We start from the raw sequence: 72,089 nt of genomic DNA, 5'->3' as shown, positions 1-72,089 counted from the left end.
TCAGTCGCACTGACCACTAAAAAGTAGAACGGATGGTATTTGTGGGCACACGGCAGCTGAAAGACACCGGCCGCATATTTGTTCCACAGTTCTTGACCACATGCCACACAATTTTCAGACAATAAAACAGTATCCACACTAAATTTAGACTTGGAAGGTGGAGTGGGCACAAGAAGGGCCTTGCCCTCTCTTTTCATGAACTTGCTAGACCCCTTCACGAAGGAGGCCTGCCTTTTGAACTCACCAAGCTCCTTGTCCATTTCCTGAACTATTTTATGTATAAAATTGAAAACAAAGGAAGATTATTGCACAACCAATCATAATGGGGGACATGCAGGCCCTAGCAACAACAGGCACTTGCAAGCACCTTGGAGCACTTACTGGAACATTCAAGTACTTGTAGACACTTGCAAGTGCCTGCAAGTGCTCTATCTCTCCACTTGCAGCAGCACTTTGAAAGGCACTTGCTAGCACTTGGAAGCTCTTTTTAGCACTTTCAAGCACTTGTAGGGTCTTAAAAGTGGTTAAAAGTGTCTCAAAGTGCTCCATAGTGATTGCAGAATAAACTTTTAAGCAGTTTGAAATCATTTTGATGCAAATTTAAGCACTTTGAAGCACCTTCAAGCACTTGCAGGACTTTGCAAGTGGTTGCAAGTGCTTCAAAGTGCTTCAATATCCCTACAGAGGTGGTTCAAAGTGCTTGGAAGTGCCTAAAAGTTAGGCACTTTTTAACACACTAGCTGGCATTTGTAGGTGTTTAAAAGTGCTTGAAAGTGCTTCCACGTGCTCAATTTGTCCACTTGCAGCACTTTGAAAGACCCTTGCTAGCACTTGGAAGCTCTTTTTAGCACTTTGAAGCACTTGCAGGGTCTTAAAAGTGGTTAAAAGTGCCTCAAAGTGCTCTGAAGTGATTGCAGAATAAACTTCAAAGCAGTTTGAAAGCATTTTGATGCAAACTTAAGCACTTTGAAGCACCTTCAAGCACTTGCAAGACTTTGCAAGTGGTTGAAAGTGCTCAAAGTGCTTTAATATCCGTGCAGGTGGTTCAAAGTGCTTGCAAGTGCATAAAAGTTAGGCACTTTTTAGCACTTGCTGGCATTTGTAGGTCTTTTAAAGTGCTTGGAAGTGCTTCCAGGTGCTCAATTTGTCCACTTGCAGCACTTTGAAGCACCTTCAAGCACTTGCAAGACTTTGCAAGTGGTTGAAAGTGCTCAAAGTGCTTTAATATCCGTGCAGGTGGTTCAAAGTGCATAAAAGTTAGGCACTTTTTAGCACTTGCTGGCATTTGTAGGTCTTTTAAAGTGCTTGGAAGTGCTTCCAGGTGCTCAATTTGTCCACTTGCAGCACTTTGAAAGGCCCTTGCTAGCACTTGGAAGCTCTTTTTAGCACTTTGAAGCACTTGCAGGGTCTTAAAAGTGGTTAAAAGTGCCTCAAAGTGCTCTGAAGTGATTGCAGAATAAACTTTTAAGCACTTTGAAAGCATTTTGATGCAAATTTAAGCACTTTGAAGCACCTTCAAGCACTTGCAAGACTTTGCAAGTGGTTGAAAGTGCTCAAAGTGCTTTAATATCCGTGCAGGTGGTTCAAAGTGCTTGCAAGTGCATAAAAGTTAGGCACTTTTTAGCACTTGCTGGCATTTGTAGGTCTTTTGAAGTGCTTGGATGTGCTTTCAGGTGCTCAATCTGTCCACTTGCAGCACTTTGAAAGGCACTTGCTAGCACTTGGAAGCTCTTTTTAGCACTTTGAAGCACTTTCAACTACCTACAAACTCCTGCAGCTGCTTGTAGTGTCTTAAAATTGTTTCAAGTGCTTTAAAGTGGTTAAAAGTGCTTTGAAGTGATTGCAGAAAGCACTTTTAATCACTTTGAAAGCATTTTAAGGCAATTTTAACCACTTTGAATCTTCTTCAAGCACTTGCAAGAGTTTGCGAGTGGTTGAAAGTTCTTCAGAGTGCTTTAATGTGTCAAATGGTGGTTCAAAGTGCTTGCAAGTGCATAAAAGTTAGCACTTTTTAGCACTTGCAGGCATTTTTAGGTGTTTAAAAGTGCTTGGAAGTGCTTGCAGGTGGTTAAGGTGTTTGCAAGTGCTAAATAGTCAAGAAATTTTTAGCAATTGCAAGAACTGTTAACCACTTTTATGCACCTGCAAGCAGTTGTAGGTATTTCCAGATGTTTTCATGTGCGTCAAACATCCTGTAGGTGGCTGAAAGTGCATGCAAGTGCTTAAAAGGTGACCACTCTCAACCATTGTTAGCACTTTCTAGCACTTTATACCCTTTAAAGACAGAGAAGACTGGAGTATCTGCATGACTGACACCTCCCCCTTCATCCTTGCAGCATCATTGAATCCAAAGGATTTGGATAGTACCTTGTAAGGGCTCCAATTTCAGCCTCCTTTTTGGCAATCGCAGCTGCGTTTTCTGTTGGAGAGGCTTTCAGTTTCTCCACCTCCTCTCTGAGGCTCTCCACCTCTGCAGTGATGGGTGCACAAGCTGAGGAGGTACCTTCATTGCACAACCATAAGTCCTGCTTTGCAACTAGGACTATCTTTGTAGACTTCACCTTCTCTTCTACACTTCACTGCTGCTACTCAATGTCATCGGCAAGATTATCCACCCATGCTGTGTAGAGGGGCTGAGAGGCTGTCCACATGTGTTGTAGAGGGTGGTTGGATGCCACAGGACCATCCACAGCATTCTCTATCAGCCCTTCAAATGTGGGGGCTTCCTTCACGCCTTAATCGGACATGAACTTCTGTATTTCTGAATACTAGAGACAACTCCCTCTTCATAGCATGTTCCCATTGAACCTTATCGTTAGCTAGCATGCCTTCTTTGTAACAAGAAGGCTGACCACTATCTGTTGGCAAAACAAAATCCACTCCTAGAACAAACCATTCAGGCGGATGTGAGACTCTTTGAGATCTCCTAAGCTGATAAGAACTTGTACTAGATGGTGTAGCAATTGGCTCTAGAGCTGTCTATAAAGGAGGTGATACGTCAGAAAATGTCACTTTCCAAATTCAACCTCTTTCACTAATTGTCTATGCATCTTGATCTCATTAAAGACAACACCAATGCTACGGATTACTGATCAGCTTTTCAGATCCCATAAACGATAACCAAATTGACCATCTAGTCCATAGCCTATAAAGATGCATTTGGGTGATAGCATGTTTAGGTGGTACAACTTTTTGCACCTTTTGGTGGTACCACCAATAGTACCTAGTTGGAGGGAAATTCAACGTTTTTCGAATTTGGGAAAAGAGGGAGAGGGAAATTCTAAATTTGCATGCAATATAATTTATGTACCTATAATCTAGATGCATGCGAGCCATTATGGGGGGGAGTGGGTCCCCTTTTTTTGAATTTACAGTCATCATGGCCTTTGTCCTCTTTCTCCTTTCCTTTCACGCAACTAGCTTGTCACTCGGAATCTCGCTTGTACCTGTGTGCTCGCTCTGCTCCCATAGCTCGTGCTCCCCCATTGCATAATGTAGCAGTCGTGCTCTCTGCCCCCCATTGCACCCATCGCGCTTTGCCATATCCCAACAACAAACACGAAAGCCAAAACTTCCCTCTCCAAAAGCATGTTGTCAATTGAAAAATATGCTCAAAAAGGTGAGTTCTACATTGCCTCATGGCAATGCATGGCCAAAAATCCTTTTTTTAGCATTGGTTGCAAATCATTTTCCTCCATGATTTTGCTTGCAGAATTGGTGGAGTATCTGATACTTTCCAGGTTTTGCTATTCTGCATTGCATTTGCATGAGGAATATGGACTGAGCATGGAGGGAAATCTACCCAAGGATTTAACAGACAAGGACCTGCCACATGAACAGTGGTCAACATTGTTCAAGGTGCCAGAGAAGAAGAAGACTAAGATCTTCCTCCACTAGGTGCATGACCACCTTTATGATGCATGTAGGCTTCTGTATCAGAAGGTCTACCAGGCTTCCCCTTGCAACGATGAGCTCATGACGAGGTTTGCGAGGGGGTTTGCATATGAATATTGCGATGCTTCCAAAGCAGACCCCGACAACCATAAGATTGCATGGGCTTTGGTTGGGTATCGAGTATTAGAGATTTGGGAATTGGTTCCATTACCAAAAGGTAGGAAAGCACTACCTTGTAAATGGGTTTACAAGAAGAAGATTGCATCCAATGTTGAAAACTACAAAGCTCAGTTAGTGGCCAAAGGTTTCAAGCAAGAATATGGTATAGATTTTCAAGAAATGTTTTCTCTAGTGGTCAAGATGATGACACTGAGAAGGTTGCTTGATTTGGTTGCCCCACTGAAGATTTGGAGCTTGAGCAAATGGATGTCATTACAACTTTCTTACATGGAGATCTCGATGAGGAGATTTATATGCAGCAACCTGAAAGGGTTTGTGTTAAAGGGCAAGGAACATTTAGTCTGTAAGCTTATGAAAAGTCTCTATGGCTTGAAGCAATTATTTAGACAATGGTATCAAAAGTTTGATGCATTTATGCGTTCCCAAGGCTATAAGCACAGTACTGAGGATCCATGTCTTTATGTGAAAAGACAACCCAATGGACAACTAATTATGCTTATTCTCTATGTGGATGACATGCTCATTGCTAGTCATTCAAAGAAGGACATTGCTGACCTCAAATGAAGCTGAAGAGTCAGTTTGACATGAAAGATTTGGGAAATGCAAATCACATTTTGGGTATGCGCATTACTCGAGACCGTAAGAAGAGATTGTTATACTTATCTTAGAAGGATTATTTGCATAAAGTTCTTGAGCATTTCAACCTGCATAAGGGGAAGGCATTGAGTACCCCATTTCCTGTATATTTGAAACTTAGCAAGAACGATTGTCTCGAATCTACTGCGATGGCTAAGGTTCCTTATGCTTCAGCTTGTGGTAGTCTCATGTATGCCATGGTGGCTACAAGACCTGACATTGCACATGCAGTGGGAGTTGTCAGCAGATTTATGTCTAACCCTGGTAAAAAGCATTGGGATGATGTCAAGTCAATTCTCAGATACTTGAGTGGCACAATAGATAGACATTTATGCTATGGTTGTGGAGAGTTATCCATTAATAGATTTGTAGACAGTGATTATGCAGGATGTGCTAACAGTCATAAATCAACAACAGGTTGGATTTACACATTTGCTGGTTTTGTTATTTCTAGGAGATCAGTTCTTCAAGACTGTACATCCATTTCCACTACAGAGGCAGAGTATGTTGCATTGAGTGAGGCATGCAAAGAAGCTATTTGGCTTGCTCGCCTAGCGAAGGATCTTGGATTGGAGCAGTGTACACAGGTTCTTCATTATTGTGACAGTTAGAGTGCTATTGCCTTGGCTAAGAATCTAGTGCTATACACACACACGACACATGAGCATCACACCCTCACACATAGTTATTCTGAGCACCTGCAATCTGCATGTGTTTTATACATCAAAGGTTTCTTGTGTTCTAATACGCTCACCCCATAGCTAAGAATCCGCTCGCGTGCTAATCAGTACTCCAAGCTCCCTCTCCCTATTCACCCCTACACACACACACACACACACACACACACAAGGTATATGAGCGCTACATCATCATGAGAAAATACTTGGGTTGACCCTACACCTGCTTGGACTCACGAACATAGCTCGGCGATCAACCTCGGAGCAGCAGGCTCCCTTCTGGCAGCACTCAACCAAGTTGCAACCACCATCGGGTTGTTGCATCACAACCGCATTCATGGATGGGGCTTCACAAACCAGGTAGACACTCCTTTGAGGTCTACTGAGAGAAGATTTGTATTTTGTATGATGTTTATTTGCTCTACTTACAGAAGGTTTTTTGTATTGATGAATGGGGTACTTAATGCATGGCTGAGCATAGATGGTTTAGCAGAGCATGTTGTTTAATAAAAACACACTAAAAAATGTTTATAGTGCTAAACTTTGTTATGGTCTGATAGTAGATAATGTGTGTCAAAAACACTACTTGAACCAGGCTAAGTTAAGTGTATACCCGCGAGGAGTCCACTATGTAAAATTTGCATATAGCACGCGTGAACAAGAGATATTTAAATAATCCCTTACCTGTATATTTTCAAGTATTATATGTACCCTTTATGTATGCATTTTTGTTTTAAAAAACTAGTCCTTATGTATGGAAATTTTCAATTTCTCAACTAAAAAACCCTTTATGTAAGTACATATTTTCGTAAATGTACCTAATTATAAGTCCCTTATTTTGTTTGCACGTGCTATGTTACATGTTTTCTAGTGGATGCCCGGAGAGCGCATACTACAAATATATGGTCTTTTTGAATGAAAAGATGTATGAAAATCCTCGATGTGAGGTTGCCATGGGTGATTTATCAGGTTTTTTGGATAAAATAATCAAAAACAGGGGAAACTCTTTCAAAATTTTCTAAAAAATGAGGATTTAGGAAATTATTTCTAAAATAATCATATAAACATGGGTATGTTATACATGAATAGAAGTAAATTATACAATTAGACGACCCACAAAAGGATGAGTGGTTTAAATAAAAGATGGCTTTAGGCTAATTGGCTCCATAAAAGATGGAATTAAATTGATGCAGGAATGCGTTTGTTGTGTTTAAACTATGCACAATTGTTTAATAAAAACACATTTAAAATGTAACATAGCTGACTTTGATATGTTCTTGTGGCAGCTTAAGAAAACAATATTGTATGCTGATTTGATAAGGTGCTTGGCTGGATTAAGCCCATTGTGAGATTTTATGGGATGTTTTTTGAAAGATAAGAGAAATATAATAAAAAATCCTCGTTGTGAAGTCGCCATGGGTAATTTGACGCATGGTTTTTTTTTAAAACTTATCGGAAAACAAGGGAAACTCTGGCAAAATTTCCCAAAATATGGGGACTTAGTAATTTCTTTGGAAGTACTCGTATAAACGTGGGTCATTTATGCATAAATAGAGGTTGGTTTTAATCTTAGTTGTCCCATAAAGGTCTCATAATAGATATTAAAAAAACACGAGGGAATAGTTGTTGACAAGAGGCTGGTAACAAATTATGAATAACTAATGCTCTCAAGATGGTATAAGCCATTATTGGCTTCCTTGTAGATAGGATGGGATGGAGCTTGATTACTCCCATTCACCTCTTCTTTTTCTCTCTTTAACCCCCCATTTTTTCCATGAGTTTGATTTGGATTGTTATGTGAAGGCTGATTCCCATACTCCAATCCCAAGGAATAGACTCTCTCTTGATGGTGCTGATCCAAAAACTCATAAGAGAGCATACTTAACCAATGGAAAGCCTCGTCCATTTGCCATAAGAAACTTCCCAAAAGGATGTTGACATGCCTCCTCAGCAAACCAGAAGTACCCATAAAACCAAAACATGCCATGGCAACAAAAAATTCATAAAGAAACGGATTATGCCTGATAGGAAGGCAGAAAACATACCCCCTAATTTATACAAGGAGAGTGAGGGGGTCTAGGGCTATGGGACATCAATAACAAGCAGAATGGGTTGTTTGGATACCTGTCTTCCCATCAAAGTAGCCCAAGTTCTAACTTGCTGCTTTTTTGTTGGATAGTAGCAGGTATATGCCTATTCTTTCTTGGCTTTTGGAGCTCGTTCAGTCCCCTACGAGAAACGGATGTACCAAGAATAAGTTCAATAATTTTAAAAAAACTTTCTTTTGTCTTGTGTCACTTGTTTATGTCATTTTTCTTGTGTCAAGGGTCAGCATATGGTTCTTGAATGAAGGGATGTCAAATATAAGCTCTCTCTCCTTGTTTCCCGAGTTGTCCTTGGTCGGACAACCACCATATACAGAACTTGACTTCATTTTTTTCTATTGCTTATCTTGGTGTATATAATCTCTTTCAGGTTGGTTGGATACTGTCATGAACACGTCTTGGCTATTCAGAGAAAAAATACGTCCATATCCCCCCTATCAGCACCCAATGCTTACTTTCCTATTTTAAAGGAACTAAATTTCATAAACGTCTTCTAGATTACGAGAAAAAGACGATACAAGAGCAGTAGCTCTCTACATTGAGACAACTTTGATAAATGATTGATTGAAGATTCTAGCCCTAGCAAGGAAAGACCCAACCCAATTGAGTAATGCTTTAGGCAATTTTTTAGCCTCCTTATGCTTTATTGATGCTCAGGACTTTGTTGATTTGAATTTTTACTTCTCTTCTTTGCCTACTATTGTTAACAAGTTTATTTCATTTACAACCTCCCTATTCTACCACTTGAAATTAGACAGTCTCAAGAGGTTGTTAACCCTCTCTTGGATCTAAATCTCTTAAATCAGGATGAGAAGAATGTCCTAGGTTTCACAGATGACACACTATTCAATAAATAGAAAGATCTATGCCCAAGCATTTTTTGAAATAATTCTGCTTCTTCCTCCTACGAAAATTGAGCTTGATGCCATCTCTTTGGAAAATAGACTTTGGGACTTTGAGATCTTGAATCAGTTTGCTTCGTTCACCATTGAATCTTTAGCTCATCTTTGCAGTCGATCTTTGCAGTCGTCCCCCGGAGGTTGTAGAACAATGCAAAACTTCAACCATGCCATCTAAGCATTTACTATCACAGGATAAGGCTTTTACAGTGATGAAAATAAATTTATTAGACATTGATAACAAGAAGTGTTCTAATGCATCAATGGTAGCCCGTACAATGGGACTATCACTCACAATAAAGAAAATGACATCCATAAATTCCTTAAAATCTATTGGAATACTTACAGGCCTTTATAAAGTGTAACTGCAAAAAAAAATCCAAGATCCAGCTATCCCTTAACAATTATATGGTTTGACCACCTTCTGTGGTTTGTCTTTTGGAGTCTTCCAAGTTTTTTCCTTACTCTTCTGGAGACTTGCATAGGTGTCTGCTTTCATCAGCTGGGTAACATTCTTTCCTATTGAAGTTTGGCATGCAGTTGTGGTATTTTATGCTATTCATGAGAACTTATTAGATGCAGCCAAGGGCTTAGTATTATATACACCAGGGACACCATTTCTTCCTTAGGTACAACACCGACCACTCAGACAAAACAATGACACTATTTTCAAGTCTTCCAAGAGTAAAGAGCAATTGAAAAGAATTGCTGGCACACCAAGAAATATGAGCTCATCTTCAAAACAACAAAGTCAGTTTTGTGGATCAAATTTTTTTGGAGATACTCCAAGAATGCTGGAATATAACACGCACAATGGCCTACATTGGTTTAAACAAGCTGATAATGTAAATAACCGATACATTCTGTGAGGTCCCCACCCTGTTACCATATCCATTTGGCAAAAGTAGGGTACCTAGCAGGTTGCTAGGCCCTAATCGATTGAGAAAATCATAGTCAGATAGACAAGATTTCTAATGGACAAACTCTCATCACCAAGTAACTTGAGTCCGAGCCATTGAAAGGGTTCCTAGCATTGTCTCGCAGGGAAATCATGAACTAACACAATAATCTAACGTTCCTAATTCTCACCTTTCAAAAGAGAGAAAGCCCAAATTACTTTTCCCCATAATTTTCAGAGGCACGTACAATTGGGACTTCTCAACTCTTGGCACAATGAGTCTCTAGTTTTGCTTCTTCTATCAATGAGGAGCGGAGAGTTTCTCCACTAATTGAGACCACCCATCCTTGATTGGAAACCTGAGCCAGTCCCCAGTTTCCTCCCCCACGCTCACTCTTTGTTTTTCTTGTTTTCTAATTACTACAACATGATTGTTCATACACATAGTTCCTTTTTATGATTCCATCACAAGTTCGTTAAGACAACCCTTTGACCATTATCAAATTTGCACCAAGAAAATCTTTCCTAGAAGAAAAACAACATACAACTCTTCTTCATTTAAATATCCAAACCCCAAGAGTTCACTCCTCTTGGCGAGAGTTTATTGCTCCCGGTGTCTTTACTTGCCCCTACAACTAAATTGTCCTGCAACCTGGGTACAAACCCGCACTGACTAACTTTGCAACCTCGGCACCAATCCACAACTATTATCTTGCATTCTAGGCACCAACCCACAATATGTGTTCAATCATCAGCATTGCCTTAGCGTTCACTCCGCTAAGCTCTCCTCCCTGAATATCAAAGGGAGTTTTGACTATATCAGTGTAGGATTTTTGAATGAAGAAGATTCGAGAGTTCTTCTACTAGGCAAACATTTATTTGCTACTTCAGACAGTATCAACAAGTTCAATTGATGCGGTTTTGAATTGGGACCGATCCATTTTTTAAGGTGATTTTCTCCTTCCTAATTACTCATGATGCATTGAACAAAAAAGAAGTTTCTTACCTGTTCATGAGCAATAACATCATTTTGTGGGATAAGTGGCACATTCTCATTCATCGGGGACTTTCCTTTGCCTTTACCATCAATAATTCCGGCTTTGTGATCATGTGATCCACCATAGCGAGTTCTCTTGGGTGCCATCCCCACTACTAGATACTTAGCTTAACTTGAGAAGTTATTAGATAAAGTTTAAGAATCCAATGGAAGTAGGGTAAATGATTATAAGTGTTTTAATTCCAAAATACATATGGTTACTCCACAAATCAAACCAAAAACATATGCTTGCTTAATCCTGCCATAACCTTATGATAAACATGCGTTATAACCCATACACCAATCTCATGATTAATCACTTATATCTACTTGCAAGATCAATCCATCATTTTAGTTGGACAAAATTCTTGAATATGATTAGATAATTCATGCAAACATTTAGGTTACATTGATGAAGAATTGTACATGCAGTCAACATAATTGATTATGTAATCAAGCAGTGAGACCTTCATTACTTTGCAATGTAGAGAAATTACCATAAAATAGGTATAATGATTGTTGGTTTCTAATTGAGGATAGGTAAAAAAGAGTATATAGTATTTGTTAATAGAGTATAAATTGGAAAGGATTCCAATTGAATGATAATATGGTAGTTATTGGAAAGGATTCCAATTGAATAGTAATATGACAGCAATTGGAAAGGATTCCAATTGAGAGAAAGGATCGATAATAACTTGATTTAATAATAGATTGAAATTACCCAAATGTGCTTTGGAGTTATTTATCCCTCAAAGCCTTGTTGAAGCTTCTCCAACTAGTAGCCACAGTAGCAGAGTCTCCCTATCTCCAATTTGTGTTTAAGCGAATGTCCTTTATATAGAGTTTGGAGGTTCCTTGTTGCCCAAATGAGCCCCATACCTCCCTAGCTGGCCCCCTCTTGCTAAATAATGAGTGGAGGTGTCACAAGCTCCTACTTAGCCATTAGATCGAGGTGTCCCTCTTTACCCTTTTGGGTGATACACCTCATGTAGTGCCCCCATGCTCATAGTCAATTATTCTATAAGAGATGGGTCCATGGATATGGGTCATTTGTGGGCATACATGGACATACATACACATGCACATACATGCCCATGCACATGCATACATATGCATACCTTAGACTTAGGAATTAATTTACTATAGCTAGGATGAAAAACAATTTTTTAGAGGGAGCTTGGCTTATTAGAATTTAATTCTGAAAGTTGCTATCAAAAGACAATCTTGAGGATGACAATCTAAGGTGTTGGATGCACACGTGCTATATTTATAATTTTTGGAGCAGGTAGCTATTTATATGGAAATTCAGGATGTGGTAGATGTTGACGAGATGATCGCGTTTAGGTGGGTGTAAGCTCCTCAAAACTTTCTATTTTTAAACGAAAATGAAAAAAAAAGTAAAATTTTTATTTTTGAAAATCTTACAACAATATATTTATCATTAGCTCATCAGAGGTGGAAAAACTGCTAATATTAGTAACTTTCTTTTTATGACTAGAATGGCTTGATGTGTATTCCTTTACATGGGAATCCCCTCTCCAAGGGTGGTAGAGACCTTACATTCACCCCAACTTGAAGAATTGTGATGTCCTCATCTCAAAGTAAAGTCTGGATGATCTTTAAGGAAAGATGGTTCATCTTCCCACATTGCATCTTCTTCACAGAAATCTTTCTATTGGACGAGATGTTCGATGATGTTTCTATTCCTAAGTTTTCTCTCCCGTGTTTCTAGGATATAGTCATGTTGAAGCTCAAGGACTCCTTGGGTTGGAACAACTATTTGTTCGGAATCCAAAAGTTGATCAAGGTTAGGAACGTAAGGTTTTAATAGACTAACATGGAAGACATCATGAATTTTGAGGTTAGAAGGAGGTTTTAGCTTGTAAGCTTGATCACTTATCACTTTGAAAATCTCATAGGGTCCATAGTATCTCGGGATGAGGTTCTTGTACCTTCCCAAGGATAGGTTGCTTTTCTTGGGCCTGACCCTAAGGAATACCTTGTCTCCTTCTTTAAAGATTCGATCTAATCTCTTCTTATCTGCATAGTATTTTCTATCATGAGTGGCTTGAATATCCTTACGAATCGCCTTGGTTTGAGCTTCCATGTATTCGAGCATTTGCTTTGAGGCTTCTACCTTGATAGTAGGATCTGAGAAATTTAATGGAGCCAAAAATTCTTGTCCATAAAGATCCTTAAATGGTGACATGCCTATGCTTCTATGGTCAGAGGAATTATAGTCATATTCAACCAAAGGAAGATATTGGATCCATTTCTTTGGTTCCTGTGAACAATATGCTCTAATAATTTCCTCAATCACCTAGTTTACTCTTTCAATTTGACCATCTGTCTGAGGATGATATGCTGTGCTAAAACACAGTTGTGTTCCAATGGCTTGAAAGAGTGAAGTCCAAAACTTTGAGGTAAATTTTGCATCCCTGTCGCTAACAATTCTCTTATGTAGTTCATGTAGTCTAAAGATTTCCTTTACAAAAATTCAGCTAATATCAAAGGCAGTGAAGGTAGTTTTTACAAGCATCAAGTGAGCTACCTTAGTAAGCATATCATCAACTACAAATACTGAATCATAGCCTCCAACAGAGGGTAATCCTGTGACAAAGTCCATAATGATACACTCCCATTTCATTTGAGGTACATCAAGAGGTTGAAGTTGTCCAGGTAGTTTGATTCTTTCAGTTTGAATCGGTTGGCAGAGATACATTGCTTCACATAGCAAAGAACATCCCCCTTCTTTCCCGGGCTAGAAGTAGCTTGTTTTAATAGCGTTTAAGGTCTTTGCATACCCAGGGTGACCTGAAGCTGGGCTATCATGAGCCTCAAATAGGGTTGCTTTCTTCAGTGTTGGGTCCTTAGGTACACAAAGCCTTTGCCGAAAATCCCTCTTGAACAGAGTAATCCTTTATCGATATATTCTTTGTCTCAGGTGTTATGCCTTGTTGAATCTGCAAGGACAACTGCTGATAATCAAGGTCTTTCAAGGTTGTTTCCTTAATTCTTTCCCACATAGGATTATTAGGTATAGAAATAGCACTAAGGAAAACTTTGCGACTAAGTCTATCTGCAACTACATTGTCCTTCCTTAGTCTAAATTTTATGTCGAAGTTGTATTCTTGAAGAAGTTTAATCCATCTTCTTTGCCTCATGTTGAGATTGGGTTGTGTAAAGATCCATTTCAAGCTTTTATGATTAGTGACTAACTGAAATTTATGACTGAGAAGACAACGTCTCCATAGCTTTAATGCATGGAAAATTGCTAAGAGTTCCAAGTCATGGGTCAGGTAATTCTTCTCATGATCTCTGAGCTTTTGAGAAGTATAGGCTACAGGCCTACTGTCTTCACTAAGGACTCCCCCTAAAGCGAGTTTGCTAGCATATGTTATAACATCAAACTCCTTGCTGAAATCCGGAAGTTTAAGAATTGGGACTTATACTAGGTATCATTTTAACTCTGCAAAATTGGCCTCCTATTTTGCTCTCCATTCAATTCTCATTCCTTTCCTTAGCAATTTTGTTAAAGGTGATGGAATGAGAGCATAATCCTTTACAATTATCCTATACCATCCTATGATTCCAAGAAATCCCTTTATTTCATTGAGAGAAGTAGGTTGAGGCCATTCTACGATGTCCTTATCTTTATCTGGTTCAACTGAGATACCTTTGGAAGATATAATAAAGCCAAGATAGCTGACTTGGGAAGAACAAAAGGTACATTTACTCTTCTTAGCATAAAGCTCATACTATCGTAAGAGCTGTAATACTTTACGGACGTGCTCTTCATGATCTACCTCATCTTTGGAATAGATCAAGATGTCTTCAAAGAAAACCAAGACAAAATCATCTAGGTAAGGTCTAAAAATATCCTTCATTAGTCAATTGAAGCTTGCAGGAGCATTAGTAAGACCAGAAGACATTATTGTGAATTCATAATGTCCATACCTAGTATTAAAAGCCATCTTTGGAATGTCTGATTCTTTGATCCTTATCTGATAATATCTAGAGCGAAGATCAATCTTTGTGAAGATTGTAGCCCCGTGTAGCCTATCCAATATCTCATCAATCCTAGGAATGTGGTACTTGTTCTTAACAGTAACTTGATTAAGCCCGTGGTAGTCTATGCAAAGTCTTAATAAAGACCCATCCTTCTTCTTTTGGAAAAGGATTGGAGCACCCCAAGGAGAAGTACTTGGTTTGATAAATCCTTGCTCAATAAGCTGCCTAAGTTGCCCTTTGAGTTCAATTGCTTCAGCGTGTGACATTTTATATGGTCTCTTTGAAGCGGGTTCACAACCAGGGATAGTCGTAATTTCGTGATCAACTTCTCCAGGTGGTGCAAGACTTGTAAGATCCTAAGGGAGCACATTTGAATACCCTCTCAACCATTCAGGTTGAAAGTTTGAATCTGTGTCTTCTACCTTGTTAAATTTAATTGCATAGATTTGTTGACCCTTTTGTAAACCCTTACGAAGTCTACTAGCTTTGACTAAGTGAGCTTTAGGTTTCCCATTCCTCCCTTGAACTAGAACTTCATTCCCTAATTTATATGTAAAGGTAAAGCTACCTTGTGCATAGTGAATATGAGCTTGGTTTTGCTTCAACCAACCCATTCCCAATATCCCGTCGTATATTCCTAGAGGTAAAGTACGAAAGTGAGCAGAAGTAGAGTTTTCCCCTAGTTCAAATTCTACTTGTCATGATGTATGCTAAGTTAGGACTTCCTTTCCATTCGCTAGTTCTACAATTAGCCTTTGAGCAAGATACTATTCTAGTTTTAGTTTCCTCATGCATTTAGGAGAGAGAAATAAGTGTGTGCTTCCACAATCAATTAAGAATTAGATTTGTTCACCTTAATAAGATCCTTGTGCTTGAATGACTACATATTGATGGAGAGCATTAGGGTTGTCAATAGCGGCATGTAAAGTTGCTCTCTCTTCAGCTTGGTCTCCTACCGTTGGCTCTTCCATAATAATGGCATGAGTTTGAGCCAACGCTCCTCTTCCAAGACCTCTTCCTATGTTCCTCCCTCCATGACGAACAGGTTGGCCTCTACCATTTGGAGCTATAGGAATAGCATTTGCAATTGTTGCTACATTTCTTCTAGGACAGTGATCCTGTAATGACCCAACTGTAGACCCATCAATCTACACCAAAATTGTAAACTTTTGACATTAATTTGGGGTCTGCATGGGCATGTTAAGTGCATTTAGGCATATTGAATTGCATATCATCACAAAAATGTTAATTAATGCCTGCAGATGTTGATTGTTGTTTGATGAGTGAGATGCATCTTAATTGAAGTATTTTGCGAGGAAAGTGGGTGTACGATCTTAAGTAGGTAGTTGCTTTTCTAGCTAAGTACCATTACGTTATCAACACAGGTGCTTGGGAAATAGCTATGGCCTATTGACATGGTAGAGGTGGAAGTTCCTGACTCGTTCGCATAAAATATCTACGGTAAAAATAATCTGTTAAATTGAAGTCATAGGATGGGCGTGATTCGAAGTCGGATAGATTTCTCACTTGATGACTGCATTGCGAAATAATTTTTCGAATCATTAAGAAGATGTAGAGAGGGTTTCCCTGTAGTGCAAATCCATGGGGTTTTCTGAGAAGAGGTCGAGAGAGTCGATGAGAGCCGAGTCGAGGTTGCTGGACAGGATTTCGAGAGTGACTTTTTGTGTGTAGTGGGAATAAGGGCTTATAGGTATTTATAAAAAATTTACAATAAAGGTTTTTTATGGCTATTGAGCCAGGTCGAAGCCGTCACGAGAGGGGAACTGCCAGGAGGCGAGGAAGCCAGAAGACGAGAGGGGGGATTGTCGCCAGGTGAGTGGGGAGAAGGGAGCCCAAGAGGGCTACCCTTGCATGTCTGTGTGTTGATTGCATGGAGCAGGGAGAGCCTCCAGGGGCTGCGAGGTGTGGAGGTTGGTAGAGCGAGGGTAGGCCAGAGCCGCCAAGGGAAAAGGTGGTGAGGAGGCAGACCCAAAGCGGGAAGGGTCGACTTGGTAGAGGAGGCCATGATGATGAGGCTTTGAAGCATGCCATGATAGAATCCGTAGAGACCAGGCCATGCGAGTGGAGGTGGCGAGCAGGCTGCCTGTAGGGAGCATTTTAGAGAGAGAAAGGTGAGGCAGTGTGAGCAGGCTTTGAGTAAGAGATTGCTGCCGAAGGGGCACCATTTTGGTCGCCAAGCAAGAGGAGCTGTGAGAGTGATGATAATACGAACAGAGCCATGCTGAGAGGTGCGCCAAAGGGGGGTCGTTGAGAGAAATGAGAGATAGATGAGAGATGTTAGAGAAAGAGAGAGAGAGAGAGAGCCATGTCTGTAGTAGAGAGAGAGAAAATGAATTCTCTATAGCGCTGATTGTTTGCAGAGAGAGATTAGGCCACATGTGAGCGTATCTCTGTGTAGGATTCAAGATAGAGGAAGAAACTAATAGTCACCTATATGTAACGATATTGAACAGAGAGAGATTGAGGGATTAGTTTCCTGTTATAGTGCTATTAGAGAGAGAGAGAAGCTATCTCTGTATAGCGCTAGAGAGAGATGGTTGCCATAGTGAGAGGCCGCAAGGAGTCGAGAGCAGGGATAGTCATGAGCAATAGCGCTGTATGTGTGAGTGTTAGTTAGAGAGAGAGAGAAGATGTTCTGTTAATGCTAGTGAGAGAAGGGGAATTCTCTATAGCGCTAAGTGTGTGTGTGTCCTGTGTGGATTAGAGAGAGAATAAGAAAACGCTGATTACCTGCTCTGTGTGTGTGTGTGTCAATTAGAGGCACCACAGGTTGCCAGAGAGGAGAGTAGGGCCCGAAGTAGTTGCAAGAAAGAGAGAGAGATTTCGTTCATGATTGTAGCGCTACTAGAGAGTAAGATAGAGAGAGAAAACCCTGCATAGCAAGTGAGTGAGAGCTTGAGTGTGTATGTTTATGGGTAGTATAGAGAGAGTTGTATTACAGACATACTATGTGTGGCTAGTAAGAAAGAGAGAGAGAGAGTATTCCTTTATTGAGCGCCATAGTGTGTGAGGGTCGCAAGAAGTTGAGAGAGAGAGAGAGAGAGAGAGAGAGAGAGAGAGAGAGAGAGAGAGAGAGAGAGAGAGAGAGAGAGAGAGAGAGAGAGAGAGAGACTATGCATATCATTACTTGAGAGGTATTTGAGAGAGAAAAAGAGCGAAATACTGATTTTTGAATGAGCAAAGAAGAAGAGACGAAGCTGAACGGGATTCTAGGCATGAAAGTGTTCAGAAGAAATTGAAGAGAACAGTGGTTAGTCAAGTTCATTCAATGAAATAAACATTAAAAATTAGTTTTTTTAATACTTACAGACATTAACAAAATGTTAAAATCTTTAAAAACATATTAGATAGAAGCATTAAAAACTTAAAAATAATATTATGTTCCATAATTGAGAATAAATTGGATCATTTGAAGATGTATCTACATTAAAATCATACTTGGAAATGAAATGCTGCATATTGTTGCATGATTGATGGCATTTGGGAAGGGAAATTAGATCATTGACAGTTTTTGGCAATTTCAATAGAAATTTACATTTTACGAGATTATTCTGGTGCTTTTCATTGAAGAGTTTGCAAATATATTCAGTGATTCTAGTTGCAATGTTCAATAATCTGAAGTCCAGTAAGTGATTGATTTGTTTTGTGAGTTCTGAAGTGTAGTTTTGAATTCTAGTGATCAAGTAAATGTCGAAATGATTGCGTGTTGATAAATCTTGGTTAAAAACTCCATTAAAAAATGTATATGAGAATTCAAAATTTAACCATAAATAGCATATCTAGAGATGCATACATGAGAAATCTTGCATATTAGAGAGTTGGACTACGAAACTGGGAGGGCATATATATTTGGACTACGAAGCATAGTAAAGTAAGTGAAATACAAACACATAATCAGAAAATTGCTAAAAGAAACTTGAAAGCCGCACAATTATGGCAAATTAGTGCACGTCTAGGTTAGTTAGGGGACCATTGGGTTAATTGAACGTTATTTAGAAGACTTGGAAGGCGACGTTCACCAACGCATTACACTCAAAGCAACGAACATTTGGATGTTGCGGTTGAGCTATTGTAGTTGCTTCTATTACAGGGCGAGGTTGATAAGCTTGATTAGCAGGTTTGGGGCTCCAATTGTTTGGCCTGGCCCTTTGGTTTCTAAAGTTTCCTCTTCCCTAATTTTTAGCCATCTCTTTAGCCAGAGGTGTTGCCCTTAAGAGAGCATCTTGAAGTGATGTGGGTCTCACTGCTTCAAGACAGGTATCCAAGGGATGATTCAATCCTTGACAGAACTGTGCTACCTGTTTCTCAACGGAATTTTTTGGGGCATATCTTTGCAAGGTTACAAATTTGGAGTAGTACTCTGCCACCAGTAAGGGAGTTGTTTTAGAGCAAAGAACTCATACATTTTGGCATCTCGATGAGTGGGTGGAAGATATCATGTTGTAACCACTTCTTTAATATCCTCCCAGACTGAGAAGATCTTGAAACAACCAAGCCATTGCAATGTTGTTTCCACCATATTTTTGCATTGCTAGTAAGACAAAACATTGCAAGCATAGTTTGGTCTACAGGTTGGGTCCGTGCAACTTTGAAATAGTCTTCCATTGCCTCAATCCAGGCTTCAGCATCACGCTCGACATGGGTTCCATCGTCTTTGAATGTGGGTGGTTGGGCCTGTACGATCGTGTATAAAGCATTTGTTGGTACCTACGCAATAGTACGCTTGTCGATGGTTTGATTAAAACTTAGCACAATACCAAGTGCATTAAACTTCCACAGCTTAAGACAAAATTTGAAAAGCGGATAACTTATTAAATTCAAGATGTCATAGCTTTCTTTATATCAAGATATGTATAAAGTTGAGATCTCATCAAGAAGCTAGGTGAGCATCTTTTTATTCTATTAAGATGTATACAAAGGTTAGCTCTCTCTCTGCTAAAAAGCTATATGATTCTTAGAGATGGATTTCCTGGGACATAGTGGTATAGTTGATAGGTATTTGTGGATAAGTTTTTATAATCCACTATTTCGTTTGTGTAGTAGCTTTTATACACATCTTTATGGGATTCATAGAATACAAGACTCTTATTTTGAGGAAAGATAGTAGGGACAAAAATGGGTTTAATTTGATCCTATAAGTAGGGATCACTTTCACCACTTGATTGAAAACACATTCATTTAAAGGTCATGTCAAATAGCCCATCTTCAGAGATGACAGTTAAGTCCATCCCTAGTAGTTATCAACAAAATAGTAAAGTTGGATAACTCGCAAGTTCCCATCCCCTTCGGATTCTTGTTGATGGAGGAGAGAAAGACTTCATCAAAATCTTCATCATGTTGCATCAAAAAGCAAAATTGAAGAGCGACAAGCCTATAAATACATTATCTCAAGGTTTCGAACTGTGATACTCAACTCGGGATATTCCTAAAACATTGATGCTAGTAAGTTCTCAAACTTAATCTCCAATTCATTTTTCCAAAATTTCAAACAATAACGATTTTTTTCCCGTTTCCTAACCTAGGCTCTAATACCACATGTGAGGTCCCCACCCCGTTACCATATCCATTTCACAAAAGGACGGTACCTAATAGGTTGCTAGGCCCTAATCGATTCAGAAAAGCATAGTCAAATAGACAAGATTTCTAATGGATAGACTCTCGTCACCAAGTAACTTGAGGCCGAGCCATTGAAAAGGGTTCCTAGCAATGCCTCGCTGGGAAATCATGAACTAACACAAAAATCTAACGTTCCTAATTCTCACCTTCCAAAAGAGAGAAACCCCAAATACCTTTTTCCCATAATTTTCAGAGGCACGTACAATTGGGACTTCTCAACTCTTGGCACAATGAATCTCTAGTTTCGCTTCTTCTATCAAGAGGAGCGGAGAGTTTCTCGACTAAATGAGACCATCCATCCTTGATTGGAAACCTAAGCTAGTCCCCACTTTCCGCCCCCACACTCACACTTTGTTTTGCTTGTTTTCTAATTACTACAACATGGTTGTTTATCACAAAGTTCCTTTTTATGATTTCCATCACAAGGTCGTTAAGACATCCCTTCAACCATTATCAAATCAGCACCAAGATAATCTTTCCTAGAAGAAAACAACATACCACTCTTCTTCATTTAATATCCAAACCCCAAGAGTTCACTCCTCTTGGCCAGAATTTATTGCTCCCGATGTCTTTAGTTGCCCATACAACTAAATTGTCCTCTGCAACCTGGGTACAAACAAGCAGTGACTAACTTGCAACCTGGGCACCATTCCACAAGTATTATCTTGCATTCTAGGAACCAACCTACAAGATGTGTTCAATCATATGTACTGCCTTAGCGTTCACTCCGCTAAACTCTCCTCCTTGGATATCAAAGTGAGTTTTGACTATATCAGTATAGGATTTTTGAATGAAGAAGATTCAAGAGTTCTTCTACTAGGCAAACATTTCTTTGCTACTTCAGACAATATATCTTCAAACAATCCTTCCATATTAATACAACTCAAAGAATTAACAAGTTCAATTGATGCGGTTTTGAATTGGGACTAATACATTTTTTAAGGTGGTTTTCTCCTTCCTAATTACTCATGATGCATTGAACAAAAAAGAAGTTTCTTACCTGTTCATGAGCAATAACATCATTTTGTGGGATAAGTGGCACATCCTTATTCATTGGGGCCTTTCCTTTAACTTTACCATCAATGGTTCCGGCTTCATGATCGTGTGATCCACCATAGCGAGTTCTCTTGGGTGCCATCCCCACTATTAGATACTTAGCTTAACTTGAGAAGTTATAAGCTAAAGTATAAGAATCCAATGGAAGTAGGGTAAATGATTATAAGTGTTTTAATTCCAAAACACATATGGTTATTCTACACATCAAATCAAAAACATATGCTTGCTTAATCCTGCCATAATCTTATGGTAAACATGCGTTATAACCCATACATTAATCTCATGATTAATCACTTATATCTACTTGCAAGAACAATCCATCATTTTAGTTGGACAAAATTCTTGAATATGATTAGATAATTCATGCAAGCATCTAGGTTACATTGATGAAGAATTGTGCATGCAATCAACATAATTGATTATGTAATCGAGTAGTGAGACCTTCATTACTTTGTAATGTAAAGAAATTACCATAAAATAGGTATAATGATTTTTCGTTCTAATTGACGACATGTAAATAAGAGTATATAGTATTTGTTAATAGAGTAGAAATTAGAAAGGATTTGAATTGAATGATAATGTGTTAGTTATTGGGAAGGATTCCAATTGAATAGTAATATGGTAGCAATCGGAAAGGGTTCCAATTGAGAGAAAGGATTGGTAATAACTTGACTGAATAATAGATTGAAATTACCCAAATGTGCTTTGAAGTTATTTATTCATCAAAGCCTTGTTGAAGCTTCACCAAAGAGTAGCCACATCAGTAGAGTCTCCCTATCTCCAATTTGTGTTCAAGTGTGTTTAAAATTGAGTGTGTATGCCCTTTATATAGAGTTTGGAGGTTCCTTGTTGCCCGAATCAGCCCCATACCTCCCTAGATTGCCCCCTCTTGCTAAAATAATGAGTGGAGGTGTCACAAGCTCCTACTTAGCCATTAGAGGTGTCCCTCTTTACCCTTTTGGGTGATACACCTCATGTAGTGCCCCCATGCTCATAATCAATTATTCTATAAGAGATGAGTCCATGGATATGGGTCATTTATGGACATACATACACATGCACATACATGCCCATGCACATGCATACCTTAGACCTAGGAATTAATTTATCAACACTAAGATGACAATTAATTGTCTAGAGTGAGCTTGGCTTATCTGAATTTAATTTTGAAAGTTGCTATTAAAAGACAATCTTGAGGATGACAATCTAAGGTGTCGGATGCACACACTAGCTATATTTAGCAGTTTTTGGAGCAGGTAGCTATTTTTATGGAAATTCAGGACGGGGTAGATTTTGACGAGACGGTCACGTCTAGGTGGGTGGAAGCACCTCAAGAATTTTTACTTTTAAACGAAAATGACAAAAAGTAAAAATTTTATTTTTGAAAATCTTGCAATAACGTATTTATCACTAGCTCATCAGAGGTGAAAAAACAGCCAAACTTAGTAACTTTTTGTTTATGACTAGAATGGCTTGATGTGTATTCCTTTACGTGGGAATCCCCTCTCCAAGGGTGGCAGAGACCTTACATATTCATTTAACTTTTTGCAATAATTTTATGGATTTCATATACCCACATTCTTTCTTTAACCAATTGTTGAAATATCTGGGTTTCTAAAAAAACCTACTTCAATTTTGAATTAGTTTGGCTACAAATACACGAATAGCATAGGACAATATTTGTGTAAACCATTTGCCACCTTTGCAAAACCTTTTGATCTCACAGAAACCTTGGTATGCAATACCCAAAAAAGATTTAGTAACTTTTTGAGGGATTTTGGCACTTGTGATGAGCATGTTTTAACTACTCAATCTACGTTTATAAGGCATTGCATACTTAGGGATATTATATACAAAGATCTCGACCATATTCCCATGGTCCCAATACACTTACATTTGGTCAAGTTAGCATTAAAACATGGGTGGGAGAAACTTTGCCATATGCTCGACATAAATTGTACACCCTTTCACTTGCATTTAATTGAAGAAAAAATAAAAAAAGAATTTCGTGACACCTTCCCAAACTATAGACATAATCAGATCCCCTCGTTCATGGAAAAAGACATCATGGATGAGATAGAATTCATCCAGAAACATAGTTTTATATGTGATTTGGGTAAATCAGCCTAGACTCCCATTTTTTTAATGTAAACAAATCATTAGACTTCACGCTAAAGAGGGATTGGAATCCCTAGAATTCTCACCTATACAAGCTTGTAGTCATACAAAATTAGAAGTAAAATGGACCTTTGAATTCTTTGAGACCATTAGCACCTTTGTTCTCGGCAATTGCTGCTCAAAACTAGGATCAACTATATACCGGAAAACTAAAGGTATTCCTATGGGATACTCATGTTCTCTGTTGTGATGTAGCTTATACCTAGCTTGATTTGAACTTGAATACACTAGGAAATTGTCAAGAGTCAAAGAAAGAGATATGCGCTTGGCTTTCATCCACTCTAACTGATATATGGATGATCTTATGTTTATCAAGAATCCGTATATCACACAATGCATGAACCACAACAAACCCTTGTCCCCTGAGGACCCCTTTACAATTTATCAACCATCGGATATCATTTCTGTGAAACCAACACATACAGAGGTTGGTTCCACGTATTTAAACACTAAAATAAGCTTGCAAAGACCCTTTATCGGTGAATACAATACGAAAACAGCTTGGAAGAAGGATATTGTACGCGGGCATCAAGTATCATTTATACAAGCAGCTAGCAATCGTCCTAAAAATATGGCATACAACGTCTATGTATCACAGGTTCTCCCTCTCATTTATAATGCTAGTAAGTATGATTATGCCTATATTGATCTATAATGATTGTGTTTTATGTGCACATCTAATAGGTTCACACAACCTGTATCAAATTGTTAATCATATAATTTTTATCAAAAGGTAAGTTCCCAGGCATAAGTTTTGATATTCAATCTTTAATAAACACGTTTAATGAACAAGAAATGGATTCAACAACTGAGCGCACATATTGAGCTATCTAGGTCACCAAAAACAACCATCTCATAAATAGCTGGTTTATGTGCAGGGTAGCAACCAACACGGAGAAGATCTGCAATGAAAGACAAAATATGTAGTTTGCATACAACTACATTATTCAAGATTTGTGGGTTTTTGTGTTCTTTTGTATTTCAATAAAGACAAACATTTGGTATCCACATTCCACTTTGTTCTCTTATGAATGAAGAATCTGAAAATTTATGTGTACCGATGACTCTGGATTGTGGTTGTATGGTATCTCTAAAGTCTTGTTTATAAACTTCCTAGGATGTAACATTTGTAGATTCATCTGTATTGATTACTATAAAGTTTAATAGATATGGGCTTGTCTAGTTCTACAATCAGTCCCATGAAAAGAAGGTTTAACATTTGAATATATGATAGTGTTAATTCTGTAACATGGGACTAGTCCACCAACTAATAGACTATTCCCAAATACCAAGGAGAATCTCTTGAAGAAGGGGAGAGATTCTCTCTCTCTCTCTCTCTCTCTCTATATATATATATATATATATATATATACCTTTATTATTTTCCTCTCCTTCTGTCTCTAAGTTTTGAAAATGTTGAGCACACTTTAGTTAAAAAATAACTCCCTCTTTCCCTCTCTCTCTCTCTCTCTCTCTCTCTCTCTCACACACACACACACACACACACACACACACACACACACACACACCAATACGGTCAAGAATCAAGTGCAACAAGTCATCCTCCACAAAGTGTGGTGTCCATGCTACTCGAACAACAACGGCAAGATAGTATAGCTCTTTGCCCGCATCCAATCCACAACCCACATGATACAATAGGATCCAGTCACAATCAACTCCCTTACACACGAACACCGTACAAACCATGCAATCATCACTTTCAAGACCAGGCGGACCGAATCAAACTCCTCGAGCAATCAAGGCTTCTTAAAGATAGTAAAATCTAGTTTGCAGAAGACCTTACTCCCGCCCAACTGAAGCAGAAGAAGGCAGAACTACAAAAGATGCGAGAGGTGCACACTGCAAGAAAATGGGCAGTTTATCGAGGAGGCAAAGCTATTATCCAGGAGCTTCAAACTCCCAAACCAGCTCCCTCCTCATCTACCTCTCCTTAGGCTTTGTTCATTTTATCTTGTTCACCCCTCGATGGACCCTTAGTCCTTAACTGAGATGTATCTTGACAATGTACTGTTTTTGTGTCCGATCCCATAGGTCATATTTGACCTCCGTGGATGATAATTCAATCTCTCTCTCTCTCTCTCTCTCTCTCTCTCTCTCTCTCTCACTTATAGGATCAGGCTCGGCACAAACATTCCCTCTCTCTCTCTCTCTCTCCCCCTTTTTTCTCTCCTCTCTCTCTCTCTCTCTCTCTCTCTCTCTCTCTCTCTCTCTCTCTCTCTCTCTTTGAGCGATTATGTCTCAAGCTCTTTTTGGCATACTTAGCCATCTAATGCACATGATAGCCTTTAAGTCACCACAAACCACCTTTAGATAATCAAAATACTATTTAAAACCACATGCACTCTGTGTTTTCTCACCCTGTAGTAGCATTATCACTCCATCTATTGCATGCAATTTCTCTGTCTCAGTAGTGAACCCTGTAGAAACTCTTGCAAGTCAAAGAATGCTACCACAAACTTCATACTATGAAGAGCCAATTGAATCATTTGAGAGTGGACTTGAGAGTAATGTGTATGTTGACAAAGGTCATCCTTCTTGGATTAGTACAAATGATGCTTGCACAACCATCATATGTTACACAACCAACAAAAAATCATTATATGACGGATGAGAACAAACTCATGCTCATAGCCAACCAAAACTATATACCTAGGGGTTATCCTACTAATGGGGGCTCCATAAGCATCCCAATAGGCAGGTCAATGCTATGAATGTGAATATGATCATTGAAAAAGGATTTGGACTCCACACAATGGTGAACGTGTAAAGATTTTTGGGTATTGTGAGGAATGTGCAATCAATCATGTTCTTTAAGAGTGTCAAAAAAATCCTGATAACAAAGAAAAGAGACGATGAATATTATTGGGATTCTACCTTATTTGAGTAGACCTAAAACCAAGCCTACAATTCTAGAGAATGTGGTGACTAGAGCTTAAGCTCAAAAAGCTGCCAAAAAAAAATCTGACTAGGAGAATCATAAATTGCATGTTCAAATGGAATTTGTGAGCGTATCACTGAGGACTCAAAGGAAATCATGACAAACTAATTGAGATAAAATGAAAGCAAAGAGACTGAAAGAGCCGCCTTAGAAATTGAGTTATAACAAACTAGAGAGCAACTAAAACAAGAAAAGGAAAACTGGGAAAAAACAGAAGGGGTGGTGTCATCCAAGACATCATCGAGAGGTTCAATCCTGGTTGATAAAGTTATAGAACCTTTAGAGGATATATTAAAAGCTTACGAGTCTAGACTAAATACCAATTAGACATTAGAACAGAGATGATAGACATATCCAAACCCAAAAATTAAGAAACAAAGACTTCAAATGTGCAAAAGGCTAGAGACAATGAAGCTCTATTGGAGCCAGAGAAATAAGACATCTTGAGGTAAGAAATACTAATCCACAAAGAGACAAAAAAATTGAGCATAAGAATAATGAAAAAAAGGATAAAATGAAGCCTAAAATAGAAACACCATTGAAAAATAGGGTAGTGGTGAATACCATAGATGACCGAAAGTCACAAGTGATGATACCAATTACTGGGGTGGAAGAGCCTTGGCCACAAGCCTCATGGGAAATGATAAGAAATACGAAGGATACTAGTGCAAGTCTTATACTACACCTATCACTAAAATCAACATAGATCATGCACTTTACCTAGGAGATATACAATCTTTGTATGGTGACACTGGAATAGAAGCATCCATGGAGAGTAAACTGAAACATTGAAAACATAGGAGAATACAAAACAAAATCAAATGTTAGGGTATTTCCCTCACAATGGAAGTCAATGCCAAGATGATGGACACTAAAAGCCTGCATGAACAAATCTCAACTCATATGCAGTGCAAGATAATTCTCACTGAGTTGTTACAGATTAGACTACATGAGAGGTGGGAAGAAACTTAGAGAAGATGGGATTGAAAGTTTCTCTGCAAGACATTTCCTTAGATGATCAAATGGATAAAATGACACAAGACAAACCAAAGGTGAAACCAATACATGTTAACAAGTGGGTGATTATGGTGAAGAGGAGGAAGGAAATGCCACCTTGCTAGTGAAACATAAAGGGATAAGAAAAATTGCTATACTTGATAGCGGGGATGGAGTGGACATTGCTACCAAAGAGATATGGGAAAAATGGGGTAACCTAATTCTCAAAAACAAGAATGAAATTATAACTTATAGATGGTTATGTTGAGAGACCTGTAGGTATGTTGGAACAGATTATAGTAACCTCGTGTGGGATAGAGTATGAACATACCTTTGTAATAGTGGCTTTTGGCAAGAGCAACAACTTTGATGTCATTTTATAGAGTACATTTATGCATCAACTTAAAATGATACAATATTGGGGCTATGACCACATCTACTTGAGACACAAAGAGATTACTATGAGGAACAATGTAAAAGACCATAGCTACAAAGATGCTAGTTGGACTTCTTTGGGGGAATTTGACTCAACAACTGTCAATGAGTAAGAGATACATGCATGGCTATAGAATAAAGCAAATCTTTGGATGTGTGGAGCTTCTGCGTGTGATAGCTTTGTGAGAGAAGATTGTATCCTAGAGAGACTAGTAGAGGATAAGGATTATATCCCGGAACCATTTCCCAAGAAATTGTTTGAACCTTTTGGTTGGAACCATATATTGTCTACTCTAGATGTATGTGTAAGCGTGGTAACCCCAACAAAATTTTGTGACAAAGAGGGCACCCTTCCAGATGGTGAGTGTTATCATGGAATTAGGGTTAGAGACCGGGGACCTGGATACACAAGAAACTTTTGAGTGCAAATGTATAGTTGATGAGATTTCCATTAGAGATTTTAGTGAAAAAAATGAGGAAGAATTCTAGGATGAGTCTAGGTTTCACAAGAGATTGAACTTCGAGAGATGGATTCAGATGATTAGCTAGCGATGAGTAGCTTTAAAAACAAAACAAAACCAAAAGAAAAAGAGACAATCTTCTATGAATTTTCTAACCAAAAACCCACAAGAGAAGAAAGGAAACATATGCCTCTCACAAGGAATAAAGCGTAGTATTTCATGCTCATAGAAGCAACAAATTGTGTTAAGGACGAGATTACAAGAAGATTTACAAACCTACTTCAACCAAAACAGAAAGTTATAACAAATGAAGTAAATCAAAAACCAAAGGCACAACTAAAATTTCATCTAGGATGACAAAAATTGAGCGTAAGCAATAATATAAAAAATTGAAACAAACTTGAAAGCGATTTGCACAACCGAGATGGGATGGGTAATGGAATCATATAGTGATCAATTTTATGTACTTTATCACTACAAGAGATACACAATACAAGATCGAAAGATAGTAGTTCAACATCCAATGTAGGAACTTAAGGAACCATGGACATCATATGATGGTCCTGAGAAAGCCAAGCACATAGATTTAGTTGAACCGGTAGAGGAATAAAAATCGGCATATATTTCCATTGACCTCACTGAAGAGGAAGAGGAGCTCTTGTAGCCACATTAAAAGAGTATAGAGATGTGTTTGCATGGTTCTACAAGGATGTTGGAAGATTCCAACAATATATGTGTGCTCCAATGAAGGAGATGCTCGATAGGTTTTTGAGCCCTTATAACATAAAAAGGTTATAATTTTCCCACGAGAAAACCATTAGATCCTTGTTCACTTTTATTTATGTGGAATCTGGGGCTGTAAGCTTCCAAGTTGTATCATAAGTTGAACAATTTACATAGATATGTTACTTAGTTTTGAAGCAACTTCAACCTTTGTACATATAAGACCCTTAGCTAGGGTATAAAAGGCAACATTGTAAGGTTTTGAACACTCAATTCTTATTATTAAAAATAAGCAGATAAGGTTTTTTATGTATGTTGGGAGCACTCTCATGCTATCAAGATTTCATCTCTTTGCACCTCATTGTACTGTTACCATATCAATGAACCGAAAGCATCAATGTGTTATTCTCGAGGAGCTATACACATCAATATCTACATTGCAAGTGTTTTGTGAGATTCGAACGTCCACTCCACGACCTTCCAGGTGACATATCTCACTATTTGAGCATTGTTTTGAAATCCCATCAATTACATTAGATTCCCAACACTAAGGAACACCTATTAGGTGTGTCCAACATCAAATTTGATGACCTTTACTTCTCTACTAAAAAAATCACGTTTTTTTCTAGTGTGTAGATTTTAGGTTTTTTGGTCCAAAAGTGTTTTTGACCTAGTAAGGAATGTGCTATTGATCAAAGGTGATTTGCTATTGCTTTTGCATGTGTAAGTGTGAATGGATCAGAGAGGTAGAAATCAAATTTTCCATAGCTAGAGAGTTTTAGACTGTTTCCACAAGAGGTAGAAATTAAATTTTCCATAGCTAGAGAGTTTTAGACTGTTTCCACAAAGTGTATCGTGTTCAAGCCTCTTGGTATGCCTCCATGCCCTAGTCGAGTCACCTATTCCCTAGGATTGACATTATAGTCTTGAGATTGTCTCGTTGTGAGATGTGACATATGTTGTAAAAAGCCCCCTAAGACATTGGCGTCTGTTGTCGGGCAAATTCGTTGCTCACAATTGCTAGCAGAGTGAGAACGAGGCCAACAAACAAGATGTCAACCAAGGACGGAGCTTGACCCGTAGGCGCGTGGAAACAAATAGATGGGTTTCATTCATCTACTCGACCTTCTATGGACAATCCACTAACAAGGAAAACCAACTTAAAGCACACTATGTTTGCACAAAAGCTATCTTACCTATGATGGCTACGCTCTCCAAAACAAGACCTAACATAGTCATCACTAAAACTCAAGGGATGACCTCTACACACCTAAAGGAAACTACCCTAAAGTTTCTAGCCCAATTCTCTACCTGTAAACACTTGGTGCAGAAATTGTGTATGAAGACATGCTAAAAATTACACGTCACCGATTCTAGACGTGTTTAAGTCTAATGGGTATTTCTACTTGCCGTGAACGCAATGACATATAGAAATCTGTAATCGAGTGCACGGTTAGAGAGAAAACTCACCTCGAAGCTTGTGGGAGAGCTCTTCGTGAAGAGACTGAAACCGTGCAAGCTTGGCGTTGGTGTGTAGCTCTTGCCGTTGCTAACACAAGGGTGAAGACACCTTCACTCTCTCACACAAACCTCATGGCACACTTAGTTGAGCTCAAAAATTGATTACTTCAAAAGTTGACCTTAGGGTTACAAAAATTGGCTTTTAACGTCAGCCTTGGAGGTTCTAACTTATCAAAATCATCTCCTACTTTCTACCATGGGTTCGGCTAATCCGTATATTTAGTATATTACAATCTAAAAAATCAATCGAGTCCCAAAAAATAATTACACTGAGTCTGATGGAATAAGTAATACAAAATTGGGCTATTCCCATGTTTAGTGGTTAACTCCCGTGTCCTATTGTTGTAGTAGTGTTCTAGGCATTTGTGTCAATGGAGCCCGTGAGGCTTCAATAGCTTTAAGTATGACTCATATCTTATGTTTCCCAAGGTGATTGTAGGGCTAAAGATCCTGCTGTCATAAGTGAAGAAGCCGGTGTAGAAGGCTTCCTCAAAGGCTTGCATGTGATAGCTTAGCAAGAACATTAGCCTTTGGTAAAACAAGTGTAGAACCTCCAGGGATGGCTGCTTTGACAAGTCATATCTCATCCTGGTTACAGTGTCACCCGTTGATAGTAATGTGGAATCCATTGCATTTGATGGGGCGAACACGTCAAGGCAAGCCATGAGGGTCTTGCATATTCTTCGAATCATAATACACGTTAAGTCCGGAGAGTCAGTGAAAGTCTTAATGATTCCCTTTAGGGTTTTCACCATATAAGAAACACCTATTCTCTCTCCCTCCTTAGGTGGTGGCATTGATGGGTAGTTGAGCCAGGTAGGGTGTTTCTTCAGTAGTCTAGCATGGTTTCCCCAAGTGCGTACGTGAGGTATAGGGAAAAATAAAGTGTCATCCCTTATGTTCTTTCGGGCTTCCACCAAGTATTGCAAAAATCTTGTGTACACTTGAGGAGACACCCTTTTCTCCATTTTGGTTGGAAAACCACTATCTTCTTGGTAGCCTCTGGGTCCTTGAGATCCCCTTCATATACTGGCTCTATTGCTTCTACTTCCATTCTCTTCTTTATTGCCAAAACTTCATATTGTAGGAGAGGGTAGCGGACGGATGGCTGCATCCACTCTTCCCTAAGTACATCTGTGGCCTTGGACTCCAATGGAGTGAATCATTCTCTTTTCCGATTCCAAGGATGTTTTTTGGTCCTTCGCTGTGGATTGTTCAATTAAAGTCTAGAGGTGTGCCTCCTCTTTTGCTATCAATGGTCGTTCTCCTTCTCTTTGTGAGTGTAACTGTTCTTCTAGGTGTTGTAGGTCTTCTATACCTATGGGGATATCCATGGGATCACTTTGTGCATTGATGCCCAAGTTTCTAGGCCCTTGCTCCGTCTCTTGTGTTCTTGCCTCTTCTACTTCTTGTTGGAGCTCCAATAGTTGTTGTTGTGCAAGGCTATCCATTCTTGTGGCCACCTCTGCTTGATCTATTAACAACTCTTGCAGATTCTCTAGCTGGAGTTTGAGCTATTCGTTTTCTTTTTTTAGATCTTGTTGACTGGCCATCAATCTTTCTTCAGCGGCCAAGGAACCTTCTGCCATGTGTAGTCTTTGCCTTTGTTCTAGTCATAATTCCCTCTGAAGTCCTACCACCTGGGCCTCCAAGGCTTGTATAGACTCGTTGTCTACTTCTGCACTTGTTCGTGCAACCCTTGGGGTTGCTTTAAGTCTTTGGATTGTCACATCTTGGAGCTCTAACTTGGCTTGTAGCTCCAGTACTGTGTCTTTAGCCAACTCCAACTCGTCTTCCCTCCTTTCATTTTCTTCATGTAAACTCTTGACTTTGGCCAAGATCTCTGCCATCTGCAGTGTAAGAGTATCTCGTTCTCTCTCTGCATCCCTTAGCATTTTAATGAGAGTTTCAAGCTCTCATTCTGCCATCTCAGCTCTTTGATTTTCTATTTGTAGATTCCTTGTGATGCTCTTATACTCTTCCTGCATATTGCCTTCCATGGTGCGTAGCATGCTGTTTTCTTCGGCAAGTGTGAGAGACCGCATTATGATCCTGTTGAGTATTTGATGGGCGTCTCTCACATCTTCTTCATTTGCAGCTATTATGCTTCTTGCCGATGGTCTAAGGAGTGGGCCAAAAAATGGAACTTGGTGGCCCATGCTTAGCAATACTCCTATCAGAGGAGGTCTCCAAGGGTGATCCATTGGCCCTCCATTGTTGTACAGGTGGAATCTGTACCATACCTTCTTAACACTTCTGGTGGTCTTCTTTGTGTCTTTGTGTCTTGGTCCATAAGATTTTCTTCAGCCTTTTTTTTTGTCTTTTGTAGCCCATGGTGGTATATAGGTGGCATACACAGCCGCAGACACATCCTCAAAATGAGTATCTAGCTTTGAGGAGGTCTTCATAGGTGCATCTATTTTTGTGCTCTTTCTCTTCTGGCATCAGTTGAGCTTCGGATCTCTTTTTTGGTAAATCCTTCTGTTGAGATGTCGGTGGTTTAGGGCTTGTCGATCGGATGTGTGCAAGGGGAGATTCTGGTGGGGTTGCACTCTATTCTTTGGTCTTGACATCTTCTGTCTCTTTCTTCTCTTCTTGAACTTCAGGTTTCTCTTGTTATTTCTTCTTCATAGTCTACACCTCGTAAGGGACAAATGGCTCAAGATTTGTTGCTCTATTACTCGCTATGTCTCTCCGTATGCCCTGATATAATGATCGAACCAATCTTTGAGGGGTCGAGAGGAGCTACCACCCACCTTCGTAGGGTCTTGTACCCAATATTCTTCAAAGTCTCCCTTTAATGTCTTCTTCTGTATCCTCTTGCACGGTCTTGAGCTTTTGCTTGAGCCGTGTAGAGACAAGTGGGGCTACTGTTGCTGGAGTCTCTTCTTCAACATCCTCTTTCAATCTCAACCACTCATTCTGTGTGGGTTGTTCTGGCCATCATCCTCTTGCTCCTATTGCTTCATAGGCAATCCTTGTGAGAACTTTTGTCCCACCAATGTACTTCGGCTAATCTGTTCCCATTCCAACCACTTGCTCATGTAGATACTGGACAAACTTTATATCTTTGGGCATATTGCTTCTCAGTGTCCATGTGATCATGGTGGCTACTGCATGTGGTGGTGTGGTACACTTTTGTGGTCATCTTTTGCAAGCATGAAAGTATTGGTTGTAAAGCTTACAGATTTTTGCAGCCCTCGGATTCTCTAGGTCTTCAAAGGTGGGACTTGTCTTCGTGTGAGCGTAGACCTTCACATAATGTCTTTGTTGTCTGATAGAGCTTCCCTTATTGTGGAGTTCTAGAGCAGCTGCAGCTTCCCTTATTGTGGAGTTCTAGAGCAGCTGTAATGATTTGAGGGGTATATACCACCTTAGTCTTCTGGCCATCCAAAGCAGTAATCACTTGCCGTCTTTCTGAATGGAGTTGGCTATCTCGTAGACCCTCAGTGTCCACACTTGCTAGTTTTGCTGCAAAGAAATTATGTAGATCGGACCTCTCTAGGTGGTTGAGGATGCCTTTCTTGCTGGCATACTCACTGAGCTCTCTAAGGATCATGGGCACATTTACTGTATTGCCCTGCGGATCTCTGAATGTACCTTGGTAAAGTTTGATTCCTTCATCTTCCAGTGTGGCTTCATCTATCCAAGCTTTGGTTGGTTTTAGTGTTTTGTCAGGATAGTGTAGGGTTTTGCCCCTGCAATGATGTCTTTCAAGGACAACATCTTCTTTGTTGCTGGTGATTTGATGGCTTCCATTGATCTTGTGGGCACTCCAAGTGCAAAAGTTAGTGTTGTTTATAAAATCTGGCATTTACTCAGTTTCTAGCTATCCAAATGACTTCAAATTTTAAACACAAGCTAATCAGGGCCTAAGGGTGCTATGCATGTGGTCAAAAATGCATTTTGGGTGCAGATTCATGTTGTAAGACATCATACGTATATGATGTCTAAGTGCTCAAAATGGATCGATTTTTCATATGTGCATAGCTGTAGCAATTCTAGATTTTGGAGCTGGCGTTGCTATCACCACCAAAAAAATGGGGGAAACCCACCTTGAGGGCTCCTAGAATGACATTGCAACTAACAGATGGGTACATGGAAAAACCCTTGGGACTTCTAGAGAAAATGATTGTTACTTCTTGCGGCATTGAGTATGAGCATGCCTTTTCCATAGTTGACTTTGACAAGAAGAACAATTACGACATCATACTTGGACGACCATTTATGAGACAACTTAAGATGGTTCAAGACTGGGGATATGATCATACATACCTCAAACACATGGAAACCACGATGCACATAAACCTTAAAGACCATAGCTACAAAAACATAACCAAACCCCAGCGGAGGAGTTTGATTCAGCTACAATAGTTGAATGTACCCAACATTTATCCATATAAGTCATTTCAGTTATTTTGCAAAGTAATTGAGATTCTCAATTTTGTGAGTCATCATGAGTTTATCAGAGCAATCGGATTGAAAATCGGGTTCAGGTATTTTAAAAAAAGAAAGAGATGTGAGTCAAAATTAGGATACTTCTTTCTTTCTCTCTCTTTCTTTACTCCTTCTCCTATTCTTGAAACCCTCCCAGTAGTCTTAGCACCGCCCCTAGGGCCTATATAAAGGACCCTTCTCCTCTCACTTTGAACACACACATCTACGGAAGTGGAAGCTCTCTTGCAACGACGCGCCGAAGGGAGGCTCTCTCCCTTAACCTCTCACCTTCAAGCCATCTCCATCTCCAATCGTTGACGTGCCGTCTCCCGATTTGTGAACACACACACTCTCTCTCTCTCTCTCTCTCTCTCTCTCTCTCTCTCCAACAACACGCTTTTCTTTTCTCTATTCCAAAGCTATGGCTCCGAAGCGTGTAATGCGAAGTTCTAAGGACGCCCATGCCGTTGCACCACCAAGGAAGGTGGGAAGAAAGGTGTCTACTCTGAACGTATCTCATGCGGAAGCATCAACCGAAGAAGAAGTCAAAGCCGTCCAACCTCTAGTACAGGAGTTAGCCGCACGCGCTCCAAATACGATAAGACAAATTTATAGTTCTGCATTGATATTCATGTTTGACTTGGGAAACTAAGCATAGATACCCCTTAAACTGTCCAAAAAACGTGTTTTTATAGATTAGTGAAAGAGCTGTTTGATAAATTGTCACTGTTTGTTGATTTGTTATTGCTTAATAAATTGTTATTGTGTGATGAGTGGATTCTGTTTGATATGAAGAATTGGTTGACTATGTTTGAAGAATCATTTAAAGAGAAGAATTGCTGAAAGAATATCTTTTGTTCCTCACGGGTAGCGAGATGATTCCGCGGTTAGTGGAGATTAAGATGAGGTTATCGGCTCTCTTTTGTTCCTCACAGTTAGCAGGATGCCTCGCGGGTAGCGGGATGCCTGGCGGTTAGCGGGATGCCTGGCGGGTAGCGAGATGCCTCGCGGGTAGCAAGATGCCTCGCGGTTAGCGAGATGGGAAGGTTGCGCAATTCATGGTTAGCGAATAAATCCTTTGCAAAGGCTCTGTTGGTTTGATAGAGAAAGTCCGTGGGTAGCGGCAACTCATGAGAAATTGGAAAAGTTATTTTTGTTGAATAATAGGGCTGTCTTCATTAGGCCTTGTTTCAATTGTTTTGGTTTTGTTTGAAGGGCTGTATAAAAGAACCTGTGTTTGGAATTAATTAAGGAACATTGTTTGTATATGTAAAATAGTGTGGTAAAAAGTGCGCGTGTGGGGTGGAAAGTGGGGGCTGGCTCAGGTTACCAATCAAGGATGGGTGGTCTCGATTAGTCAAGAAACTCTCCACTCCCTCTTTTCAAGAGAAGTGAAGTTAAAGACTCATTGTGCCAAGAGTCGAGATGACCCAAATCTACGTGACACAAAATTACTTTTTAGTTTAGACTAAGTCTCATATCATATTTATGGTTTATGGATCGGGTGTGAGGTCCCCACCCCGCCGTATCAACCAGCGGATTTGATGGTGAACCTGGTGGCCACTAGATCTATTGCGGAAGCAAACAAAATGGTTCAGGGTTCGACTAGCGGACAATCTCTCATCACAAAGTGAGTCGAGTTCGAGCCTACTAGCAAGGAGATCTAGCTCCACCTCGCAGGGGAAGCGTTCTTAAACTATCTAGCGATCCTAAGACCCACCTTCCAACAGGAGAGAAAACCCGAGTGCCTTTTTCCCCATGTTTCAGAGGCACGTACTCTTGAGATTTCACCACTCTAGGGCCAATGAGTGTTACTAATATCGAAGTAAGCACTATGGGTACAGAGAGTTCCTGACCAATCGGGACCACCCATCTCATAGGCATTGGCAACCTGAGCCAAGCCCCCACTTTCCACCCCCACACTCACACTTCCTTGTGTGTCCTAATTACTACCACAATGGTTGTTCAACATAAAAATTCCTTGATTAGATTCCGAGTCACAATGTTCGTTAAGACAGCCCTTCAACCAGTATTGCAAGCGTCACCAAGACATTATTCTAGTAAAAATTCTACTCAAACTTATTCATTAAAATTCCAATGTTCTGGAGGTACAACATCCCCCCTCCAGCGAGCTCTCGTTGTCGCCTAGCTGCCCATACAACTAGGTACGTCCACCGCATAGAAAGCACGACATGGACATTCCCACCACTTAACCAACAGACGTGGGTTCCCACCGCTTAACCAGCAGTCGTGGGTATCCACCGCTTAACCAGTAGACGTGGATTCAAGAGCCCTTAACCAGGAACCCTGCCCCCTGTGATCAGGAGGGGGTTCATGACTAATTCAACATTGGAAATAGAATGAACATGCCGAGCTAAATTTTCCCTAGCAGACATTCTTTCCTATTGCAAACAGTATATCCATCAATCATTTCTTTCCTACTTTAGACTTTAATATACAAATGAATTCAATTGTCGAGGTTTCCGTCGGATTTCTCCAACATGTTTGGGGATGTGTTCATTCCTAGCTAAACGTATGCAATGTTAAATTAAACAACTTGAATAAAACTGTGATCTACCTCTTCCATTTCTTCTTCATTGGTTCGTGAGATGGCCGGTGCTTGTTCGACCATGGGAGCTTTTCCTTTCCCATTTGTATTGCTTGTTCCCGCCTCGTGGTCACCACCGAAGCGAGTTCTCTTAACCGGGGCCATTTTACTCACTACTTTAAATGATAAACTTGAAGAAAAGAGCTAAAGTCCGAGAGTATCATAACAACCAAATGGCAGATTAGAATTATTAAAGAATCCTCCTTAGGCAAGAGATTAGATTTTTCCTTCGAGACCTAGCAATTTTATGGGTAATTCCTTACTTACCCTATGGGAAATGGCTCTAAGGCTAATTACTTGGCTTAGATGATTAAGAAATTCAGAATTTTACTAATTGATTCACGAAAGAGATGAAGTAAGCAAGCTCATTCATTTTCCTAGAGCAATATGAAGATGCAGAATTGTTGCAGGCATGTGTGACATAAAATTCTCTTCTTAATGGCCTAATGACGGATTAATTTTCAGCCTTAATCACATTTTAATGTGGGAGAAGATTGAGTCTACTTTAATTACAACACTATTGAGTGGTAAAAGAATGAATTTCATCAAATCTACACTATTACTGGCTGACAATTTATTAACTATGCTGCCTAGAGAGAGAATCTTTCCTAATCATGCATTAATCCTTGGTTAAGGATGATGAATGGCTGCATAATTTAGCTAATTGAATGATGATTATGTAATGGAGTATAGCTATGGAGATTTATAGAGCAGCTATAGGGAATTATAGCCAGGATTAAGCATAGTAGCTAAGGAATTTGGAGAATAAAGATGAGAATTAAGAAGAGCAGTAATTAAACCATGATTACCGTGATTAGGGGCTGAGAATCCTCTGATTTTTCTGATCCAATGAATCCTCAAGATGAGAATTTCGGCAGTACTTCCCTCCTTGCTTCTCCTTCAAAAACTGTGTGTGTATCGGCAGCACCTCCCCAAGGTGTGTGTAGGTGTGTGTGTGTGTGTACTGGGTGTGTGTGTGTGTGAGCATGTGTGCGTGTGTGTGCGTGTGTGTGTGCATGCCTTTAAATAGGCCTCCTCAAGCTGAAAATCGATTTGTGCTGCTATAAGCATCTGAGTGAGCACTCAGTCCTTGCATGGCAAGTCTAGTTGCCTACCCACCAAGTGTCCAGTTGGTTTAGTTAACTGGTTCTCACACTTAGTTGCAAGCTTGGAAACTTTCCAAAGACTCCCACAAGGCAAGAGGGTGCCCCCTAGCTGCTAAAGATGGTCTGGAGTGGCCTGGAACTTGTTCCCACGCAGCCCCGGGCCCCCGGTGCCTCCCTGGACAATTTTATGAAAAATTGGTTTTAGGCTAAAACGGGCCATACGAGTCGGATTTTGATGCCGTAAATTGCTATACTGAGCTCTAACTAAGGCGTACTGGACCGAGTACCTGCCATATTTAGCAGCTCCCGGGGTTCGAAAATGCATTTTTTTCAAATTTGGGGTACATGCAGATTTTCGAGACGGTCAAAACTAAACGGGTCGGGTGACCAAAAACTTACTATATTTGGAAAATTTTCACAAAAATTATTTTAATTCACATTTCGAAGCTTTATAACATTCTTAACATCATGGCACTGACAGAATTCGGAAAACTGCTAAAAATAGTAACCATGGACCAAAAAGGAATTCCAAAGATCACGTCAAGGTAGCAAGATCAAGTCCCAAAGGCAAAGACTCATAATACAAAGAATAGAAGTCACCAAAGTGTATACCAACACAAACAACAGGGTCAGTACAAGAAAGCTATCAAGCAGATTTGGGCCGAAAAGATCAATTGACCAAGGAGGAGAAACTAGAATTTAATTGTAACCCTCCAACCACATATTAAACAAAAAGGAAGCCAAAACCAAACTCTTGCCAAAGACAGATATGGGTACCAAAGAAACTACTCAGCATTCACAACCACCATACCAAAATCTGGATTCGAAAGCAACACAAGAACTGCCAATACACAACTTCTACAACCGACAAAATGCAAGTTCTAATCAACTATATATCGACGGTTCAGTGGTGGAGACCTAAGAAAAAACAATCACAGATACCATTAGACTGAGCAGACTTGCTTCCCAAACTCTATTGACAATCAAAGAAAGAGCAAGAATACTTGAGAGCTTACTGTTCAGACAACTTCCCCACGAGCATACTTCATTGCAAAGCTTCAACATCGACATGGTCGTCCAAGAGGACTTCGACTAGGCACGGGGGAGGAACCAACACGCTACAAGTGTAAAAAGGGCACTGTTTTCCTTGAGTTTATGGATTTTTATGTTTGATTGTGATTATTTTGATGAAAGTTGAACATATATGTCCTAAAATATTGAGTAATAACAAGATGACAGAAGACAAACACCAAGATGATCCTCTAAGTGTGTGTATATATCTAAAATTAGAGGTTTTTAGTAAGAAAAAGCGAGAAAACAAAGAAATCCGACCAAAAATACTACATATCGATGTATATAGTGGGTTGTTATGATATTACCTAATTGTCTCAAATTTTTGGATCAAATTAGATATTTTTCTTTATTTTTAATTGTTTTTTCAGCCAAAAACAAAGAAAGATAGAAAAAGGAGGTGAAACGACACTTTGGCGAGCAAAAGAAAAATATAGGAGTGGTCAATAAACAATTGAAAACTTATGGTGAAGACGGGGTGCAAATATGCGAAAAAGTTGCGGAAAGCCAAATTGGAAGATCTTGGGCTAATTGACAAAATTTTCAAAAACAGAGCAAACGGAGTCCAAATAAAGAAATTTCTGAGCCTAAAGTACATTTCACAACAAGATAGGAGCACATGTCAAATTTGGTAAAAAGTGGTCTCGGAATCCCGATATAAGTTCTTTTGGGCCCACTCAATAGCTCATTTTCACTATTCACAAGTGAGAGACAACTTGAGAGACCTAGAGCGATCGAATCTTTTGCGACTCTGTATGATGCACACAACACACCGATCGATGCCAGATATGAGAAGTAGGCTTGTTACCATGAGTTTTCTTGTCCTACACTCTCTTTGTCGCGAAAAATTTCAAAAATCGACAATGTAGCTTCGCGAGAAAGAAATCGAAAAGAGCCCGTAACGCATCATCCATCCAACGGGTTGCTACGAGATTTGATGGGGGGTTAACCCTAAGCTAAAAGAACACATTGACAACTTCCAATGCACGTTTAGGTAAACCGGAAAACCCTAACTTCTTTGGGCACGACAAAGACTGATCGGAAAGAATGGCCAAAACGACGCAAAACTTCAGGAGAAGATACATCTCAAGCATGTTTTAAGTCAAGTAAGTCTCCGCCTGAATCCACCATCAAAAGTGGGTCAAAACATGGGGCAAAGCTTCGGGTCCGCAAAGTGTCATTTGGCCTCACGGCTGAGATAGAGGTCCGTTTTCCACCAAACTTCACAGGCTTCATCAACATATCATCAACAACCAATACATAAAGTCAAACATCAAGAAAAACTATCACCGGTAGTCTCCTCAACAAAAGATGCTATTTGAGTGACAAATCACCAAATGTGGCATTTATGAATCCAAAGGATTCATTATAGCCATAGAAGGGTGCCTAAGGACATCCACATGCGAGGGAAATAGAGATCAAGAAGAATCTCTAAGTCAATGGGGCCACAATAGAGAAATCCCTTTTGAAAACTGAAATATCAAGCAGGAGTTTCAAAACTGATCACGTGACTTTTTAAAGTGAAAAATAGCTAACAGGGCTTAAGGCACAATCACAAATCACCTCAAAGCATCAAAATCAGTTTTTATCACAGCAGACTTCATACGCGTATGAAGTCTCATAGATAGTTTTTGCACAAGAAACACTCTCATGAAATCATGACATCATTCTGCATACCCTCTAGATGCAATACAAAAAATTTCATGGAATTTGGAGCTTTTTAGGCCCCCAAGAACCAAAAACGCAAAGTCTCAGCCTAATCTCAATATTTGGCTTTAGACTTATAAAAAATGCTCCAAATCATGTGAAATTTTGTGCACAGCATAAACTTAGCCAAATATCTTATGACTATGCTAAAAAATGCATTCTGTGCAAAGAGACTTTATACGCGTATAAAGACTAACTCTATAATAAGGAGTACTGCTCACAAACTGATCACCCAAGCCTATAAAATATATCATGCCAAGCCTCTACACCAAATTTGGACCAAATTGTGAATGTATTGGTCATCACTCACTTCAGTTTCAAAAACAAAGTGTCTTAGCCTGAATTATGGCATTAAGCTCAAGAACTCTTACCCAATTTCATGTGTGCACCTATCACAGCCTTATAAACATCATGGACTAGGTCTGCAACAAATTTGGATCAAGGATTCCCAAGTAGAATTTATAATTTAGTGTGTATAAAGTCTACAAGCCTTGATATAGCAGGCTAGCTGGGATTTTAGGCTTTTAGCACTTGGAAAACATCATCATGAGCCCTCTAACACACATCAATCACAACTGGAGGTGATATGACCTTCATCCAATCAGAAAAGCTAAACAGTGTCATGACATCTTTTGAAGCCTTTCTAACACAATTCACAAGCCCAAAGTCATAACAAAGTTCATGGACACTTTACACAGGCCATACAACACCAGCCTATGGATTTTCTAACTGTTTTGCATCAATAGTCTTTATACGCGTATAAAGTCTAAACTATTATTTGAGAGCCCAACCAACAATTTCTCAGCACTAATTTGTGCACCATGTTACATACAATGCATACCTTCTATTTGGACAAGTTTGGGCTAGATAATGACCATTGGTAGTACAAAATCAAAAATTCCTCCTATGGAGTATTCTAGACCCCATCCAATTAGTCCATATCCAAATGGAATCAGAATTGATATTTGGTGTCCCAATCACCAAAGGAAGCTCCAGAAGAAGCCAAGGCCAAAAACTCAATGAAGACGTATGAAGTCTCAAATGGTTAAACGATGGATTAGGGCAAAACTCTACACTTCAAGGTGAAATCTGACTCCAGACTCAGAAGAGAATCCAAAATCCAATTTGCACTGTCATAGATGTGTATAACATGCTAATGACTACTTACAGCCAAGGTCTGAGTCATATCTAACACATTAGATTTCATACGCATGTAAAGTTCTCTGATGTGGAGATGAACCTAGAGATCAACATTGACCAATCTAAGCCTCAACAAAGTGATTTTCAACAACAAACAATTTAATCCAATAAAATAAAGTGTTGAGAATGTTGTTGATGATGTTTGGACGGGAATTCATCTGAATAATCAATTTGAATCTGGCTTAGGATATTATGAGGCGGATGAAAGAGTAGTCATAATTGTTGTTGAGGCTTAGATGGTCAATGTTGATCTCTAGGTTCATCTCCACATCAGAGAGACTTTACATGCGTATGAAATCTAATGTGTTAGATATGACTCAGACCTTGGCTGTAAGTAGTCATTAGCATGTTATACACATCTATGACAGTGAAATTGGATTTTGGATTCTCCTTCTGAGTCTGGAGTCAGATTTCACCTTGAAGTGTAGAGTTTTGCCCTAATCCATCGTTTAACCATTATGAGACTTCATACGTCTTCATTGAGTTTTCTGGCCTTGGCTTCTTCTGGAGCTTCCTTTGTGATTGGGACACCCAATATCAATTCTGATTCCCATTTGGATATGGACTAATTGGATGGGGTCTAGAATACTCCATAGGAGGAATTTTTGATTTTGTACTACCAATGGTCATTATCTAGCCCAAACTTGTCCAAATAGAAGGTATGCATTGTATGTAACATGGTGCACAAATTAGTGCTGAGAAATTGTTGGTTGGGCTCTCAAATAATAGTTTAGACTTTATACGCGTATAAAGACTATTGATGCAAAACAGTTAGAAAATCCATAGGCTGGTGTTGTATGGCCTGTGTAAAGTGTCCATGAACTTTGTTATGACTTTGGGCTTGTGAATTGTGTTAGAAAGGCTTCAAAAGATGTCATGACACATGTTTGCTTTTCTGATTGGATGAAGGTCATTCACCTCCAGTTGTGATTGATGTGTGTTAGAGGGCTCATGATGATGTTTTCCAAGTGCTAAAAGCCTAAATCCCAGCTAGCCTGCTATATCAAGGCTTGTAGACTTATACACACTAAATATAAATTCTACTTGGGAATCCTTGATCCAAATTTGTTGCAGACCTAGTCCATGATGTTTATAAGGCTGTGATAGGTGCACACATGAAATTGGGTAAGAGTTCTTGAGCTTAATGCCATAATTCAGGCTAAGACACTTTGTTTTTGAAACTGAAGTGAGTGATGACCAATACATTCACAATTTGGTCCAAATTTGGTGTAGAGGCTTGGCATGATATATTTTATAGGCTTGGGTGATCAGTTTGTGAGCAGTACTCCCTTATTATAGAGTTAGTCTTTATACGCGTATAAAGTCTCTTTGCACAGAATGCATTTTTTAGCATAGTCATAAGATATTTGGGCTAAGTTTATGCTGTGCACAAAATTTCACATGATTTGGAGCATTTTTTATAAGTCTAAAGCCAAATATTGAGATTAGGCTGAGACTTTGCGTTTTTTGGTTCTTGGGGGCCTAAAAAGCTCCAAATTCCATGAAATTTTTTGTATTGCATCTAGAGGGTATGCAGAATGATGTCATGATTTCATGAGAGTGTTTCTTGTGCAAAAACTATCTATGAGACTTCATACGCGTATGAAGTCTGCTGTGATAAAAACTGATTTTGATGCTTTGAGGTGATTTGTGATTGTGCCTTAAGCCCTGTTAGCTATTTTTCACTTTAAAAAGTCACGTGATCAGTTTTGAAACTCCCTGCTTGATATTTCAGTTTTCAAAAGGATTTCTCTATGTGGCCCCATTGACTTAGAGATTCTTCTTGATCTCTATTTCCCTCGCATGTGGATGTCCTTAGGCACCCTTCTATGGCTATAATGAATCCTTTGGATTCATAAATGCCACATTTGGTGATTTGTCACTCAAATAGCATCTTTTGTTGAGGAGACTACCGGTGATAGTTTTTCTTGATGTTTGACTTTATGTATTGGTTGTTGATGATATGTTGATGAAGCCTGTGAAGTTTGGTGGAAAACGGACCTCTATCTCAGCCGTGAGGCCCAAATGACACTTTGCGGACCCCGAAGCTTTGCCCCATGTTTTGACCCACTTTTGATGGTGGATTCAGGCGGAGACTTACTTGACTTAAAAATGCTTGAGATGTATCTTCTCCTGAAGTTTTGCGTCGTTTTGGCCATTCTTTCCCGATCAGTCTTTGTCGTGCCCAAAGAAGTTAGGGTTTTTCCGGTTTACCTAAACGTGCATTGGAAGTTGTCAATGTGTTCTTTTAGCTTAGGGTTAACCCCCCATCAAATCTCGTAGCAACCCGTTGGATGGATGATGCGTTACGGGCTCTTTTCGATTTCTTTCTCGCGAAGCTACATTGTCGATTTTTGAAATTTTTCGCGACAAAGAGAGTGTAGGACAAGAAAACTCATGGTAACAAGCCTACTTCTCATATCTGGCATCGATCGGTGTGTTGTGTGCGTCATACAGAGTCGCAAAAGATTCGATCGCTCTAGGTCTCTCAAGCTGTCTCTCACTTGTGAATAGTGAAAATGAGCTATTGAGTGGGCCCAAAAGAACTTATATCGGGATTCCGAGACCACTTTTACCAAATTTGACATGTGCTCCTATCTTGTTGTGAAATGTACTTTAGGCTCAGAAATTTCTTTATTTGGACTCCGTTTGCTCTGTTTTTGAAAATTTTGTCAATTAGCCCAAGATCTTCCAATTTGGCTTTCCGCAACTTTTTCGCATATTTGCACCCCGTCTTCACCATAAGTTGTCAATTGTTTATTGACCACTCCTATATTTTTCTTTTGCTCGCCAAAGTGTCGTTTCACCTCCTTTTTCTATCTTTCTTTGTTTTTGGCTGAAAAAACAATTAAAAATAAAGAAAAATATCTAATTTGATCCAAAAATTTGAGACAATTAGGTAATATCATAACAACCCACTATATACATCAATATGTAGTATTTTTGGTCGGATTTCTTTGTTTTCTCGCTTTTTCTTACTAAAAACCTCTAATTTTTAGATATATACACACACTTAGAGGATCATCTTGGTGTTTGTCTTCTGTCATCTTGTTATTACTCAATATTTTAGGACATATATGTTCAACTTTCATCAAAATAATCACAATCAAACATAAAAATCCATAAACTCAAGGAAAACAGTGCCCTTTTTACACTTGTAGCGTGTTGGTTCCTCCCCCGTGCCTAGTCGAAGTCCTCTTGGACGACCATGTCGATGTTGAAGCTTTGCAATGATGTATGCTCGTGGGGAAGTTGTCTGAACAGTAAGCTCTCAAGTATTCTTGCTCTTTCTTTGATTGTCAATAGAGTTTGGGAAGCAAGTCTGCTCAGTCTAATGGTATCTGTGATTGTTTTTTCTTAGGTCTCCACCACTGAACCGTCGATATATAGTTGATTAGAACTTGCATTTTGTCGGTTGTAGAAGTTGTGTATTGGCAGTTCTTGAGTTTGCTTTCGAATCCAGATTTTGGTATGGTGGTTGTGAATGCTGAGTAGTTTCTTTGGTACCCATATCTGTCTTTGGCAAGAGTTTGGTTTTGGCTTCCTTTTTGTTTAATATGTGGTTGGAGGGTTACAATTAAATTCTAGTTTCTCCTCCTTGGTCAATTGATCTTTTCGGCCCAAATCTGCTTGATAGCTTTCTTGTACTGACCCTGTTGTTTGTGTTGGTATACACTTTGGTGACTTCTATTCTTTGTATTATGAGTCTTTGCCTTTGGGACTTGATCTTGCTACCTTGACGTGATCTTTGGAATTCCTTTTTGGTCCATGGTTACTATTTTTAGCAGTTTTCCGAATTCTGTCAGTGCCATGATGTTAAGAATGTTATAAAGCTTCGAAATGTGAATTAAAATAATTTTTGTGAAAATTTTCCAAATATAGTAAGTTTTTGGTCACCCGACCCGTCTAGTTTTGACCGTCTCGAAAATCTGCACCTGTACCCCAAATTTGAAAAAAATGCATTTTCGAACCCCGGGAGCTGCTAAATATGGCAGGTACTCGGTCCAGTACGCCTTAGTTAGAGCTCAGTATAGCAATTTACGGCATCAAAATCCGACTCGTATGGCCCGTTTTAGCCTAAAACCAATTTTTCATAAAATTGTCCAGGGAGGCACCGGGGGCCCGGGCTGCGTGGGAACAAGTTCCAGGCCACTCCAGACCATCTTTAGCAGCTAGGGGGCACCCTCTTGCCTTGTGGGAGTCTTTGGAAAGTTTCCAAGCTTGCAACTAAGTGTGAGAACCAGTTAACTAAACCAACTGGACACTTGGTGGGTAGGCAACTAGACTTGCCATGCAAGGACTGAGTGCTCACTCAGATGCTTATAGCAGCACAAATCGATTTTCAGCTTGAGGAGGCCTATTTAAAGGCATGCACACACACACGCACACACACACACACACACACATGCTCACACACACACACACCCAGTACACACACACACACACCTACACACACCTTGGGGAGGTGCTGCCGGTACACACACAGTTTTTGAAGGAGAAGCAAGGAGGGAGGTACTGCCGAAATTCTCATCTTGAGGATTCATTGGATCAGAAAAATCAGAGGATTCTCAGCCCCTAATCACGGTAATCATGGTTTAATTACTGCTCTTCTTAATTCTCATCTTTATTCTCCAAATTCCTTAGCTACTATGCTTAATCCTGGCTATAATTCCCTATAGCTGCTCTATAAATCTCCATAGCTATACTCCATTACATAATCATCATTCAATTAGCTAAATTATGCAGCCATTCATCATCCTTAACCAAGGATTAATGCATGATTAGGAAAGATTCTCTCTCTAGGCAGCATAGTTAATAAATTGTCAGCCAGTAATAGTGTAGATTTGATGAAATTCATTCTTTTACCACTCAATAGTGTTGTAATTAAAGTAGACTCAATCTTCTCCCACATTAAAATGTGATTAAGGCTGAAAATTAATCCGTCATTAGGCCATTAAGAAGAGAATTTTATGTCACACATGCCTGCAACAATTCTGCATCTTCATATTGCTCTAGGAAAATGAATGAGCTTGCTTACTTCATCTCTTTCGTGAATCAATTAGTAAAATTCTGAATTTCTTAATCATCTAAGCCAAGTAATTAGCCTTAGAGCCATTTCCCATAGGGTAAGTAAGGAATTACCCATAAAATTGCTAGGTCTCGAAGGAAAAATCTAATCTCTTGCCTAAGGAGGATTCTTTAATAATTCTAATCTGCCATTTGGTTGTTATGATACTCTCGGACTTTAGCTCTTTTCTTCAAGTTTATCATTTAAAGTAGTGAGTAAAATGGCCCCGGTTAAGAGAACTCGCTTCGGTGGTGACCACGAGGCGGGAACAAGCAATACAAATGGGAAAGGAAAAGCTCCCATGGTCGAACAAGCACCGGCCATCTCACGAGCCAATGAAGAAGAAATGGAAGAGGTAGATCACAGTTTTATTCAAGTTGTTTAATTTAACATTGCATACGTTTAGCTAGGAATGAACACATCCCCAAACATGTTGGAGAAATCCGACGGAAACCTCGACAATTGAATTCATTTGTATATTAAAGTCTAAAGTAGGAAAGAAATGATTGATGGATATACTGTTTGCAATAGGAAAGAATGTCTGCTAGGGAAAATTTAGCTCGGCATGTTCATTCTATTTCCAATGTTGAATTAGTCATGAACCCCCTCCTGATCACAGGGGCAGGGTTCCTGGTTAAGGGCTCTTGAATCCACGTCTGCTGGTTAAGCGGTGGATACCCACGACTGCTGGTTAAGCGGTGGGAACCCACGTCTGTTGGTTAAGTGGTGGGAATGTCCATGTCGTGCTTTCTATGCGGTGGACGTACCTAGTTGTATGGGCAGCTAGGCGACAACGAGAGCTCGCTGGAGGGGGGATGTTGTACCTCCAGAACATTGGAATTTTAATGAATAAGTTTGAGTAGAATTTTTACTAGAATAATGTCTTGGTGCCGCTTGCAATACTGGTTGAAGGGCTGTCTTAACGAACATTGTGACTCGGAATCTAATCAAGGAATTTTTATGTTGAACAACCATTGTGGTAGTAATTAGGACACACAAGGAAGTGTGAGTGTGGGGGTGGAAAGTGGGGGCTTGGCTCAGGTTGCCAATGCCTATGAGATGGGTGGTCCCGATTGGTCAGGAACTCTCTGTACCCATAGTGCTTACTTCGATATTAGTAACACTCATTGGCCCTAGAGTGGTGAAATCTCAAGAGTACGTGCCTCTGAAACATGGGGAAAAAGGCACTCGGTTTTCTCTCCTCTTGGAAGGTGGGTCTTAGGATCGCTAGATAGTTTAAGAACGCTTCCCCTGCGAGGTGGAGCTAGATCTCCTTGCTAGTAGGCTCGAACTCGACTCACTTTGTGATGAGAGATTGTCCGCTAGTCGAACCCTGAACCATTTTGTTTGCTTCCGCAATAGATCTAGTGGCCACCAGGTTCACCATCAAATCCGCTGGTTGATACGGCGGGGTGGGGACCTCACACCCGATCCATAAACCATAAATATGATATGAGACTTAGTCTAAACTAAAAAGTAATCTTGTGTCACGTAGATTTGGGTCATCTCGACTCTTGGCACAATGAGTCTTTAACTTCACTTCTCTTGAAAAGAGGGAGTGGAGAGTTTCTTGACTAATCGAGACCACCCATCCTTGATTGGTAACCTGAGCCAGCCCCCACTTTCCACCCCACACGCGCACTTTTTACCACACTATTTTACATATACAAACAGTGTTCCTTAATTAATTCCAAACACAGGTTCTTTATACAGCCCTTCAAACAAAACCAAAACAATTGAAACAAGGCCTAATGAAGACAGCCCTATTATTCAACAAAAATAACTTTTCCAATTTCTCATGAGTTGCCGCTACCCACGGACTTTCTCTATCAAACAAACAGAGCCTTTGCAAAGGATTTATTCGCTAACCATGAATTGCGCAACCTTCCCATCTCGCTAACCGCGAGGCATCTTGCTACCCGCGAGGCATCTCGCTACCCGCCAGGCATCCCGCTAACCGCCAGGCATCCCGCTACCCGCGAGGCATCCTGCTAACTGCGAGGAACAAAAGAGAGCCGATAACCTCATCTTAATCTCCACTAACCGCGGAATCATCTCGCTACCCGTGAGGAACAAAAGATATTCTTTCAGCAATTCTTCTCTTTAAATGATTCTTCAAACATAGTCAACCAATTCTTCATATCAAACAGAATCCACTCATCACACAATAACAATTTATTAAGCAATAACAAATCAACAAACAGTGACAATTTATCAAACAGCTCTTTCACTAATCTATAAAAACACGTTTTTTGGACAGTTTAAGGGGTATCTATGCTTAGTTTCCCAAGTCAAACATGAATATCAATGCAGAACTATAAATTTGTCTTATCGTATTTGGAGCGCGTGCGGCTAACTCCTGTACTAGAGGTTGGACGGCTTTGACTTCTTCTTCGGTTGATGCTTCCGCATGAGATACGTTCAGAGTAGACACCTTTCTTCCCACCTTCCTTGGTGGTGCAACGGCATGGGCGTCCTTAGAACTTCGCATTACACGCTTCGGAGCCATAGCTTTGGAATAGAGAAAAGAAAAGCGTGTTGTTGGAGAGAGAGAGAGAGAGAGAGAGAGAGAGAGAGAGAGAGAGTGTGTGTTCACAAATCGGGAGACGGCACGTCAACGATTGGAGATGGAGATGGCTTGAAGGTGAGAGGTTAAGGGAGAGAGCCTCCCTTCGGCGCGTCGTTGCAAGAGAGCTTCCACTTCCGTAGATGTGTGTGTTCAAAGTGAGAGGAGAAGGGTCCTTTATATAGGCCCTAGGGGCGGTGCTAAGAATACTGGGAGGGTTTCAAGAATAGGAGAAGGAGTAAAGAAAGAGAGAGAAAGAAAGAAGTATCCTAATTTTGACTCACATCTCTTTCTTTTTTTAAAATACCTGAACCCGATTTTCAATCCGATTGCTCTGATAAACTCTCATGACTCACAAAATTGAGAATCTCAATTACTTTGCAAAATAACTGAAATGACTTATATGGATAAATGTTGGGTACATTCAACTATTGTAGCTGAATCAAACTCCTCCGCTGGGGTTTGGTTATGTTTTTGTAGCTATGGTCTTTAAGGTTTATGTGCATCGTGGTTTCCATGTGTTTGAGGTATGTATGATCATATCCCCAGTCTTGAACCATCTTAAGTTGTCTCATAAATGGTCGTCCAAGTATGATGTCGTAATTGTTCTTCTTGTCAAAGTCAACTATGGAAAAGGCATGCTCATACTCAATGCCGCAAGAAGTAACAATCATTTTCTCTAGAAGTCCCAAGGGTTTTTCCATGTACCCATCTGTTAGTTGCAATGTCATTCTAGGAGCCCTCAAGGTGGGTTTCCCCCATTTTTTTGGTGGTGATAGCAACGCCAGCTCCAAAATCTAGAATTGCTACAGCTATGCACATATGAAAAATCGATCCATTTTGAGCACTTAGACATCATATACGTATGATGTCTTACAACATGAATCTGCACCCAAAATGCATTTTTGACCACATGCATAGCACCCTTAGGCCCTGATTAGCTTGTGTTTAAAATTTGAAGTCATTTGGATAGCTAGAAACTGAGTAAATGCCAGATTTTATAAACAACACTAACTTTTGCACTTGGAGTGCCCACAAGATCAATGGAAGCCATCAAATCACCAGCAACAAAGAAGATGTTGTCCTTGAAAGACATCATTGCAGCGGGGCAAAACCCTACACTATCCCTGACAAAACACTAAAACCAACCAAAGCTTGGATAGATGAAGCCACACTGGAAGATGAAGGAATCAAACTTTACCAAGGTACATTCAGAGATCCGCAGGGCAATACAGTAAATGTGCCCATGATCCTTAGAGAGCTCAGTGAGTATGCCAGCAAGAAAGGCATCCTCAACCACCTAGAGAGGTCCGATCTACATAATTTCTTTGCAGCAAAACTAGCAAGTGTGGACACTGAGGGTCTACGAGATAGCCAACTCCATTCAGAAAGACGGCAAGTGATTACTGCTTTGGATGGCCAGAAGACTAAGGTGGTATATACCCCTCAAATCATTACAGCTGCTCTAGAACTCCACAATAAGGGAAGCTGCAGCTGCTCTAGAACTCCACAATAAGGGAAGCTCTATCAGACAACAAAGACATTATGTGAAGGTCTACGCTCACACGAAGACAAGTCCCACCTTTGAAGACCTAGAGAATCCGAGGGCTGCAAAAATCTGTAAGCTTTACAACCAATACTTTCATGCTTGCAAAAGATGACCACAAAAGTGTACCACACCACCACATGCAGTAGCCACCATGATCACATGGACACTGAGAAGCAATATGCCCAAAGATATAAAGTTTGTCCAGTATCTACATGAGCAAGTGGTTGGAATGGGAACAGATTAGCCGAAGTACATTGGTGGGACAAAAGTTCTCACAAGGATTGCCTATGAAGCAATAGGAGCAAGAGGATGATGGCCAGAACAACCCACACAGAATGAGTGGTTGAGATTGAAAGAGGATGTTGAAGAAGAGACTCCAGCAACAGTAGCCCCACTTGTCTCTACACGGCTCAAGCAAAAGCTCAAGACCGTGCAAGAGGATACAGAAGAAGACATTAAAGGGAGACTTTGAAGAATATTGGGTACAAGACCCTACGAAGGTGGGTGGTAGCTCCTCTCGACCCCTCAAAGATTGGTTCGATCATTATATCAGGGCATACGGAGAGACATAGCGAGTAATAGAGCAACAAATCTTGAGCCATTTGTCCCTTACGAGGTGTAGACTATGAAGAAGAAATAACAAGAGAAACCTGAAGTTCAAGAAGAGAAGAAAGAGACAGAAGATGTCAAGACCAAAGAATAGAGTGCAACCCCACCAGAATCTCCCCTTGCACACATCCGATCGACAAGCCCTAAACCACCGACATCTCAACAGAAGGATTTACCAAAAAAGAGATCCGAAGCTCAACTGATGCCAGAAGAGAAAGAGCACAAAAATAGATGCACCTATGAAGACCTCCTCAAAGCTAGATACTCATTTTGAGGATGTGTCTGCGGCTGTGTATGCCACCTATATACCACCATGGGCTACAAAAGACAAAAAAAAAGGCTGAAGAAAATCTTATGGACCAAGACACACAAAGAAGACCACCAGAAGTGCAATCACCAGAACTTGAAGTACTAGGGTTGGTACAGATTCCACCTGTACAACAATGGAGGGCCAATGGATCACCCTTGGAGACCTCCTCCGATAGGAGTATTGCTAAGCATGGGCCACCAAGTTCCATTTTTTGGCCCACTCCTTAGACCATCGGCAAGAAGCATAATAGCTGCAAATGAAGAAGATGTGAGAGACGCCCATCAAATACTCAACAGGATCATAATGCGGTCTCTCACACTTGCCGAAGAAAACAGCATGCTACGCACCATGGAAGGCAATATGCAGGAAGAGTATAAGAGCATCACAAGGAATCTACAAATAGAAAATCAAAGAGCTGAGATGGCAGAATGAGAGCTTGAAACTCTCATTAAAATGCTAAGGGATGCAGAGAGAGAACGAGATACTCTTACACTGCAGATGGCAGAGATCTTGGCCAAAGTCAAGAGTTTACATGAAGAAAATGAAAGGAGGGAAGACGAGTTGGAGTTGGCTAAAGACACAGTACTGGAGCTACAAGCCAAGTTAGAGCTCCAAGATGTGACAATCCAAAGACTTAAAGCAACCCCAAGGGTTGCACGAACAAGTGCAGAAGTAGACAACGAGTCTATACAAGCCTTGGAGGCCCAGGTGGTAGGACTTCAGAGGGAATTATGACTAGAACAAAGGCAAAGACTACACATGGCAGAAGGTTCCTTGGCCGCTGAAGAAAGATTGATGGCCAGTCAACAAGATCTAAAAAAAGAAAACGAATAGCTCAAACTCCAGCTAGAGAATCTGCAAGAGTTGTTAATAGATCAAGCAGAGGTGGCCACAAGAATGGATAGCCTTGCACAACAACAACTATTGGAGCTCCAACAAGAAGTAGAAGAGGCAAGAACACAAGAGACGGAGCAAGGGCCTAGAAACTTGGGCATCAATGCACAAAGTGATCCCATGGATATCCCCATAGGTATAGAAGACCTACAACACCTAGAAGAACAGTTACACTCACAAAGAGAAGGAGAACGACCATTGATAGCAAAAGAGGAGGCACACCTCTAGACTTTAATTGAACAATCCACAGCGAAGGACCAAAAAACATCCTTGGAATCGGAAAAGAGAATGATTCACTCCATTGGAGTCCAAGGCCACAGATGTACTTAGGGAAGAGTGGATGCAGCCATCCGTCGCTACCCTCTCCTACAATATGAAGTTTTGGCAATAAAGAAGAGAATGGAAGTAGAAGCAATAGAGCCAGTATATGAAGGGGATCTCAAGGACCCAGAGGCTACAAAGAAGATAGTGGTTTTCCAACCAAAATGGAGAAAAGGGTGTCTCCTCAAGTGTACACAAGATTTTTGCAATACTTGGTGGAAGCCCGAAAGAACATAAGGGATGACACTTTATTTTTCCCTATACCTCACGTACGCACTTGGGGAAACCATGCTAGACTACTGAAGAAACACCCTACCTGGCTCAACTACCCATCAATGCCACCACCTAAGGAGGGAGAGAGAATAGGTGTTTCTTATATGGTGAAAACCCTAAAGGGAATCATTAAGACTTTCACTGACTCTCCGGACTTAACGTGTATTATGATTCGAAGAATATGCAAGACCCTCATGGCTTGCCTTGACGTGTTCGCCCCATCAAATGCAATGGATTCCACATTACTATCAACGGGTGACACTGTAACCAGGATGAGATATGACTTGTCAAAGCAGCCATCCCTGGAGGTTCTACACTTGTTTTACCAAAGGCTAATGTTCTTGCTAAGCTATCACATGCAAGCCTTTGAGGAAGCCTTCTACACCGGCTTCTTCACTTATGACAGCAGGATCTTTAGCCCTACAATCACCTTGGGAAACATAAGATATGAGTCATACTTAAAGCTATTGAAGCCTCACGGGCTCCATTGACACAAATGCCTAGAACACTACTACAACAATAGGACACGGGAGTTAACCACTAAACATGGGAATAGCCCAATTTTGTATTACTTATTCCATCAGACTCAGTGTAATTATTTTTTGGGACTCGATTGATTTTTTAGATTGTAATATACTAAATATACGGATTAGCCGAACCCATGGTAGAAAGTAGGAGATGATTTTGATAAGTTAGAACCTCCAAGGCTGACGTTAAAAGCCAATTTTTGTAACCCTAAGGTCAACTTTTGAAGTAATCAATTTTTGAGCTCAACTAAGTGTGCCATGAGGTTTGTGTGAGAGAGTGAAGGTGTCTTCACCCTTGTGTTAGCAACGGCAAGAGCTACACACCAACGCCAAGCTTGCACGGTTTCAGTCTCTTCACGAAGAGCTCTCCCACAAGCTTCGAGGTGAGTTTTCTCTCTAACCGTGCACTCGATTACAGATTTCTATATGTCATTGCGTTCACGGCAAGTAGAAATACCCATTAGACTTAAACACGTCTAGAATCGGTGACGTGTAATTTTTAGCATGTCTTCATACACAATTTCTGCACCAAGTGTTTACAGGTAGAGAATTGGGCTAGAAACTTTAGGGTAGTTTCCTTTAGGTGTGTAGAGGTCATCCCTTGAGTTTTAGTGATGACTATGTTAGGTCTTGTTTTGGAGAGCGTAGCCATCATAGGTAAGATAGCTTTTGTGCAAACATAGTGTGCTTTAAGTTGGTTTTCCTTGTTAGTGGATTGTCCATAGAAGGTCGAGTAGATGAATGAAACCCATCTATTTGTTTCCACGCGCCTACGGGTCAAGCTCCGTCCTTGGTTGACATCTTGTTTGTTGGCCTCGTTCTCACTCTGCTAGCAATTGTGAGCAACGAATTTGCCCGACAACAGACGCCAATGTCTTAGGGGGCTTTTTACAACATATGTCACATCTCACAACGAGACAATCTCAAGACTATAATGTCAATCCTAGGGAATAGGTGACTCGACTAGGGCATGGAGGCATACCAAGAGGCTTGAACACGATACACTTTGTGGAAACAGTCTAAAACTCTCTAGCTATGGAAAATTTAATTTCTACCTCTTGTGGAAACAGTCTAAAACTCTCTAGCTATGGAAAATTTGATTTCTACCTCTCTGATCCATTCACACTTACACATGCAAAAGCAATAGCAAATCACCTTTGATCAATAGCACATTCCTTACTAGGTCAAAAACACTTTTGGACCAAAAAACCTAAAATCTACACACTAGAAAAAAACGTGATTTTTTTAGTAGAGAAGTAAAGGTCATCAAATTTGATGTTGGACACACCTAATAGGTGTTCCTTAGTGTTGGGAATCTAATGTAATTGATGGGATTTCAAAACAATGCTCAAATAGTGAGATATGTCACCTGGAAGGTCGTGGAGTGGACGTTCGAATCTCACAAAACACTTGCAATGTAGATATTGATGTGTATAGCTCCTCGAGAATAACACATTGATGCTTTCGGTTCATTGATATGGTAACAGTACAATGAGGTGCAAAGAGATGAAATCTTGATAGCATGAGAGTGCTCCCAACATACATAAAAAACCTTATCTGCTTATTTTTAATAATAAGAATTGAGTGTTCAAAACCTTACAATGTTGCCTTTTATACCCTAGCTAAGGGTCTTATATGTACAAAGGTTGAAGTTGCTTCAAAACTAAGTAACATATCTATGTAAATTGTTCAACTTATGATACAACTTGGAAGCTTACAGCCCCAGATTCCACATAAATAAAAGTGAACAAGGATCTAATGGTTTTCTCGTGGGAAAATTATAACCTTTTTATGTTATAAGGGCTCAAAAACCTATCGAGCATCTCCTTCATTGGAGCACACATATATTGTTGGAATCTTCCAACATCCTTGTAGAACCATGCAAACACATCTCTATACTCTTTTAATGTGGCTACAAGAGCTCCTCTTCCTCTTCAGTGAGGTCAATGGAAATATATGCCGATTTTTATTCCTCTACCGGTTCAACTAAATCTATGTGCTTGGCTTTCTCAGGACCATCATATGATGTCCATGGTTCCTTAAGTTCCTACATTGGATGTTGAACTACTATCTTTCGATCTTGTATTGTGTATCTCTTGTAGTGATAAAGTACATAAAATTGATCACTATATGATTCCATTACCCATCCCATCTCGGTTGTGCAAATCGCTTTCAAGTTTGTTTCAATTTTTTATATTATTGCTTACGCTCAATTTTTGTCATCCTAGATGAAATTTTAGTTGTGCCTTTGGTTTTTGATTTACTTCATTTGTTATAACTTTCTGTTTTGGTTGAAGTAGGTTTGTAAATCTTCTTGTAATCTCGTCCTTAACACAATTTGTTGCTTCTATGAGCATGAAATACTACGCTTTATTCCTTGTGAGAGGCATATGTTTCCTTTCTTCTCTTGTGGGTTTTTGGTTAGAAAATTCATAGAAGATTGTCTCTTTTTCTTTTGGTTTTGTTTTGTTTTTAAAGCTACTCATCGCTAGCTAATCATCTGAATCCATCTCTCGAAGTTCAATCTCTTGTGAAACCTAGACTCATCCTAGAATTCTTCCTCATTTTTTTCACTAAAATCTCTAATGGAAATCTCATCAACTATACATTTGCACTCAAAAGTTTCTTGTGTATCCAGGTCCCCGGTCTCTAACCCTAATTCCATGATAACACTCACCATCTGGAAGGGTGCCCTCTTTGTCACAAAATTTTGTTGGGGTTACCACGCTTACACATACATCTAGAGTAGACAATATATGGTTCCAACCAAAAGGTTCAAACAATTTCTTGGGAAATGGTTCCGGGATATAATCCTTATCCTCTACTAGTCTCTCTAGGATACAATCTTCTCTCACAAAGCTATCACACGCAGAAGCTCCACACATCCAAAGATTTGCTTTATTCTATAGCCATGCATGTATCTCTTACTCATTGACAGTTGTTGAGTCAAATTCCCCCAAAGAAGTCCAACTAGCATCTTTGTAGCTATGGTCTTTTACATTGTTCCTCATAGTAATCTCTTTGTGTCTCAAGTAGATGTGGTCATAGCCCCAATATTGTATCATTTTAAGTTGATGCATAAATGTACTCTATAAAATGACATCAAAGTTGTTGCTCTTGCCAAAAGCCACTATTACAAAGGTATGTTCATACTCTATCCCACACGAGGTTACTATAATCTGTTCCAACATACCTACAGGTCTCTCAACATAACCATCTATAAGTTATAATTTCATTCTTGTTTTTGAGAATTAGGTTACCCCATTTTTCCCATATCTCTTTGGTAGCAATGTCCACTCCATCCCCGCTATCAAGTATAGCAATTTTTCTTATCCCTTTATGTTTCACTAGCAAGGTGGCATTTCCTTCCTCCTCTTCACCATAATCACCCACTTGTTAACATGTATTGGTTTCACCTTTGGTTTGTCTTGTGTCATTTTATCCATTTGATCATCTAAGGAAATGTCTTGCAGAGAAACTTTCAATCCCATCTTCTCTAAGTTTCTTCCCACCTCTCATGTAGTCTAATCTGTAACAACTCAGTGAGAATTATCTTGCACTGCATATGAGTTGAGATTTGTTCATGCAGGCTTTTAGTGTCCATCATCTTTGGCATTGACTTCCATTGTGAGGGAAATACCCTAACATTTGATTTTGTTTTGTATTCTCCTATGTTTTCAATGTTTCAGTTTACTCTCCATGGATGCTTCTATTCCAGTGTCACCATACAAAGATTGTATATCTCCTAGGTAAAGTGCATGATCTATGTTGATTTTAGTGATAGGTGTAGTATAAGACTTGCACTAGTATCCTTCGTATTTCTTATCATTTCCCATGAGGCTTGTGGCCAAGGCTCTTCCACCCCAGTAATTGGTATCATCACTTGTGACTTTCGGTCATCTATGGTATTCACCACTACCCTATTTTTCAATGGTGTTTCTATTTTAGGCTTCATTTTATCCTTTTTTTCATTATTCTTATGCTCAATTTTTTTGTCTCTTTGTGGATTAGTATTTCTTACCTCAAGATGTCTTATTTCTCTGGCTCCAATAGAGCTTCAGTTGTCTCTAGCCTTTTGCACATTTGAAGTCTTTGTTTCTTAATTTTTGGGTTTGGATATGTCTATCATCTCTGTTCTAATGTCTAATTGGTATTTAGTCTAGACTCGTAAGCTTTTAATATATCCTCTAAAGGTTCTATAACTTTATCAACCAGGATTGAACCTCTCGATGATGTCTTGGATGACACCACCCCTTCTGTTTTTTCCCAGTTTTCCTTTTCTTGTTTTAGTTGCTCTCTAGTTTGTTATAACTCAATTTCTAAGGCGGCTCTTTCAGTCTCTTTGCTTTCATTTTATCTCAATTAGTTTGTCATGATTTCCTTTGAGTCCTCAGTGATACGCTCACAAATTCCATTTGAACATGCAATTTATGATTCTCCTAGTCAGATTTTTTTTGGCAGCTTTTTGAGCTTAAGCTCTAGTCACCACATTCTCTAGAATTGTAGGCTTGGTTTTAGGTCTACTCAAATAAGGTAGAATCCCAATAATATTCATCGTCTCTTTTCTTTGTTATCAGGATTTTTTTGACACTCTTAAAGAACATGATTGATTGCACATTCCTCACAATACCCAAAAATCTTTACACGTTCACCATTGTGTGGAGTCCAAATCCTTTTTCAATGATCATATTCACATTCATAGCATTGACCTGCCTATTGGGATGCTTATGGAGCCCCCATTAGTAGGATAACCCCTAGGTATATAGTTTTGGTTGGCTATGAGCATGAGTTTGTTCTCATCCGTCATATAATGATTTTTTGTTGGTTGTGTAACATATGATGGTTGTGCAAGCATCATTTGTACTAATCCAAGAAGGATGACCTTTGTCAACATACACATTACTCTCAAGTCCACTCTCAAATGATTCAATTGGCTCTTCATAGTATGAAGTTTGTGGTAGCATTCTTTGACTTGCAAGAGTTTCTACAGGGTTCACTACTGAGACAGAGAAATTGCATGCAATAGATGGAGTGATAATGCTACTACAGGGTGAGAAAACACAGAGTGCATGTGGTTTTAAATAGTATTTTGATTATCTAAAGGTGGTTTGTGGTGACTTAAAGGCTATCATGTGCATTAGATGGCTAAGTATGCCAAAAAGAGCTTGAGACATAATCGCTCAAAGAGAGAGAGAGAGAGAGAGAGAGAGAGAGAGAGAGAGAGAGAGAGAGAGAGAGTAAAAAAAAGGGGGAGAGAGAGAGAGAGAGAGGGAATGTTTGTGCCGAGCCTGATCCTATAAGTGAGAGAGAGAGAGAGAGAGAGAGAGAGAGAGAGAGAGAGATTGAATTATCATCCACGGAGGTCAAATATGACCTATGGGATCGGACACAAAAACAGTACATTGTCAAGATACATCTCAGTTAAGGACTAAGGGTCCATCGAGGGGTGAACAAGATAAAATGAACAAAGCCTAAGGAGAGGTAGATGAGGAGGGAGCTGGTTTGGGAGTTTGAAGCTCCTGGATAATAGCTTTGCCTCCTCGATAAACTGCCCATTTTCTTGCAGTGTGCACCTCTCGCATCTTTTGTAGTTCTGCCTTCTTCTGCTTCAGTTGGGCGGGAGTAAGGTCTTCTGCAAACTAGATTTTACTATCTTTAAGAAGCCTTGATTGCTCGAGGAGTTTGATTCGGTCCGCCTTGGTCTTGAAAGTGATGATTGCATGGTTTGTACGGTGTTCGTGTGTAAGGGAGTTGATTGTGACTGGATCCTATTGTATCATGTGGGTTGTGGATTGGATGCGGGCAAAGAGCTATACTATCTTGCCGTTGTTGTTCGAGTAGCATGGACACCACACTTTGTGGAGGATGACTTGTTGCACTTGATTCTTGACCGTATTGGTGTGTGTGTGTGTGTGTGTGTGTGTGTGTGTGTGTGTGTGTGAGAGAGAGAGAGAGAGAGAGAGAGAGAGAGAGAGAGAAGAGGAGTTATTTTTTAACTAAAGTGTGCTCAACATTTTCAAAACTTAGAGACAGAAGGAGAGGAAAATAATAAAGGTATATATATATATATATATATATATATAGAGAGAGAGAGAGAGAGAGAGAGAATCTCTCCCCTTCTTCAAGAGATTCTCCTTGGTATTTGGGAATAGTCTATTAGTTGGTGGACTAGTCCCATGTTACAGAATTAACACTATCATATATTCAAATGTTAAACCTTCTTTTCATGGGACTGATTGTAGAACTAGACAAGCCCATATCTATTAAACTTTATAGTAATCAATACAGATGAATCTACAAATGTTACATCCTAGGAAGTTTATAAACAAGACTTTAGAGATACCATACAACCACAATCCAGAGTCATCGGTACACATAAATTTTCAGATTCTTCATTCATAAGAGAACAAAGTGGAATGTGGATACCAAATGTTTGTCTTTATTGAAATACAAAAGAACACAAAACCCCACAAATCTTGAATAATGTAGTTGTATGCAAACTACATATTTTGTCTTTCATTGCAGATCTTCTCCGTGTTGGTTGCTACCCTGCACATAAACCAGCTATTTATGAGATGGTTGTTTTTGGTGACCTAGATAGCTCAATATGTGCGCTCAGTTGTTGAATCCATTTCTTGTTCATTAAACGTGTTTATTAAAGATTGAATATCAAAACTTATGCCTGGGAACTTACCTTTTGATAAAAATTATATGATTAACAATTTGATACAGGTTGTGTGAACCTATTAGATGTGCACATAAAACACAATCATTATAGATCATTATAGGCAATAATCATACTTGAAGCATTATAAATGAGAGGGAGAACCTGTGATACATAGACGTTGTATGCCATATTTTTAGGACGATTGCTAGCTGCTTGTATAAATGATACTTGATGCCCGCGTACAGTATCCTTCTTCCAAGCTGTTTTCGTATTGTATTCACCGATAAAGGGTCTTTGCAAGCTTATTTTAGTGTTTAAATACGTGGAACCAACCTCTGTATGTGTTGGTTTCACAGAAATGATATCCGATGGTTGATAAATTGTAAAGGGGTCCTCAGGGGACAAGGGTTTGTTGTGGTTCATGCATTGTGTGATATACGGATTCTTGATAAACATAAGATCATCCATATATCAGTTAGAGTGGATGAAAGCCAAGCGCATATCTCTTTCTTTGACTCTTGACAATTTCCTAGTGTATTCAAGTTCAAATCAAGCTAGGTATAAGCTACATCACAACAGAGAACATGAGTATCCCATAGGAATACCTTTAGTTTTCCGGTATATAGTTGATCCTAGTTTTGAGCAGCAATTGCCGAGAACAAAGGTGCTAATGGTCTCAAAGAATTCAAAGGTCCATTTTACTTCTAATTTTGTATGACTACAAGCTTGTATAGGTGAGAATTCTAGGGATTCCAATCCCTCTTTAGCGTGAAGTCTAATGATTTGTTTACATTAAAAAAATGGGAGTCTAGGCTGATTTACCCAAATCACATATAAAACTATGTTTCTGGATGAATTCTATCTCATCCATGATGTCTTTTTCCATGAACGAGGGGATCTGATTATGTCTATAGTTTGGGAAGGTGTCACGAAATTCTTTTTTTATTTTTTCTTCAATTAAATGCAAGTGAAAGGGTGTACAATTTATGTCGAGCATATGGCAAAGTTTCTCCCACCCATGTTTTAATGCTAACTTGACCAAATGTAAGTGTATTGGGACCATGGGAATATGGTCGAGATCTTTGTATATAATATCCCTAAGTATGCAATGCCTTATAAAAGATTGAGTAGTTAAAACATGCTCATCACAAGTGCCAAAATCCCTCAAAAAGTTACTAAATCTTTTTTGGGTATTGCATACCAAGGTTTCTGTGAGATCAAAAGGTTTTGCAAAGGTGGCAAATGGTTTACACAAATATTGTCCTATGCTATTCGTGTATTTGTAGCCAAACTAATTCAAAATTGAACTAGGTTTTTTTAGAAACCCAGATATTTCAACAATTGGTTAAAGAAAGAATGTCGGTATATGAAATCCATAAAATTATTGCAAAAAGTTAAATGAATATGTAAGGTCTCTGCCACCCTTGGAGAGGGGATTCCCACGTAAAGGAATACACATCAAGCCATTCTAGTCATAAACAAAAAGTTACTAAGTTTGGCTGTTTTTTCACCTCTGATGAGCTAGTGATAAATACGTTATTGCAAGATTTTCAAAAATAAAATTTTTACTTTTTGTCATTTTCGTTTAAAAGTAAAAATTCTTGAGGTGCTTCCACCCACCTAGACGTGACCGTCTCGTCAAAATCTACCCCGTCCTGAATTTCCATAAAAATAGCTACCTGCTCCAAAAACTGCTAAATATAGCTAGTGTGTGCATCCGACACCTTAGATTGTCATCCTCAAGATTGTCTTTTAATAGCAACTTTCAAAATTAAATTCAGATAAGCCAAGCTCACTCTAGACAATTAATTGTCATCTTAGTGTTGATAAATTAATTCCTAGGTCTAAGGTATGCATGTGCATGGGCATGTATGTGCATGTGTATGTATGTCCATAAATGACCCATATCCATGGACTCATCTCTTATAGAATAATTGATTATGAGCATGGGGGCACTACATGAGGTGTATCACCCAAAAGGGTAAAGAGGGACACCTCTAATGGCTAAGTAGGAGCTTGTGACACCTCCACTCATTATTTTAGCAAGAGGGGGCAATCTAGGGAGGTATGGGGCTGATTCGGGCAACAAGGAACCTCCAAACTCTATATAAAGGGCATACACACTCAATTTTAAACACACTTGAACACAAATTGGAGATAGGGAGACTCTACTGATGTGGCTACTCTTTGGTGAAGCTTCAACAAGGCTTTGATGAATAAATAACTTCAAAGCACATTTGGGTAATTTCAATCTATTATTCAGTCAAGTTATTACCAATCCTTTCTCTCAATTGGAACCCTTTCCGATTGCTACCATATTACTATTCAATTGGAATCCTTCCCAATAACTAACACATTATCATTCAATTCAAATCCTTTCTAATTTCTACTCTATTAACAAATACTATATACTCTTATTTACATGTCGTCAATTAGAACGAAAAATCATTATACCTATTTTATGGTAATTTCTTTACATTACAAAGTAATGAAGGTCTCACTACTCGATTACATAATCAATTATGTTGATTGCATGCACAATTCTTCATCAATGTAACCTAGATGCTTGCATGAATTATCTAATCATATTCAAGAATTTTGTCCAACTAAAATGATGGATTGTTCTTGCAAGTAGATATAAGTGATTAATCATGAGATTAATGTATGGGTTATAACGCATGTTTACCATAAGATTATGGCAGGATTAAGCAAGCATATGTTTTTGATTTGATGTGTAGAATAACCATATGTGTTTTGGAATTAAAACACTTATAATCATTTACCCTACTTCCATTGGATTCTTATACTTTAGCTTATAACTTCTCAAGTTAAGCTAAGTATCTAATAGTGGGGATGGCACCCAAGAGAACTCGCTATGGTGGATCACACGATCATGAAGCCGGAACCATTGATGGTAAAGTTAAAGGAAAGGCCCCAATGAATAAGGATGTGCCACTTATCCCACAAAATGATGTTATTGCTCATGAACAGGTAAGAAACTTCTTTTTTGTTCAATGCATCATGAGTAATTAGGAAGGAGAAAACCACCTTAAAAAATGTATTAGTCCCAATTCAAAACCGCATCAATTGAACTTGTTAATTCTTTGAGTTGTATTAATATGGAAGGATTGTTTGAAGATATATTGTCTGAAGTAGCAAAGAAATGTTTGCCTAGTAGAAGAACTCTTGAATCTTCTTCATTCAAAAATCCTATACTGATATAGTCAAAACTCACTTTGATATCCAAGGAGGAGAGTTTAGCGGAGTGAACGCTAAGGCAGTACATATGATTGAACACATCTTGTAGGTTGGTTCCTAGAATGCAAGATAATACTTGTGGAATGGTGCCCAGGTTGCAAGTTAGTCACTGCTTGTTTGTACCCAGGTTGCAGAGGACAATTTAGTTGTATGGGCAACTAAAGACATCGGGAGCAATAAATTCTGGCCAAGAGGAGTGAACTCTTGGGGTTTGGATATTAAATGAAGAAGAGTGGTATGTTGTTTTTCTTCTAGGAAAGATTATCTTGGTGCTGATTTGATAATGGTTGAAGGGATGTCTTAACGACCTTGTGATGGAAATCATAAAAAGGAACTTTGTGATAAACAACCATGTTGTAGTAATTAGAAAACAAGCAAAACAAAGTGTGAGTGTGGGGGCGGAAAGTGGGGACTAGCTTAGGTTTCCAATCAAGGATGGATGGTCTCATTTAGTCGAGAAACTCTCCGCTCCTCATTGATAGAAGAAGCGAAACTAGAGATTCATTGTGCCAAGAGTTGAGAAGTCCCAATTGTACGTGCCTCTGAAAATTATGGGAAAAAAGGTATTTGGGGTTTCTCTCTTTTGGAAGGTGAGAATTAGGAACGTTAGATTTTTGTGTTAGTTCATGATTTCCCAGCGAGGCATTGCTAGGAACCCTTTTCAATGGCTCGGCCTCAAGTTACTTGGTGACGAGAGTCTATCCATTAGAAATCTTGTCTATTTGACTATGCTTTTCTGAATCGATTAGGGCCTAGCAACCTATTAGGTACCGTCCTTTTGTGAAATGGATATGGTAACGGGGTGGGGACCTCACATGTGGTATTAGAGCCTAGGTTAGGAAACGGGAAAAAATCGTTATTGTTTGAAATTTTGGAAAAATGAATTGGAGACTTAAGTTTGAGAACTTACTAGCATCAATGTTTTAGGAATATCCCGACGTTGAGTATCACAAGTTCGAAACCTTTGAGATAATGTATTTATAGGCTTGTCGCTCTTCAAATTTTGCTTTTTGATGCAACATGATGAAGATTTTGATGAAGTCTTTCTCTCCTCCATCAACAAGAATCCGAAGGGGATGGGAACTTGCGAGTTATCCAACTTTACTATTTTGTTGATACTACTAGGGATGACTACACTGTCATCTCTGAAGATGGGCTTGACATGACCTTAAATGAATGTGTTTTCAATCAAGTGGTGAAAGTGATCCCTACTTATAGGATCAAATTAAACCCATTTTTGTCCCTACTATCTTTCCTCAAAATAAGAGTCTTGTATTCTATGAATCCCATAAAGATGTGTATAAAAGCTACTACACAAACGAAATAGTGGATTATAAAAACTTATCCACAAATACCTATCAACTATACCACTATGTCCCAGGAAATCCATCTCTAAGAATCATATAGCTTTTTAGCAGAGAGAGAGCTAACCTTTGTATACATCTTAATAGAATAAAAAGATGCTCACCTAGCTTCTTGATGAGATCTCAACTTTATACATATCTTGATATAAAGAAAGCTATGACATCTTGAATTTAATAAGTTATCCGCTTTTCAAATTTTGTCTTAAGCTGTGGAAGTTTAATGCACTTGGTATTGTGCTAAGTTTTAATCAAACCATCGACAAGCGTACTATTGCGTAGGTACCAACAAATGCTTTATACACGATCGTACAGGCCCAACCACCCACATTCAAAGACGATGGAACCCATGTCGAGCGTGATGCTGAAGCCTGGATTGAGGCAATGGAAGACTATTTCAAAGTTGCAGGGACCCAACCTGTAGACCAAACTATGCTTGCAATGTTTTGTCTTACTAGCAATGCAAAAATATGGTGGAAACAACATTGCAATGGCTTGGTTGTTTCAAGATCTTCTCAGTCTGGGAGGATATTAAAGAAGTGGTTACAACATGATATCTTCCACCCACTCATCGAGATGCCAAAATGTATGAGTTCTTTGCTCTAAAACAACTCCCTTACTGGTGGCAGAGTACTACTCCAAATTTGTAACCTTGCAAAGATATGCCCCAAAAAATTCCGTTGAGAAACAGGTAGCACAGTTCTGTCAAGGATTGAATCATCCCTTGGATACCTGTCTTGAAGCAGTGAGACCCACATCACTTCAAGATGCTCTCTTAAGGGCAACACCTCTGGCTAAAGAGATGGCTAAAAATTAGGGAAGAGGAAACTTTAGAAACCAAAGGGCCAGGCCAAACAATTGGAGCCCCAAACCTGCTAATCAAGCTTATCAACCTCGCCCTGTAATAGAAGCAACTACAATAGCTCAACCGCAACATCCAAATGTTCGTTGCTTTGAGTGTAATGCGTTGGTGAACGTCGCCTTCCAAGTCTTCTAAATAACGTTCAATTAACCCAATGGTCCCCTAACTAACCTAGACGTGCACTAATTTGCCATAATTGTGCGGCTTTCAAGTTTCTTTTAGCAATTTTCTGATTATGTGTTCGTATTTCACTTACTTTACTATGCTTCGTAGTCCAAATATATCTGCCCTCCCAGTTTCGTAGTCCAACTCTCTAATATGCAAGATTTCTCATGTATGCATCTCTAGATATGCTATTTATGGTTAAATTTTGAATTCTCATATACATTTTTTAATGGAGTTTTTAACCAAGATTTATCAACACGCAATCATTTCGACATTTACTTGATCACTAGAATTCAAAACTACACTTCAGAACTCACAAAACAAATCAATCACTTACTGGACTTCAGATTATTGAACATTGCAACTAGAATCACTGAATATATTTGCAAACTCTTCAATGAAAAGCACCAGAATAATCTCGTAAAATGTAAATTTCTATTGAAATTGCCAAAAACTGTCAATGATCTAATTTCCCTTCCCAAATGCCATCAATCATGCAACAATATGCAGCATTTCATTTCCAAGTATGATTTTAATGTAGATACATCTTCAAATGATCCAATTTATTCTCAATTATGGAACATAATTTATTTTTAAGTTTTTAATGCTTCTATCTAATATGTTTTTAAAGATTTTAACATTTTGTTAATGTCTGTAAGTATTAAAAAAACTAATTTTTAATGTTTATTTCATTGAATGAACTTGACTAACCACTGTTCTCTTCAATTTCTTCTGAACACTTTCATGCCTAGAATCCCGTTCAGCTTCGTCTCTTCTTCTTTGCTCATTCAAAAATCAGTATTTCGCTCTTTTTCTCTCTCAAATACCTCTCAGGTAATGATATGCATAGTATTCTCTCTCTCTCTCTCTCTCTCTCTCTCTCTCTCCTCTCTCTTCTCTCTCTCTCTCTCTCTCTCTCTCTCTCTCTCTCTCTCTCAACTTCTTGCGACCCTCACACACTATGGCGCTCAATAAAGGAATACTCTCTCTCTCTCTTTCTTACTAGCCACACATAGTATGTCTGTAATACAACTCTCTCTATACTACCCATAAACATACACACTCAAGCTCTCACTCACTTGCTATGCAGGGTTTTCTCTCTCTATCTTACTCTCTAGTAGCGCTACAATCATGAACGAAATCTCTCTCTCTTTCTTGCAACTACTTCGGGCCCTACTCTCCTCTCTGGCAACCTGTGGTGCCTCTAATTGACACACACACACACAGAGCAGGTAATCAGCGTTTTCTTATTCTCTCTCTAATCCACACAGGACACACACACACTTAGCGCTATAGAGAATTCCCCTTCTCTCACTAGCATTAACAGAACATCTTCTCTCTCTCTCTAACTAACACTCACACATACAGCGCTATTGCTCATGACTATCCCTGCTCTCGACTCCTTGCGGCCTCTCACTATGGCAACCATCTCTCTCTAGCGCTATACAGAGATAGCTTCTCTCTCTCTCTCTAATAGCACTATAACAGGAAACTAATCCCTCAATCTCTCTCTGTTCAATATCGTTACATATAGGTGACTATTAGTTTCTTCCTCTATCTTGAATCCTACACAGAGATACGCTCACATGTGGCCTAATCTCTCTCTGCAAACAATCAGCGCTATAGAGAATTCATTTTCTCTCTCTCTACTACAGACATGGGCTCTCTCTCTCTCTCTCTTTCTCTAACACTCTCTCCATATCTCTCGTTTCTCTCAACCGACCCCCCCTTTGGCGCACCTCTCAGCATGGCTCTGTTCGTATTCTCATCACTCTCACAGCTCCTCTTGCTTGGCGACCAAAATGGTGCCCCTTCGGCAGCAATCTCTTACTCAAAGCCTGCTCACACTGCCTCACCTTTCTCTCTCTAAAATGCTCCCTACAGGCAGCCTGCTCGCCACCTCCACTCGCATGGCCTGGTCTCTACGGATTCTATCATGGCATGCTTCAAAGCCTCATCATCATGGCCTCCTCTACCAAGTCGACCCTTCCCGCTTTGGGTCTGCCTCCTCACCACCTTTTCCCTTGGCGGCTCTGGCCTACCCTCGCTCTACCAACCTCCACACCTCGCAGCCCTGGAGGCTCTCCCTGCTCCATGCAATCAACACACAGACATGCAAGGGTAGCCCTCTTGGGCTCCCTTCTCCCCACTCACCTGGCGACAATCCCCCCTCTCGTCTTCTGGCTTCCTCGCCTCCTGGCAGTTCCCCTCTCGTGACGGCTTCGACCTGGCTCAATAGCCATAAAAAACCTTTATTGTAAATTTTTTATAAATACCTATAAGCCCTTATTCCCACTACACACAAAAAGTCACTCTCGAAATCCTGTCCAGCAACCTCGACTCGGCTCTCATCGACTCTCTCGACCTCTTCTCAGAAAACCCCATGGATTTGCACTACAGGGAAACCCTCTCTACATCTTCTTAATGATTCGAAAAATTATTTCGCAATGCAGTCATCAAGTGAGAAATCTATCCGACTTCGAATCACGCCCATCCTATGACTTCAATTTAACAGATTATTTTTACCGTAGATATTTTATGCGAACGAGTCAGGAACTTCCACCTCTACCATGTCAATAGGCCATAGCTATTTCCCAAGCACCTGTGTTGATAACGTAATGGTACTTAGCTAGAAAAGCAACTACCTACTTAAGATCGTACACCCACTTTCCTCGCAAAATACTTCAATTAAGATGCATCTCACTCATCAAACAACAATCAACATCTGCAGGCATTAATTAACATTTTTGTGATGATATGCAATTCAATATGCCTAAATGCACTTAACATGCCCATGCAGACCCCAAATTAATGTCAAAAGTTTACAATTTTGGTGTAGATTGATGGGTCTACAGTTGGGTCATTACAGGATCACTGTCCTAGAAGAAATGTAGCAACAATTGCAAATGCTATTCCTATAGCTCCAAATGGTAGAGGCCAACCTGTTCGTCATGGAGGGAGGAACATAGGAAGAGGTCTTGGAAGAGGAGCGTTGGCTCAAACTCATGCCATTATTATGGAAGAGCCAACGGTAGGAGACCAAGCTGAAGAGAGAGCAACTTTACATGCCGCTATTGACAACCCTAATGCTCTCCATCAATATGTAGTCATTCAAGCACAAGGATCTTATTAAGGTGAACAAATCTAATTCTTAATTGATTGTGGAAGCACACACTTTTTTCTCTCTCCTAAATGCATGAGGAAACTAAAACTAGAATAGTATCTTGCTCAAAGGCTAATTGTAGAACTAGCGAATGGAAAGGAAGTCCTAACTTAGCATACATCATGACAAGTAGAATTTGAACTAGGGGAAAACTCTACTTCTGCTCACTTTCGTACTTTACCTCTAGGAATATACGACGGGATATTGGGAATGGGTTGGTTGAAGCAAAACCAAGCTCATATTCACTATGCACAAGGTAGCTTTACCTTTACATATAAATTAGGGAATGAAGTTCTAGTTCAAGGGAGGAATGGGAAACCTAAAGCTCACTTAGTCAAAGCTAGTAGACTTCGTAAGGGTTTACAAAAGGGTCAACAAATCTATGCAATTAAATTTAACAAGGTAGAAGACACAGATTCAAACTTTCAACCTGAATGGTTGAGAGGGTATTCAAATGTGCTCCCTTAGGATCTTACAAGTCTTGCACCACCTGGAGAAGTTGATCACGAAATTACGACTATCCCTGGTTGTGAACCCGCTTCAAAGAGACCATATAAAATGTCACACGCTGAAGCAATTGAACTCAAAGGGCAACTTAGGCAGCTTATTGAGCAAGGATTTATCAAACCAAGTACTTCTCCTTGGGGTGCTCCAATCCTTTTCCAAAAGAAGAAGGATGGGTCTTTATTAAGACTTTGCATAGACTACCACGGGCTTAATCAAGTTACTGTTAAGAACAAGTACCACATTCCTAGGATTGATGAGATATTGGATAGGCTACACGGGGCTACAATCTTCACAAAGATTGATCTTCGCTCTAGATATTATCAGATAAGGATCAAAGAATCAGACATTCCAAAGATGGCTTTTAATACTAGGTATGGACATTATGAATTCACAATAATGTCTTCTGGTCTTACTAATGCTCCTGCAAGCTTCAATTGACTAATGAAGGATATTTTTAGACCTTACCTAGATGATTTTGTCTTGGTTTTCTTTGAAGACATCTTGATCTATTCCAAAGATGAGGTAGATCATGAAGAGCACGTCCGTAAAGTATTACAGCTCTTACGATAGTATGAGCTTTATGCTAAGAAGAGTAAATGTACCTTTTGTTCTTCCCAAGTCAGCTATCTTGGCTTTATTATATCTTCCAAAGGTATCTCAGTTGAACCAGATAAAGATAAGGACATCGTAGAATGGCCTCAACCTACTTCTCTCAATGAAATAAAGGGATTTCTTGGAATCATAGGATGGTATAGGATAATTGTAAGGATTATGCTCTCATTCCATCACCTTTAACAAAATTGCTAAGGAAAGGAATGAGAATTGAATGGAGAGCAAAATAGGAGGCCAATTTTGCAGAGTTAAAATGATACCTAGTATAAGTCCCAATTCTTAAACTTCCGGATTTCAGCAAGGAGTTTGATGTTATAACATATGCTAGCAAACTCGCTTTAGGGGGAGTCCTTAGTGAAGACAGTAGGCCTGTAGCCTATACTTCTCAAAAGCTCAGAGATCATGAGAAGAATTACCTGACCCATGACTTGGAACTCTTAGCAATTTTCCATGCATTAAAGCTATGGAGACGTTGTCTTCTCAGTCATAAATTTCAGTTAGTCACTAATCATAAAAGCTTGAAATGGATCTTTACACAACCCAATCTCAACATGAGGCAAAGAAGATGGATTAAACTTCTTCAAGAATACAACTTCGACATAAAATTTAGACTAAGGAAGGACAATGTAGTTGCAGATAGACTTAGTCGCAAAGTTTTCCTTAGTGCTATTTCTATACCTAATAATCCTATGTGGGAAAGAAAATGGGATGTTTTTTGAAGATAAGAGAAAATATACTAAAAAATCATCGTGTGAAGTCGCCATGGGTAATTTAGACGGAAAACAAGGGAAACTCTAGCAAAATTTCCAAAAATATGGGGACTTTGTAATTTCTTTGGAAGTTACTCGTATAAACGTGGGTCATTTATGCATAAATAGAGGTTGGTTTTAATTTAGTTGTCCCATAAAGGTCTCATAATAGATATTAAAAAAACACGAGGGAATAG

This window comes from Adiantum capillus-veneris, chromosome 8 (assembly GCF_014529385.1).
Source record: "Adiantum capillus-veneris isolate H3 chromosome 8, ASM1452938v2, whole genome shotgun sequence".
Classification (NCBI taxonomy): Eukaryota; Viridiplantae; Streptophyta; class Polypodiopsida; order Polypodiales; family Pteridaceae; genus Adiantum; species Adiantum capillus-veneris.
This window is presented reverse-complemented; position numbering follows the sequence as displayed.